At 45.0% G+C, this 72089-nt stretch overlaps 1 pseudogene; it reads left to right on the forward strand.

Moving 5' to 3' along the window:
- The first annotated feature begins 23832 nt into the window (after positions 1–23832).
- LOC125520998 lies at positions 23833–24538 on the forward strand (annotated as a pseudogene).
- The last annotated feature ends 47551 nt before the right edge of the window (positions 24539–72089 follow it).

A 72089-nucleotide genomic window follows, 5' to 3' on the forward strand; every position in this document is an offset into this window, starting at 1 on the left:
GTACAGAGAGGCCATGGTGGAAGATATCGGGTGCATCCAGTAGACATGCCACCTGGTCCGGGAGCATGGGTGTTTCCGGTTGGAGCCGAGGGAGTAGCTCCCCTAGTTTGCGCTAAATTTTGTGATCCCATGCTAGTGGAGGTTGTAGCCTCCCCACTTAGAGTTTCTCTTAACGGGTGTCGTGGGTGATTCCAGACACCGGTAAGTTAGGCTGGTGTGTGCGGCCAGGTGTGTTTTCAATTAAAAGACCGTAGACGGAATTAGCCCCGATGGACTAAAGGAATCCGTTACTCATGGGTAAAGAGTACACCCTCTCCAGACACTATATCTTTTCAAATAGCCGTGTCCATGGTTAAGGACTATAGTCTGGGATGGGTCAAGTGTCGGTCTTAGGCCCTGTTTGGTTCGGCTGAGGATTTCTAAAAGCAGCTGTGAAAAATCTGATGTGGAAAAACTGCTATGAAAAATTTGATGTGAAAAAGATGTAGGTCATTTGGCAAACTAGCTGATATAGCTTTTTTAGATTTTGGCCCGCAGCGGAATCAGATTTTGGAAAGCACGTCCTGGGCTGCTTTCGCTTTTGGTTTAGATTTTGGCAGCGGATTTCTGGAATCGGATTCTGCTGGGTTCGCCCTTTGGTTCAGATTCTGCTGTGCGACAGCGGAATCCGTCGATAAAAGCTGAACCAAACAGGACCTTAGTGTCAGTCTTCGGAGAAAAATTGCTAAACCAGAACATTGATCATGACTTGGGACATATGATGATTATGATTATTATTACTATAGCCTAACCATTGGTATTATTTGAATTATTGAGTATCCCTGGGACGGTTCTACCTCCTGGATATTCACTGCGATTATTCTCTTATAAGCCCTTTATGTGGTGTCGCTCAGACGCCCGACTGTGGCATGCTTGCTATTTAATTATTTATAAGCCCTTTATGTGGTGTCGCTCAGATGCCCAACTTTGGCATGCTTGCTATTTAATTATTTATAAGCCCTTTATGTGGTGTCGCTCAGACGCCCGACTGTGGCATGCTTACTATTTAATTATTTAGAAGCCCTTTATGTGGTGTCGCTCAGACGCCTGACTGTGGCATGCTTGCTATTTAAATTACTTATAAGCCATCAATGTGGTGTCGCTCAGACGCCCGACTGTCGCATGCTTGTTATTTAAATTACTTATAAGCCCTTTATGTGGTGTCGCACAGACGCCTGACTGTGGCATGCTTGTCATTTATTTTATTTGTAAGCCCTTTATGTGGTGTCACTCAGACGCCGGACTGAGGCATGCTTTATATTATTATCCTTTCGAGGCGTCGCTTCAGACACCCGATCGGTGCATTCTAATTCTACTCTCTGATTGCATATTCATGTTTGACAAGAATAACCTGCTTGCGTGCATCATGGATTTTTATTTCGTGACTGACGTTGTGATCATGGAATATTTCAGAGCATGATTATCATTTGTTATATTATACCTATGTTCATAATGTTTGCGAGTACATTCAAAGTACTCACTGGCTTGTCCCTGGCTATTGTCTTGGCCAGATTTCTTGCATGGAGAGGAGCGTTGCGATGACAGCCCCGGAACCTACACAATGGTGATAGAAGCCTCGCGAAGATAGGAGTTATCCAGGTCAGCTGTTCCTGTGGGAAATGGAGTCCCATAGACACTGATGTACCACAAACCGCTTCCGCCATCAGCCACTAGAAACCTTTTGTTGTACTCATAGGCCAGAATGGTCTTGTACTACATATTTTGTATTTTGCTTGGAATTTCTGTATCAAGTTGGTGCCTCATCAGCTAACAGTAATCCTGGGGCTGGTGAGCACAAGGACCATTTTCTGGGAAATATATCCTGAAAAACCGGTCGCTACATATATGAAAGTGACAAAACAAAAGACTCTTTATCATGAAGATTATGGTGCTACTTTCAAGCACAAGTGTGGAAAAAGGATAGTAGCATTGTCCCCTTGTTGGCCTTTCTTTTTTTGGCCTTTCTCTTTTTTTTATTTGGGACAATGCTCTATTAATGATGATCATCACACTTCTATTATTTACAACTCAATGATTACAACTCGATACTTAGAACAATATACGACTCTATATGAATGCCTCCAGCGGTGTACCGGGATATGCAATGAACCAAGAGTGACATGTATGAAAGAATTATGAACGGTGGCTTTGCCACAAACTATGTCAACTACATGATCATGCTAAGCAATATGACAATGATGAATGTGTCATGATCATCGGAATGGTGGAAAGTTGCATGGCAATATATCTCGGAATGGCTATGGAAATGCCATAATAGGTAGGTATGGTGGCTGTTTTGAGGAACATATAAGGAGGTTTATGTGTGAAAGAGCGTATCATATCACGGGGTTTGGATGCACTGGCGAAGTTTGCAACAACTCTCAATGTGAGAAAGGGTAATGCACGGTACCGAAGAGGATAGCAATGATGGAAGGGTGAGACTGCTTATAATCCATGGACTCAACATTAGTCATAAAGAAATCACATACTTATTGCAAAAATCTACAAGTCATCAAAAACCAAAGCACTACACGCATGCTCCTAGGGGGATAGATTGGTAGGAAAAGACCATCGCTCGTCCCCGACCGCCACTCATAAGGAAGACAATCAAATAACACCTCATGTTTCAAATTTGTTACATAACGTTTACCATATGTGCATGCTACGGGACTTGCAAACTTCAACACAAGCATTTCTCAAATTCACAACTACTCAACTAGCACGGCTTTGATATTATTACCTCCATATCTCAAAACAATCATCAAGCATCAAACTTCTCTTACTATTCAAAACACTCATAAGAAAAAAAATATTAATCTTGAACACCTAGCATATTAGGATTATTTAAGCAAATTACCATGCTATTTAAGACTCTCAAAATGATCTAAGTGAATCATGAGAGATCAATAGTTTCTATAAAACAAATCCACCACTGTGCTCTAAAAGTTATAAGTGAAGTACTAGAGCAAAACTATATAACTCAAATGATATAAGCGAAGCACATAGAGTATTCTAACAAATTACAAATCATGTATGGCTCTCTCAAAAGGTGTGTACAGCCAGGATGATTGTGGTAAACTAAAAAGCAAAGACTCAAATCATACAAGACGCTCCAAGCAAAACACATATCATGTGGTAAATAAAATATAGCTGCAAGTAAAGTTACCGATAGAAGTAGACGAAAAGAGGGGATGCCTTTAGGGGTATCCCCAAGCTTTGGCTTTTAGGTGTCCTTAGATTATCTTGGGGGTGCCATGGGCATCCCCAAGCTTAGGATCTTGCCACTCCTTGTTCCATAATCCATCAATCCTTTACCCAAAACTTGAAAACTTCACAAGACAAAACTTAAAGTAGAAAATCTCGTGAGCTCCGTTAGCGAAAGAAAACAAAAGACCACTTCAAGGTACTGTAATGAACTCAGTCTTTATTTATATTGGTGTTAAACCCATTGTATTCCAACTTCTCTATGGTTTATAAACTATTTTACTAGCCATAGATTCATCAAAATAAGCAAACAACACACGAAAAACAGAATCTGTCAAAAACAGAACAGACTGTAGTAATCTGTAGCTAGCGCAAGCTCTGGAACCCCAAAAATTATAAAATAAATTTCTGGCCGTGAGGAATTTATCTATTAATCATCTTCAAAAGTAATTAACTAAATATCACCTTCCAAATAATAATGGCAGCAGTTCTCGTGAGCGCTAAAGTTTCTTTTTTTTACAGCAAGATATCAAGACTTTCCCCAAGTCTTCCCAACGGTTCTACTTGGCAAAAACACTAATTAAAAATAAAAAAAAACCTAAACAGAGGCTAGATAAATTATTTATTACTAAACAGGAGCAAAAAGCAAGGAATAAAAATAAAATTGGGTTGCCTCCCAACAAGCGCTATCGTTTAACGCCCCTAGCTAGGCATAAAAAGCAAGGATAGATCTAGGTATTGCCATCTTTGGTAGGCAATCCATAAGTAGCTCTCATAATAGATTCATAAGGTAATTTAATTTTCTTTCTAGGAAAGTGTTCCATGCCTTTCCTTAATGGAAATTGGAATCTAATATTTCCTTCTTTTATGTCAATAATTGCACCAATCGTTCTAAGGAAAGGTCTACCAAGAATAATAGGACATGAAGATTGCAATCTATGTCAAGAACAATAAAATCTACGGGTACATAATTCCTATTTGAAACAATAAGAACATCATTAATTATTCCCATAGGTTTCTTAATAGTGGAATCCGCAAGATGCAAGTTTAGAGAGCAATCATCAAAATCACGGAAACCTACCAAATCGCACAAAGTCTTTGGAATAATGGAAACACTAGCACCCAAATCACATAAAGCATAGAACTCATGATATTTAATTTTAATTTTAATAGTTGATCCCACTCATCATAAAGTTTTCTAGGGATAGAAACTTCCAATTCAAGTTTTTCTTCATAAGATTGCATCAAGGCATCACCGATATGTTTAGTGAACGCTTTATTTTGACTATAAGCGTGAGGAGAATTTAGCACCGATTGCAACTAGGAAATACAATCAATCAAAGAGCAATTTTCATAATTAAATCCCATGAAGGGGGCGGCCGGGGTGGGGCTCCGACTGTTAGTTCTGTAAGCGAACGACAAAGACCTTCTTTGCCGTCAGCCAAGAGACGTCAAAGAAAAGGCAGACGACAAATAAGCTAATTCCAGTAGTGAGAGATCTCGCACGGCGCTGCAGTCACTCTACGAGAAGGGCTTGGAGGAGCCGATAGCCGCTGCCGATGAGGGCCCCACCCAGCTGCTTCCTTATCTGGTCGGTGCGTTGGAGGACGTCGTGAGCGGTATCGGCCCCATGGCGGAGGAAGAAGCCCACGTTCTTTCCTCAGCCGCGCTGACGCGCGTCTTCAGCCACCTCCGTCTCCATGATCCTGCCGCCCGCCTTGACGAGCTGCTGGACCCTGTGGACGACAAGCATTGCACGGCCGCTGCTGTTGCGCCTTCGCTCCCGCGCCCCTGACCGGCGGTGCTACAGATCATGCAACTCCGGCTGGTGGTACAGACGAAGGCGACATCGTTGAAGAAGAAGCATCCCTTGCAGGCGACGACGGTGTCTAGGGATGACTTGCTGGCGGCTCCTTTCCTGTTTAGTTTCTGCAATATGCACCATGCCTCGTGGAGGCATTAAACTTGCGTTTGGTTTCAGGAGAACAATATGTCTTGTAATATTTGCTTTGAAATTCTGCGATTTCCTTTCCATTTGCTTTACATTCTACGTCGGCAGGGCCCGACCCCGCGCATGCCTCAGCCGCCATTGGGTCGTCCGGATCACCAGGATGGGCTAAGGAGTGAGGGGCTATGTGATCAGTTAGGCTCCTGAGTCGTGAGGCTCAGGAGTCCCCCTTGACGCGCAAACAGCCTATAGAAAGGAGATCTGGGAGTAGGCCTAGTGTTCTACGTCGGCAGTGCCCGATCCAGCGCATACCTCAGCCGCCATTGGGTCGTCCGGATCACCAGGACGGACCAAGGAGTGAGGGGCTATGTGGTCAGTTAGGCTCCTGAGTCGCGATGCTCAGGAGTCCCCCTTTACGTTCAAACGACCTTCGTACCTTGGCTCCACTTGGGAGGGTGCGCGACGACCAGGTATGAGGGACCTGGCAGGGTGGCGTACGCTTGGGCGTGATCCCAGCGCACCCCCCGTGCCTAGCCCCCTCGTGCGACTCTCCCAAGGGGAGTAGTTGCAATGAGGCCAGACACTGAGCTCGGATGCTCCCTGAGGTTGATACAGCTGTGAGGCCGCCCTCAGTTGTTTATCACCAGCGCGGAACATAGAGCTTCCGCACTTGGATGGGCATAGCCGCTCCTCGGTAGTGTCGACTGCCAGTGCGGAGCATGGTGCTTCCACTGGCACGTGGGAGGGGACTCCCTACTGCGGAGAGCTCTCGGGGCGTGTACAGCCCCGTCCTGACACGTGGCTTGGACGGTAGGGCTAGACGAGGTGTGTCTGGGCACTCGTGAGCCAGCGCGGGACTCACGAGGCCCTACCTCAAGGCGGGTTGCACCTAGTCCTGGTTCTTGATGGATGTGGCGTTCCTGCAAGATGGTTAGAAAACATGTGCCGAATGAATTTCCTGAGGTTATTGCACGAGAAGGCCAAGCACCAGCGACCCCAGGAGGTGATGTGAAAAGGGCCGGCCCGCCAGACAGAGCTCAGCCGTTGGATTTATTGACGCTGCAGGGACGGGCCCGAGCACAGATGCCGTGCCTATCTTTCTTATGAGAAGGATCCGGAAGAAAGACGATCGGCGCGCGGCTCCCATGGTTGGTGACAATCAAGCAGGTGATAACCATAGATAGGTTATGCATGAAAAGCGAACTAGCTAAATGCAAGAACGATACATGCCACTGTGTTGGACCCGAGCGGCCTGGGGATGATGCAGCCCGAGGGGCGCCCATAGCAGGGTGAACTAAAGATGCAAGTGGATACATGCCACAGGGACAGACCCACGCGGCCTGGGAATGATGCAGCCCAGGGGGCGCTCCTAGCTAAATAAACTTGGAAAATGTCACCTGGTTTGGTTGTCAAAGGAGTGTTGGGGTAGCTCAAGATGTGCGCTGAAGAAGTCGCTCCTCACGAGCCGTCGAGGCCCAGATCCTCGGTAGGCTCTGCAGGCTCGGGTGGCCTCCTGAGGACCGTCTCCATCTCCACCAGGACTACGTGGTGCCTGGCCTCCTGACCTGCCAGGATGCTCCACAGATTGCGCTGAAAGGCGGCTGCCACGCTCGGCAGACCGAACGACATGCGAACGTAGCTGTGAGGTGGAGCCTCACACCGGCCAACATGCGATGGCCAAAAGCGCTCCTGAGATGCGGCCCTGTTGAGCCCTGGGATGTCGATGCAGACGTGCAGCTCACCACCCTCGCCTGGATGGGTAGCAGCGCCAGGTGGGCGGTGGTCGCCGCGTATTGCCCTTGCTTCCTAAAGCTCCTGAGTGGCCTTGGTGATGAACTCCTGAGCACCGGGCCCTCCTCGCCCGGTGTCCTCCTGAGGGAAACGTGCCACGAAGCACACCTCCATGTGGTGCCCGAGCGCCTCCCTCGTGATGTTAGCCAGGTCCGAGGCCCTCCAGAAGAGAGCCCCCGAGCGCTGCCTGAGGAGGGCGCTAGGCGCGCCTCCCTATGCAAGGGAGGGACGTGCCCCAGGCACGGGCGCCGATCCTGAGGTGGCGCCACTCCCTTGAGGCCCAGTGCGGAGTAGCTGCTTCTTCTTCTTGGGGTTGGCCTCAGGAGGGTACTGCACACCCACGCGGTGAGGGTCTTCGATTGATGCAGCTTGGAAGGCGCGCTCGAGGGAGCACACCGCGTCTCTTTCTTCATAGGGGACTATGATGATTCCGCCGCTTCCCGGCATCTTGAGGATGTTGTAGCCATGGTGGGTGACTGCCATGAATTTGGCTAGCGCTGGGTACTCGAGGATGGCATTGTACGGCAGGCGGATGTGGGCGACGTCGAAGTCGACAAGCTCGGTGTGGTAATTCTCGCGCTGACCGAAGGTGACAGGGAGACAAACTTGCCCTATCGGGGTGGTGGAGCCGTCTGTCATTCCTGAGAAAGGCTTGGTGGGCTTGAACTGATTGTATGGCACTAGAAGGTTGTCGAACGTGTTGACGGACAGGACACTGAGCCCTGCGCCGCCGTCGATGAGAGTCTTTGTGACTTGGACATTGCTGATGACGGTTGAACAGAGCATCGGGAGAACGCCGGCGGTTGCCGCACATTTGAGATGGTCCGCCGAGCTAAAGGTGATGGCGTACTTGGACCATCGAAGCGGGCGCGTGGCCTCGAGCTTGGGGATGGCTGCATTCACCTCGGGATAGAACTGCTTGAAGATGCGCTGGGAGGATGGGGCCTGAGCACCACCAAGATGCAGGCGATGGCGCACGGCTCCTAGAAGCCCCCAGCCTCTTCGTCCTGTTGGTGGTCGTCATTCCTCCTTGGTGGCGGCGGCAGCGGAGGGAGACCAGGGTTGCCTTGAGGACGATCCTCGCGAGGCTGGTCCCTCCAGGCGCCCTCACGAGGCTGATCCTGCCAGCGTTCCTCGCGAGGCTAGTCGCACCACTCCGGGCGGGGCCCACGGTCATCCCAACGTCCACCACCTCGTCCAACTCCTCGGGCGTAGCCCTGATCGTTGCGCTCGGGGCATCGACCGAAGTGTCCATCTCGAATGGCCCTGAGCTCTTGACAATCGTTGGTGTTATGGTTGCGCACGTTGTGGAAGGCGCAGAACATATGCCTCCCCTTGGACGTCTCGGGAAGATCTCGGACACACTTTGTGTCTAGCTCTACTGCGAGTAGGGCCACCCCCTTGCACTTCACGTCCTTGACCTTGGCCTTCTTCTCCTATGGATCCGCAGAGGGGAGCTTGAGGAGGGAGAGGCGCTCCTCCTCAGCTCTTGCACATTTGGTTGCTATGTTGAACAGCTCCAAAGTCATGCACAGCTCCTCATGGATGGCGAGCTCCTCCTTCATCTTGAGTCACACGTTGTTGAAGCATTGTATGTACTTCTGCAAGGTCTCTCCCGGCTGTTGCTTGATGCGGCGCGGGTCACCCGCGGCCGGGGGCGGTCGCGGGTGCCCTGGACTTGGCGACGAAGTGGTCGTGCATCTCATCCCAGGAGGAGATCGAGCCCGGGGGCAGGTTCAGGAGCCATGAGCGAGCGCCGAACTTGAGAGCCATGGGAAACCAGTTCGCCAAGACCTTTTCGTCGTCGTTGGCCACCTCGATGCTCTGCTCGTAGAGATGCAAGAACTCCGCAGGGTTGGGGGTGCCGTCGTAGCGAGGAGGCAGATCCGACTTGAACTTGCCTAGCCAGACGACACTACGCAGCTCAGGAGTGAAGGCGCGGCAGCCTGCCGTGGCCACCGGGGCCTGTCATGGAGGCAGAGCTTGATCTTGGTGTCCCTGCGCCGCCATGGCAAGTGGCGCATGGCCCTACCGCGGCAAGCGATCCTGACGTGGCGGTGCTGGGAGCGGTGGAGCGCTTTCTTGTGGACAGGGAACCTCTTGGCAGCATCTTTCTTCGTGCGCGGGCACACGACGTGGTGGATCACGCCGCGGGACCGCACATCTTGGAGCAAGGACGCAGTCCTGACGCGGAGGAGGCGGAGGCGCTCCATGAGCCACGTGTCTCGGCGCGAGGGAGCCATCTTGATGAGGAGGGGGCGGAGGCGCTCCGTGAGCTACATCGCCCGCGGCCGGGGGCAGGTGAGGCAGCGAGAGGGATGGTGCAGGAGAGCCCCCCGTGTCGCTGACGAGCTCGGTGATGCGGTCCAACCAGTCCTCGTAGAGGTCGTAAACCGGGCGGTAGCGTGATACGTCTCCAACGTATCTATAATTTTTTATTGCTCCATGCTATATTATCTACTATTTTGGACATTATTGGGCTTTATTATACAATTTTATATTATTTTTGGGACTAACCTACTAACCGGAGGCCCAGCCCAGAATTGTTGTTTTTTTTCCTATATTAGGGTTTCGAAGAAAAGGAATATCAAACGGAGTCCAAACTGAATGAAACCTTCGGGAACAAGATTTTTGGAATGAACAAGACCCAGGAGACTTGGACCCTACGTCAAGCAACCAACAGGGAGGCCACGAGGTAGGGGGGCGCGCCCTCCACCCTCGTGGGCCCCCTGTTGCTCCACCGACGTACTCCTTCCTCCTATATATACCTACGTACCCCCAAACGATTAGATACGGATCCAAAACCATAATTCTACCGCCGTAACTTTCTGTATCCACGAGATCCCATCTTGGGGCCTGTTCCGGAGCTCCGCCGGAGGGGGCATCGATCATGGAGGGCTTCTACATCAACACCATAGCTTCTCCGATGAAGTGTGAGTAGTTTACCTCAGACCTACGGGTCCATAGTTGTTAGCTAGATGGCTTCTTCTCTCTTTTTGGATCTCAATACAAAGTTCTCCCCCTCTCTTGTGGAGATCTATTCGATGTAATCTTCTTTTGCGGTGTGTTTGTTGAGACCGATGAATTGTGGGTTTATGATCAAGTTTATATACGAACAATATTTGAATCTTCTCTGAATTCTTTTATGTATGATTGGTTATCTTTGCAAGTCTCTTCGAATTATCAGTTTTGTTTGGCCTACTAGATTGATCTTTCTTGCAATGGGAGAAGTGCTTAGCTTTGGGTTCAATCTTGTGGTGTCCTTTCCCAGTGACAGTAGGGGAAGCAAGGCACGTATTGTATTGTTGCCATCGAGGATAACAAGATGGGTTTTTTATCATCTTGCATGAATTTATCCCTCTACATCATGTCATCTTGCTTAAAGCGTTACTCTGTTCTCTTGAACTTAATACTCTAGACGCATGCTGGATAGCGGTCGATGTGTGGAGTAATAATAGTAGATGCAGGCAGGAGTCGGTCTACTTGTCTTGGACATGATGCCTATATACATGATCATACCTAGATATTTCTCATATCTATGCTCAATTCTGTCAATTGCTCAACAGTAATTTGTTCACCCACCGTAAAATACTTATGCTCTTGAGAGAAGCCACTAGTGAAACCTATGGCCCCTGGGTCTATCTTCATCATATTAATCTTCCAATACTTAGTTATTTTCATTGCTTTTATTTTACTTTGCATCTTTATCATAAAAATACCAAAAATATTATCTTATCATATCTATCAGATCTCACTCTAGTAAGTGACCGCGTAGGGATTGACAACCCCTTATCGCGTTGGTTGCGAGGATTTATTTGTTTTTTGCAGGTGCGAGGGACTCGCGCGTAGCATCCTATTGGATTGATACCTTGGTTCTCAAAAACTGAGGGAAATACTTACGCTACTTTGCTGCATCACCCTTTCCTCTTCAAGGGAAAACCAACGCAGTGCTTAAGAGGTAGCAAGAAGGATTTCTAGCGCCGTTGCCGGGGAGGTCTACGCAAAAGTCAAACATACCAAGTACCCATCACAAACCCTTATCTCCCGCATTACATTATTTGCCATTTTCCTCTTGTTTTCCTCTCCCCCACTTCACCCTTGCTGTTTTATTCGCCCTCTCTCTCTATCCTCCCTCTCTTTCTCTATTTGCCTCTTTTTGCCCGTTTCTTGTTTGCTTGTGTGTTAGATTGCTTGCTTGTCACGATGGCTCAAGATAACACTAAATTGTGTGACTTTACCAATACCAACAACAATGATTTTAGTAGCACTCCGATTGCTCCTCTTACCGATGCTCAATCTTGTGAAATTAATGCTGCCTTGCTGAATCTTGTCATGAAAGATCTGTTTTCCGGCCTTCCTAGTGAAGATGCCGCTACCCATCTAAGTAGCTTCGTTGATTTGTGTGATATGCAAAAGAAGAAAGATGTGGACAATGATATTGTTAAATTGAAGCTATTTCCTTTTTCGCTTAAAGATCGTGCTAAAGCTTCGTTTTCGTCTTTGCCTAAAAATAGTATTGATTCGTGGAATAAGTGCAAAGATGCTTTTATCTCTAAGTATTTTCCTCCCACTAAGATCATCTCTCTTAGAAACGATATTATGAAATTTAAGCAACTTGATCATGAACATGTTGCACAAGCTTGGGAGAGGATGAAATTAATGATACATAATTGCCCTACTCATGGTTTGAATTTGTGGATGATTATACAAAAAATTTATGCCGGATTGAATTTTGCTTCTAGAAATCTTTTAGATTCGGCCGCGGGAGGCACTTTTATGGAAATCACTTTAGGAGAAGCTACTAAAGTCCTAGATAATATTATGGTTAATTATTCTCAATGGCACACTGAAAGATCTACTAATAAGAAAGTGCATGCAATAGAAGAAATTAATGTTTTGAGTGGAAAGATGGATGAACTTATGAAATTATCTGCTAATAAAAGTGTTTCTTCTGATCCTAATGATATGCCTTTGTCTACTTTGATTGAGAATAATAATGAATCTATGGATGTGAATTTTGTTGGTAGGAACAATTTTGGCAACAACGCGTATAGAGGAAATTTCAATCCTAGGCCTTATCCTAGTAATTCCTCTAATAATTATGGTAATTCCTACAACAATTCTTATGGAAATTATAATAAGATGCCCTCTGATTTTGAATCTAATATTAAAGAATTTATTACTTCGCAAAAGAATTTCAATGCTTTGGTTGAAGAAAAATTCCTTAAGATTGATGAGTTGGCTAGGAACATTGATAGAATTTCTCTTGATGTTGATTCTTTGAAATTTAGATCTATTCCACCTAAGCATGATATCAATGAGTCTCTCAAAGCCATGAGAATTTCCATTGATGAGTGCAAAGAAAGAACCATTAGGATTCATGCTAAGAAAGATTCCTTTATAAAAGTGTGTTCTTCTAGTTGCCATGATAATAAATATGAAGATCTAAAAGTTATTGATGTGTACCCTATTTAATCTTTGTTTTGCAATATGAATCTTGATAATGATGGGACTGAATATGATCCACCTTTACCTAGAAGGCGTTCAAAAAATTCGGAGTTTTTAGATCTTGATGCTAAATTTGATAAAAGTGGGATTGAAGAGATCAAAACTCTAGATGTTAATGAACCTACTATTTTGGATTTCAAGGAATTTAATTATAATAGCTTCTGTTTGATAGATTGTATTTCCTTGTTACAATCCGTGCTAAATTCTCCTCATGCTTATAGCCAAAATAAAGCTTTTACCAAACATATCGTTGATGCTTTGATGCAATCTTATGAACAAAAACTTGAGTTGGATGTTTCTATCCCTAGAAAACTTTATGATGAGTGGGAACCTACTATTAAAATTAAAATTAAAGATCATGAATGATATGCTTTGTGTGATTTGGGTGCTAGTGTTTCCACGATTCCAAAGACTTTGTGTGATTTGTTAGGTTTCCATGATTTTGATGATTGCTCTCTAAACTTGCACCTTGTGGATTCCACTATTAAGAAACCTATGGGAAGAATTAATGATGTTCTTATTGTTGCAAATAAGAATTATGTTCCCATATATTTTATCGTTCTTGATATAGATTGCAATCCTTCATGTCCTATTATTCTTGGTAGACCTTTCCTTAGAACGCTTGGTGCAATTATTGATATGAAGGAAGGAAACATTAGATTCCAATTTCCATTAAGGAAAGTCATGGAACAATTTCCTAGAAAGAAAAGTAAATTACCTTATGAATCTATTATGAGAGCCACTTATGGATTGCCTACCAAAGATGGCAATACCTAGATCTATCCTTGCTTTTTATGCCTAGCTAGGGGCGTTAAACGATAGCGCTTGTTCGGAGGCAACCCAATTTTATTTTTATTCCTTGCTTTTTGCTCCCATTTAGTAATAAATAATTTATCTAGCCTCTGTTTTGGTTGTGTTTTTTGTTTTTAATTAGTGTTTGTGCCAAGTAGAACCGTTGGGAAGACTTGGGGAAAGTCTTGTTAATCTTGCTGTAAAAAACAGAAACCCTAGCGCTCACGAGAACTGCTGCCATTTTTATTTGGAAATTGATATTTCGTTAATTCTTTTTGAAGATGATTAATAGATAAATTCCTCACGTCCCTCAATGTATTTTAGAATTTTTGGGGTTCCAGATCTTGTGCTAGCTACAGATTACTACAGACTGTTCTGTTTTGACAGATTCTATTTTTCGTGTGTTGTTTGCTTATTTTGATGAATCTATGGCTAGTAAAATAGTTTATAAACCATATAGAAGTTGGAATAAAGTAGGTTTAACACCAACATAAATAAATAATGAGTTCATTACAGTACCTTGAAGTGTTCTTTTGTTTTGTTTCGCTAACAGAGCTCACGAGATTTTCTACTTTAAGTTTTGTGTTGTGAAGTATTCAAGTTTTGGGTAAAGATTTGATGGATTATGGAACAAGGAGTGGCAAGAGACTAAGCTTGGGTATGCCCATGGCACCCCCAAGATAATTTAATGACACCTAAAAGCCAAAGCTTGGGGATGCGCCAGAAGGCATCCCCTCTTTCATCTACTTCTATCGGTAACTTTACTTGGAGATATATTTTTATTCACCACATGATATGTGTTTTGCTTGGAGCGTCTTGTATGATTTGAGTCTTTATTTTTTAGTTTACCACAATCATCCTTGCGGTACACACCTTTTTAGAAAGACACACATGATTCGGAAATTATTAGAATACTCTATGTGCTTCACTTACATCTTTTGAGTTATATAGTTTTGCTCTGGTACTTCACTTATATCTTTTAGAGCACGGTGGTGGATTTGTTTTATAGAAACTATTGATCTCTCATGCTTCACTTAGATTATTTTGAGAGTCCTAAATAGCATGGTAATTTGCTTAAATAATCCTAATATGCTCGGTATACAAGATTAATAATAAATTTCTCTTATGAGTGTGTTGAATACTATGAGAAGTTTGATAATTGATAATTGTTTTGAGATATGGAGATGGTGATATTAGAGTCATGCTAGTTGAGTAGTTCTGAATTTGAGAAATACTTATGTTAAAGTTTGTGATTCTCGTAGCATGCACGTATGGTGAGCCGTTATGTGATGAAGTCGGAGCTTGATTTATTTATTGATTGTCTTCCTTATGAGTGGCGGTCGGGAACGAGCGATGGTGTTTTCCTACCAATCTATCCCCCTAGGAGTATGCGCGTAATACTTTGCTTCCATAACTTGTAGATTTTTGCAATAAGTATATGAGTTTTTATGACTAATGTTGAGTCCCTGGATCATACGCACTCTCACCCTTCCACCATTTCTAGCCTCTCTAAAACCGCGCACCTTTCGCTGGTATCATACACCCACCATATACCTTCCTCAATACAGCCACCATACGTACCTACCTATCATGGCATTTCCATAGCCATCCCGAGATATATTGCCATGCAACTTTCCACCATTCCGTTTACTATGACACGCTCCATCATTGTCATATTGCTTTGCATGATCATGTAGTTGACATTGTATTTGTGGCAAAGCCACCGTTCATAATTCTTTCATACATGTCACTCTTGGTTCATTGCATATCCCGGTACACCGTCGGAGGCATTCATATAAAGCCATAAAAAAAGAGAAAAGGCCCAAATTAAAAAAATGAGAGAAAAAGAGAGAAGGGACAATGCTACTATCCTTTTACCACACTTGTGCTTCAAGGTAGCACCATGATCTTCATAATAGAGAGTCTCCTATGTTATCACTTTCATATACTAGTGGGAACTTTTCATTATAGAACTTGGCTTGCATATTCCAATGATGGGTTTCCTCAAAATGCCCTAGGTCTTTGTGAGCAAGCCTGTTGGATGCACACCCACTTAGTTTATTTTTTGAGCTTCCATATACTTATAGCTCTTGTGCATCCGTTGCATGGCAATCCCTACTCGCTCACATTGATATCTATTGATGGGAATCTCCATAGTCCATTGATACGCCTAGTCGATGTGAGACTATATTCTCCTTTTTGTCTCCTCCACAACCACCATTCTATTCCACCTAAAGTGCTATATCCATGGCTCACGCTCATGTATTGCGTGAAGATTGAAAAAGTCTGAGAATGTCAAAAGTATGAAACAATTGCTTGGCTTGTCATCGGGGTTGTGGATGATTTAAATACTTTATGTGGTGAAGATAGTGCATAGCCAGACTATATGATTTTGTAGGGATAACTTTCTTTGGCCATGTTATTTTGAAGAGACATAATTGCTTAGTTAGTATGCTTGAAGTATTATTATTTCTATGTCAATATTGAACTTTTGTCTTGAATCTTTCGAATCTGAATATTCATACCACAATTAAGAAGAATTACATTGAAAATATGCCAAGTAGCATTCCACATCAAAAATTCTATTTTTATCATTTACCTACTCGAGGACAGGTAGGAATTAAGCTTGGGGATGCTTGATACGTCTCCAACGTATCTATAATTTTTGATTGCTCCATGCTATATTATCTACTATTTTGGACATTATTGGCCTTTATTATACACTTTTATATTATTTTTGGGACTAACCTACTAACAGGAGGCACATCCCATAATTGCTATTTTTTTTGCCTATTTTAGGGTTTCAAAGAAAAGGAATATCAACCGGAGTCCAAACGAAATGAAACCTTCGGGAACGTGATTGTTGGAACGAACAAGACCCAGGAAACTTGGACCCTACGTCAAGCAACCAACAGGGAGGCCACGAGGTAGGGGGCGCGCCTCCCCCCCCCCCCCAGGGGCGCCCTCCACCCTCGTGGGCCCCCTGTTGCTCCACCGACGTACTCCTTCCTCCTATTTATATACCGACATACCCCCAAACGATCAGATATGGAGCCAAAACCCTAATTCCACCGTCGTAACTTTCTGTATCCACGAGATCCCATCTTGGGGCCTGTTCCGGAGCTCCGCCGGAGGGGGCATCGATCACGGAGGGCTTCTACATCAACACCATAGCCTCTCCGATGAAGTGTGAGTAGTTTACCTCAGACCTATGGGTCCATAGTTATTAGCTAGATGGCTTCTTCTCTCTTTTTGGATCTCAATACAAAGTTCTCCCCCTCTCTTGTGGAGATCTATTCGATGTAATCTTCTTTTGCGGTGTGTTTGTTGAGACCGATGAATTGTGGGTTTATGATCAAGTTTATCTATGAACAATATCTGAATCTTCTCTGAATTCTTTTATGTATGATTGGTTATCTTTGCAAGTCTCTTCGAATTACCAGTTTGGTTTGGCCTACTAGATTGATCTTTCTTGCAATGGGAGAAGTGCTTAGCTTTGGGTTCAATCTTGTGGTTACCTTTCCCAGTGACAGTAGGGGCAGCAAGGCACGTATTGTATTGTTGCCATCGAGGATAACAAGATGGGGTTTTTATCATATTGCATGAATTTATCTCTCTACATCATGTCATCTTGCTTAAAGCGTTATTCTGTTCTCTTGAACTTAATACTCTAGATGCATGCAGGATAGCGGTGGAGTAATAGTAGTAGATAGTGGTGGAGTGACGAAGAGCGGATTGATGAAGGGGAATGCTTAAGCGCACCCCTACCTGGCGCTCGAAATGTCGGATTTCGAGTTCCGGCAAACCCCTTGAGGTTCGAACACTTGGGTGCGCACGAAGATCTCCCCCCCCTTTAGCTCGCACACTTCATGATCTCACGGCCTAGCTCGACGAACCCAAAGAACAGGAGACACAAAAGTTTATACTGGTTCGGGCCACCGATATGGTGTAATACCCTACTCCAGTTTGGTGTGGTGGATTGCCTCTTGGGCTGAGGATGAACGGTTACAAGGGAAGAACAGACTCCTGAGGAGAGGTGTTCTTGTGCTTGGCGAACTTGAGGGTGGTCTCTATCTCTCTAGATGAGCCCATCTCCCTCTCTTTGGTGGTGGATAGTCCTATTTATAGGGGCCCTGGTCCTCTTCCCAAACATTGAGCGGGAAGGGATCCCACAACGGCCAAATTCGAAGCGAGACAACTAGTAAAAGTTATCCTGACAAAAGTAGTCTTCACCTGCCAAAGGTTCTGGTGGTGACGCCGTCTTGGGCTCCACGATGACCTCCGTCCTGCCGTCCTGCTGGTCTCGGTCTTGTTGCACCGATATGGAAACCTTTGCCTGTTGCCTCGGGACTCCTCGCCTGTGCTTGGCTCTTTAGCACCATAGAGGAAATGAGGACACTGCGCATGCTGGCGCCCGCCTGGCTCCAATCGTCATGGCTTGCGTCACAGAAACCTCGCGAGGTTTCCCTTGCCTTGATATCTCTGCCCCTCGCAAGCCAGCCTGGTGAGGCCACCCCTGAGGAGGTCTTGCATTGTTCGCCTCGCGGGGCTTGGCCCCTCACGAGGGTCTTGAGTGTTTGCTGGTGAAGATGAGTCGTACAAGGCCGCTGGTGGAGCCACGCTGGGGGCCGCAGGCAGGCAAGTCTGGGGACCCCCGTTCCCAGAACGCCGACAGAGTTAGTTGTGGGATGATGTATTACGGAACGAGTAAAGAGACTTGCCGATAGCAAGATTTAACTAGGTATGAAGATACCGACGATCGAATCTCAGGCAAGTAACATACCGATGACAAAGGGAATAACGTATGTTGTCATTACGGTACGACCGATAAAGATCTTCATAGAATATGTGGGAACCAATATGAGCATCCAGGTTCCGCTATTGGTTATTGACCAGAGAGGTGTCCCGGACATGTCTACATAGTTCTCGAACACGTAGGGTCCGCACGCTTAATGTTTGATGACGATTTTGTATTATATGAGTTATGTGATTTGATGACTGAATGTTGTTCAGAGTCCCGGATGAGATCACGGACATGACGAGGAGTCTCCGGCAAAGTGTTCCGGAGGGTACCGGGTACATATCGGGTCACCGGAAGGGGTTCCGGGCATCCCCGGCAAAAGATATGGGCTAAAGGGGGAAACACACCAGCCACAAAAGGGGCTGGTGCGCCCCCCATATGGGCTGGACAAGTTGGAGTAGAAAAGGGGAAGGAGGAAAGGAAAAAGGGAATAGGATTCCCCCTTCCCCCTCTTCCCTTCCTACTCCGAATAGGAATAGGAAAGGGGGGAGGCTGAATTGGGAGGACCCCAAGTAGGATTCCCCCTACTTGGGTCACCCCCTTGGCTGCCTCTCCTCCCCTCCAACCTATATATATGAGGGGGGCACCGCTAGAACACATAAAAATGATTGTTAGCCGTTTGCGCTGCCCCCCTCCACAGTTTACACCTCCGGTCATATTGTCGTAGTGCTTAGGCAAACCCTGCGCAGATCACTTCACCTTCACCGTCACCATGCCATCATGCTAACAAAACTCTCCCTCGACACTTTGCTAGATCAAGAGTTCGAGGGACGTCATCGAGCTGAACGTGTGCAGAACTCGGAGGTGCCGTACATTCAGTGCTTGATCGGTCGGAACAAGAAGAAGTTCGACTACATCAACCGCATTGTCAAACGCTTCCGCTTCGGTCTACGAAGGTACGTGGACACACTCTCCCCCTCTCATTACTATGCATCTCCTAGATAGATCTTGCGTGAGCGTAGGAATTGTTTTGAAATTGCATGATACGTTTCCCAACAGTTCTTTAATTGATTGTATTTCTTTGTTACAATCCATGATAAATTCACCCCATGCTTATGAACAAAATAAAGCCTTTACTAAACCTATCATAGATGCCATGATGAAATCTTTGGAAGAAAAGTTGGAATTAGAGATTTAAATTCCTAGAAAATTACATGATGAATGGGAACCTACTATCAATGTCAAGATTAAAAATTATGATTGTTTCGCCTTGTGTGATTTGGGTGATAGTGTTTCCACAATTCTAAATCTCTATGTGATGTGCTTGGTCTTACCGATATTGAAGAATGTTCTCTTAATTTGCACTTGGCCGATTCTACTATTAAAAGACTATGGGAAGAATTAATGACGTTTTTATTCTTGCAAATAGGAATTATGTCCCCATAGATTTTATTGTTCTTGATATTGATTGCAATCCGTCTTGTCCTATCATACTTGGTAGACCATTTTTACGTACTCACTACTGCAGGATGCTACTAACGCGACACTACGATCAGAGACCCTTTCACAAACGGGGATGTAAAAAACCCGTCAAAAAGGGTGAAAAACGTTTGCAATGGAGGATGCGTCAGACACGGTTCATATTTTAGTTGCGTGTGCGATCCAGGGCATACGGTTCAGTCCAATGAACCGTTTGCGATGAGGCGGAACAAAAGAAACAGGCAGCCTAATGAAGGCATGTGCGATGTACAGCATACAGTTCACTCGGATGAACTATTTGTGATTAGGCAACACAAAAGAAACAATCAGCCAGATCGAGGTGTGTGCGATGTACAACATACAGTTCACTCAAATGAACTGTTTGTGATTAGGCAACACAAAAGAAACGGTCAGCTAAATCAAGGTGTGTGCGATGTACGACATGCGGTTCACGCGGATGAACGGTTTGCGTTGAGACAAGAGAACAAAAACAGTTCAATATAACAAATACCATAAATATTACAAGGTTCAAATTGAAAGATTACAACACCCAAATGCAAACATTGCAAACCATGTAATTTCTGAAAAGCGATCAGCCGCTGACAAGTTTATGGGTTTGACACAATAACTTCCAATTGCTTTGCCATATGCTCTTCCAATACGAAGTTTGGCATTTTTGGAGGCACTTCCATTCCGTAGTACCAGCCACCTCTGGTAATCATACCATTGATCTTTCCTAATTAAATGTGTGTTCAACCTCATTACCCTCAGCACCTTTGCTCTGAAAAGAAAGAACATGGCGAGTGTAATCTCCGGTGGGGTCCCTCGGTAGGAGTTCAAAGTAATATTTGAGAGATGCAGATCCAGGCATTCAATGTGATTGTCGTTATCAACATGTTCCATCGGGCCTAATATGCACTACAAAAAAAGAGAACGTGTTAGTGCTTACATGCAGTTTTGAACACTGCTACATGCCCATTTGGTTTGCAGGATTTGTAAAATGCACCAACGTGCCAGCTTCCATCTGTCATGATTAACATGGGCATTAATTTGATTACAATCTAGAAACATGTAGCCTTCTTCACAAGAGGTTGGATTGGATGAAAAATTCCCTAAGAAAACTAGTACAGATGAATCCAGTAACCATATGAATGAAGCAACCAATATGGGTGGGGGTGTATGTCCTAAACTCCTCCAAAATTCCTTCAGAAATCGTAGTACATAGTCATTGTAAACATGGGAAAAGGTGCAAAAAATTGAACTCCCTTATGGTTAACATTCAACAAGAAAGGAGCATCACCTCGATATACAACTTCTTCAGGCACGGAAAGCATCTCAGGCAACTGAAAACTTGGTCCAGGTTGGGGACGACAGATTCTAGTGCCAAGACCTTCACTGTGCCCAGAGTCTGGGTGAAGCTTCGTTGGATGACAGACGAACATACATATTCAAAACTATAAATAACGTTGATATCAAGAAGGAGAGGTATATAAGGCGACAGTTGTACCTGAAAGTTGTAGTAGTTGACAAACGAGTAGCCCACCACTTTCAATTTTGGCGCAGAAATGACATTGATTCTTGTTGGACCTTGTTGATCAACTACAAGTAATCTCTCAAGTGAAGGTGTGTCCTGGATGACCATATTGTGTTCCACCTTTTGTGATCTCTCGTTGCAGCACCAACAACACACATAAATAGTGCGGAGAGTCCTAGAGGTGATGTGCAGGGTACTCGGCCAATTCATCGCCTGAAGACGAAGGAACTCGAGTGCAGTACAGCCGCGGAGCAGGAGCTCCATGTCATCCTTTGGGATGCGGACGGCGACGAGCTCGAGGTGCTTCAGTCATGGCAGAAAAAGAGCGGGCGCGTCATTAAGGGGGGTGGCAGTTCATGAACTTGGCGAGGCACAGCATGGGCGCGAAGCGGAGCGCAGACGTTGGCAGCAAGCTCATATGCCCATCATTATAACTTAGCTTCTCGAGCTGATCTATGGCGCGGGATTGGAACCACTCGTCAAGCTTGGCGTGCTCCTTGCCATTGGAACGGAACTTGCCCGCGGTAAGGCCTTTGATTGTGCCATGGTGACTACCGAGGATCTGGGAGAACGCATCCAAGCTATGGCGATAGCCATGGCAGAGCTTGTGGGCGTGGAGGAGGTCGACAGGGGTGCGGAGCCATAGGGTGCGCCACCGTCGAGAAACGGCAGCTGTCCTCGCCCGATTTCTGATTGGTAGGAGGGATATGATGACTATCAACATATCATCGGGGAGGTTGTTTATGAAGTCTAGGCCTGCTGGAGTCGCTTGCGGTTCTTTCTCGACCCGCCTCCGCTTGTTGGCAGCCTCGTTCTCCACCTCGTCGGCGGGGACGGGAACCTCTATCTCCATATTCACGCTGTGCTCCGGTGCTTCAGCAGCCCCGACGTTGCCACTCCCTCCGATGGGGCACTTCGGCGGCATCCTCGTACACTGACGTCTTTGAGGACTCAAAGCAGCGTCGAGGATGCGGGTGGAGAGAGAGGAATTGTGTGTGTGGCGAGGATGGGGGGTACGGCCGCTCTGCGGCGCCATTAATATAGACCAGTGGGAGCGAGGTGGGCGACGGTCCAAGGTTGTCTCGCTTGTGGGTGAGAACGACTGCTTAATCTCTAGTATGAATGAAATCTATGCTTAATTACTGAATTTTAGTTGCAAAAAATAGATAGTGATATTGATTTTTAGCTGCATATTTTGACAAATCCCAATATCTCTTGGCTTAGCGCCGAAGTCTAGCTTTAATTTGCATACCGTAATCTGAACCGTTTGCGTTGAAGATATGCATAGATCCTGCGTTGAACAGCTTGTATGCTTCCCGGTGAGCGTGCGCACCAGACTGCGCTCGCATGCCTCCCGTTCAGTCAAGCAGCTGTCCACACGGCACCTCCTATAGCCATTAAAATTAAGACACGTTGCGCCACGTGAATGGTTAACCAAACACACATGGTTTGAATTGTACAAATGTTTGAGATATTAAAGTGGCAGCCATTTTTTTCAAAATGCTTTTGTTGGCTGTCATTATTTAAGTGCGCCTTCTCTCAAAATGAACACAAAAAATACGACAGCATGTCGAGTGCCCTTTGATAACCCACAAGTATAGGGGATCGCAACAGTTTTCGAGGGTAGAGTATTCAAGCCAAATTTATTGACTCGACACAAGGGGAGCCAAAGAATATTCTCAAGTATTATAAGCTGAGTTGCCAATTCAACCACACCTGAAAACTTAATATATGCAGCAAAGTATTTAGTAGCAAAGTAATATGATATTAGTGGTAACGATAGCAAAAAGTAATGGTAGCAAAAGTAGTGTTTTTGGTATTTTGTAGTGAGGATAGCAATAGCAATGGAAAAATAAATAAGCGGAGAACAATCTATCTATCTATTTATCTATCTATATCTTCTATATCTATATCTATACCTATACTAATTACAGACTCCCAATAAATTCCCACATTAATCAGTAATTAGGAGCTGTTAATTTGGTGGGGTCGGATTATTACGGTGCAGATCAATCCTAAAAATTCCCATGTTTTTTTTGCGTCCGTAGAAATTCCCATGATTTTTGCGTCCATAGGAATTCCCATGTTAATCATGAATCAGGAGACACTAATCTAGCGGGACCGAATTATAATGGCCCAAATTAAAGACAGAGCCCATGTCAAGTACGAGTTAGTTATCCCCAGATCCATGTCACGTGAGCTCCTCCAAAGAAATACGTAGATATGAGAAAATATTAGACGCATCCATAGCTTGGTCAGCCGTGAAATCCGTTCCTTACGGCCGCCACAAAAGATCTTCGTCGGGAACTCCTCTGCTTTTAGGATGGTGTTCTCGCTGCAGCCTTGGACCTGCTATGGCGCTTCCCCCAATGATTTTCAGGCCACTTGTGCTCTGCTGGCTGCCGTTGCGTCGGCGTGGGTTGTGTCCGAGAGACAGAGGGAGAGAAATCTGAAGTGGCGATAAAGATATGGCCAGGAGCAGCTCGTGGGCAACACCGCAGCAAACTGCACACATTGCTTAGAGCATCTCCAACAGGCCCCGCAAAACGCGCGCCCGCGCGGTAAAAGCAGTTTTTCGCGCGCGTCGGTTGGTTCCGCGTGCTCCAGCGGTGACGGGAAGTTACCGCGCGCGGGAAGCGTTTGCGCGCGCGCGGGAGAAAGCGGCACGGGGCGCGGGAGATTTGGCGCGCCGCTTCACGCGCGCCTATAAAGTCCCGCGCTTCGCCACGCGCACAGAACAGCCACGCGCCCTCCTCCTCGCAACCTCGCCGCTTCGCCGCTTTCTGCGCCACCACCATGCCGCCGCGCCGCCGGGGTGCTTCGGGCTTTCGCGGCGTCCGCGAGCGCCCCAACGGCTGGTACTCCGTCGAGATACGGTCCGGCGACGTCCGGCTCGGCCTCGGGACGTCCCAGAGCGCGCGCGAGGCGGCCCGCGCGTACGACGCGGCGGCGTGGCGCTTGGAGAGGCCCCGGTCGCAGATGAATTTCCGGGACGTCTTCACGCGCGAGGAGGCGCAGCGCCTCGCCCCTCCGCCGCGTCTCATCACGGACATGGAACATGCCGACCACTCTCGGCGGCAGCGCCGTCTCCTCGTCGCCGAAGAGGACGAGCGAGCCATGGTGGAGTGGCGCCGTCGCCACCCAGAGGACGTCAACGCCGAGCGTGCCTACTGGGCGGAGAGGACCGCAAGGCGCCGCTCGGAGCGGGCGGACCGGCGTTAGCGGAAGGCAGTGGCGAACGAGCAGTGCGACATCGTCTCCGCAGGTGGGAGGTCGTTCTTCACCTCGGACGATGAACGTTGGGACGACATATGGCTCTCAACCTCGGACGACACCGACGAGAGTGATGATGGTGATGATAGCGACTTGGAGTAGTTTTCTATCTATGTATGCCGTAGTAGTTTCTATCTATCTATCTATGCCGTAGTAGTATCTATCTATCTATGTATGTCGAACTATCTATCTATTTATGCCGTAGTAGTTGCACCGATGTAAAATATCTTTGTATCGTTTTTTTTATCTATGTAATTTTAATTTAAAAAATATTGTAGAATGAGTGTGCGCTACATTTTACCGCGCCTGCTGGAGCTGCGCGCGCGCGGCTTTTGAGCGCGGCTGCTGGAGCAAACGCTACGCCGCGCCAAATCAGGCGATGGGCGCGCACCAAATCCGTTTTTACCGCCCGGCGTGTTGGGCGCCTGTTGGAGATGCTCTTAGGGGGTATTAAATCGGATGGGTGAAGGGAATACAGCCAATTGAAAGATAGCGGTAACAGCTAACAGGAGCATAGAAAGAGTCCGGGGAGGAAGGACAATTCATGGGCTTTGTCCAAATTTTGTGAGCTTGCCATGGAAGAGTGTCTCCACGCTGCAAGATAAACCCTAAATAATTACTAATTAGAAAGTAGATGGATGGATTGGAGAGTCTCATGATAAGTATTTTTCTAGAGATTTGGTTGTATGTGCATGCAAAGTAAGACTGTTATTAAAAAGTGTGTAATTTTGAAGTAAGCCAATGGTAAAAGTTGTCGCCTGTGTACTAAGATTTCCAACAAAACCACTCCTGTTCAATTCCTATTTACGGTATTCAGGCTACGGCTAAATATCTGATTCTAGCACTGCAGTTATTTCTAACAAAAGATTACTGTTTAGACTATTTTCCTTCAATTTTGAGGTAGAATAACATTATACCTATACCTATGCTAAAAATTCTCATGTTAATTAGATAATTAGAGCCGTTCATCTGGTGGGATGTGCAAAGTTGTCTCCTGTAACTGCTCCTCCTCAGTTTGGATGTGCAAAGTTGTCTCCTGTTGTGTGAAGCCTTGCCCTGCCTATGTTGGCATCAGCACATGTACAGGTCGAACGTTTCCTCTTGGTCCTGGTGCCAGTGATCAAAAACGAAACATGAACCTGGGATGATAAACTCCATGACCAGAACGCGATGTGTTGATTCACTTTGCAACCAGTCCAAGGTGACATGGTGCCTCCTCATGATTCTTTTGGTAGCAGTAGGCGCATTAATTTTTGTTGTATCCAGATCTTTGATTATGTAATAAGCATAGCCTACATGAGGACATTATGGTGTCTTAATTAGTTGTGTCACGGATACCTCTATTGCAAGATTGGTGATCCACGTTTGCAGCTTTATAAGTTCCCTGTACTATATTTTCAGGCTATATTTTCTGATTTGTTCACTAGATGCCTGAAGAAATCCCCGCTAGAGCAACAATTTATTTGACTGCCAGAGATATGAGTTAAAGTCTGAGGACATGATCATCATTTCTGAGAGTTACAGATACTATATGGTACGTACTGATCTACAAGCACCAATAAAACACATTGACTCTTTATTGAACATGAAAATACTTGAGAAGGATTATAATATGTACTGACATTACAGGGTTTTTTTTGTTGACATTAAGTAACTGTTGTCCAAATAGAGGGGTTAGTGTCAAACGACTGACAGGGAGCAAATGATTGGAGGTAATGCCATATAGTTATGTATGCCTTTCTTTCCACAAGATGGGGTGATATATATGTCACCTATACGTGTTCCAACTACTGATAGCTATATTTGATTAATTAGCACAACATAATGTAAAAGGAGTACTAGTGTACTACTACCATATATTTATAGATTTTTGCTACCGGTTCCACCCATTAGCCCATTGTACTGCCATGGAGTACTACTGCAATTAAGTTACCTCATGTTTTCCCTTGCAACTGTAGTTAACTATATGTATGAATTTAATGCCATTTTGTCAGGGTTCATATTCTAGCAGTTCGTGGAAGCGAAAGAGGATTCATAGTTCCCGATAAGGAGTGTCTCAGGTAGTATAGCTACTGATGCTGCTGGATTAATGCATCTGTTTTAGTTCGACACCATGTGAAGCATATATCATATTATCAAGCTCTTTTGTTAGATCAATTGTTAATTTGCTATCCGGCACTTGCAATCTGTTCTCCTCCTTTCCCGTTCTCTGTCTTCTCAATAAGGAAATATCATATGTACTTTTGGTATAAATTATAAAATCTGGTCATATTATGGACGTTCGCTGGACTCTCCAGTGTTGAGCAATCAACGCCTGCAGCAGCGTAGCATGTACACATGCCAAGACTTAAGGCACATTCCCTCAAAAAAAAAGACTTAAGGCACATGAGTCCAACTGTAGGTACGTAAAGATATGTAACTAGCAGTTTTACATAGACAATGGTAATCATATGGAGGTGCGCTAGCCTTCATCAGGGTTGTGCTGAGGGTTCAAGCAATCCAAATATTTTCTCTTACTGGATCTGTTAATTAGCACTGCAACCCTCAATTGAGATTGCACCCATATGTACTACAAATCCACGTCTTCACAATGTGTCCTTAATTTCTCTCCTCCTCTTTAAGCATATATATGTGATGGCGCACAGAAAGTAGTTTATTGCACTATGTTCTGGTCAAAGATGAATACACAACTGGGTCAGGGTTGATGCTTGATGAAGTATGTGTTCGTATTTAATGCTAGACAGGACAGTTAATATTTCGTGTATTTGTAATTATGTGTTTTCTCTGTACTAGATGAACAATAGAATGAATAATTTATCTGATTAGAGGTGGCCTTAGAAAAATTATGTCCTATGATTATGAGTGGTTGTACAAGGAGAATGCTCATCCCCCAATAATTTTTATTATAATTTGTATTTTAGACTGCCTGAAACATTATGGGATTGACTGAACCCTGTTACAGCCCCCCCCCCCCCCCCCCCCCCCCCTTATAGCCAAGTGACCAAGGTTAATTAGATACTGAAGTAAAACTTTACAACTGTACACATGTAAATACATGTAATTAGCAGTTTTACATTAGACAATGTAAGCATACGGAGAGATCGTTAGCCTTCATCAGGGATGTGTTGATGTTGTATATATGTACTATATCTATTTCGAACTTTAAATATTACACATATTCTAATATGTTGTTCAAGTGCATCTTATGCAAAAATAGCTATATGTGAGGATCTATGCCATGATGTTCAACAAAATCTCTCTGGAAATTGTGGTGTCCTTCAAATTCAATATGTGTTAAGGTTGTTTGTTTAATTCCAACTTATTTGTTGTATTGTTCCTTAGTTTCTTACCTCACTTGAATAAGGTGCATTTTTTCTTTAGAAATTATTTTTCCTTACACACTTAATCTGAAGGATGTATGAAGTGTCAAGCATATGAAGTATGTGAAAATAATTTTCTTATTGTTTTTCCTAGATGGAGCTTATACAAGGGAAACAGTCATTTATCATTATGAAAAACATAACACCTGATAAGCTCACCACTTAAGCATGGAGGCAATAATTAGACAACTTTGAATACTACTGAAATTGTGTGGAACTTCTTTGGTCATATTTACAAAGAACTTCTATCAAGTTATCTCGCTACAAATTATATTTTGGTGTCATGTCATTAATTAACGTGGTTACATCCAACTGACTCATTTCTATTATATAATTTCCTATCAATCTTCATGTTCTATATCCTAACAAAACACATAATCAACATTAATGATATATATTCAAATGCAATATTAATTAACTAGCCCGTGCGAATGCACGGGTTGACGACTAGTATATGGAAAGCTCGTAGGCAATGGATCGATGATAGAGAATTATGCCGGATGCGATTCATCATGCAACAGTCATAACCTAGGGTGACACAGAACTAGCTCCAATTCATCAATGTAATGTAGGCATGTATTCCGAATATAGTCATACGTGCTTATGGAAAAGAACTTGCATGACATCTTTTGTCCTACCCTCCCGTGGCAGTGGGGTCCTAGCGGAAACTAAGGGATATTAAGGCCTCCTTTTAATAGAGTACCGGACCAAAGTATTAACACATCGTGAATACATGAACTCCTCAAACTATGGTCATCACCGGGCGTGGTCCCGATTATTGTCACTTCGGGGTTGCCAGATCATAACACATAGTAGGTGACTATAGACTTGCAAGATAGGATCAAGAACTCTCATATATTGATGAAAACATAATAGGTTCAGATCTGAAATCATGGCACTGGGCCCTAGTGACAAGCATTAAGCATAGCAAAGTCATAGCAACATCAATCTCAGAACTTAGTGGATATTAGGGATCAAACCCGAACAAAACTAACTCGATTACATGATAAACATCATCCAACGCATCACTGTCCAGCAAGCCTACGATGGAATTACTCATGCACGGCGGTGAGCATCATGAAATTGGTGATGGAGGAAGGTTGATGATGACGATGGCGACGGATTCCCCTCTCCGAAGCTCCGAACGGACTCCAGATCAGCCCTCCCGAGAGGTTTTAGGGCTTGGCGGCGGCTCCATATCGTAAAACGCAACGAATCCATCTTCTCTATTTTTTCTCCCCGAAAGCAAATATATAGAGTTGGAGTTGAGGTCGGAGGAGCTCCAGGGGGCCCACGAGGTAGGGGGCGCGCCCAGGGGGGCAGGCGCGCCCCCACCCTCGTGGCTAGGGTGTGGGCCCCCTAGTCTTCATCTTTTGCAAGGATTTTTTTATTATTTTCAAAAAGATGTTCCGTGAAGTTTCAGGTCATTCCGAGAACTTTTGTTTCTGCACAAAAATAACACCATGGCAAATCTGCTGAAAACAGTGTCAGTCCGGGTTAGTTCCATTCAAATCATGCAAGTTAGAGTCCAAAACAAGGGCAAAAGTGTTTGGAAAATTAGATACGACAGAGACGTATCAACTCCCTCAAGCTTAAACCTTTGCTTGTCCTCAAGCAATTCAGTTGACAAACTGAAAGTGATAAAGAAAAACTTTTACAAACTCTGTTTGCTCTTGTTGTTGTAAATATGTAAAGCCAGCATTCAAGTTTTCAGCAAAGATTATAAACTAACCATATTCACAATAACGCTTAGATCTTATGTTTACTCATATCAATGGCATAATCAACTAGCGAGCAATAATAATAAATCTCGGATGACAACACTTTCTAAAAACAATCATAATATGATATAACAAGATGGTATCTCGCTAGCCCTTTCTGAGACCGCAAAACATAAATGTAGAGCACCTTTAAAGATCAAGGACTGACTAGACATTGTAATTCATGGTAAAATAGATACAATCAAGTCATACTCGATGTAAACCAACAGTAATGAATGCAAATGACAGCGGTGCTCTCCAACTGGTGCTTTTTAATAAGAGGATGATGACTCAACGTGAAAGTAAATAGATAGGCCTTCACAAAGGGAAGCAAGGATTTGTAGAGGTGCCAGAGCTCGGTTTTGAAATAGAGGTGAATAAAATTTTGAGCGGTATACTTTCATTGTCAACATAACAACCAAGAGATGGCGATATCTTCCATGCTACACACATTATAGGCGGTTCCCAAACAGAATGGTAAAGTTTATACTCCCCCTCCACCAACAAGAATCAATCCATGGCTTGCTCGAAACAACGAGTGCCTCCAACTAACAAGAGTCCCAGGGGGAGTTTTGTTTGCAATTATTTTGATTTAGTTTGCATAAAGCATGGGACTGGGCATCCCGGTGACCAGTCACTTTCTCGTGAGTGAGGAGCGGAGTCCACTCCTCTTGAGAATAACCCGCCTAACATGGAAGATACGGGCAGCCCTAGTTGATACATGAGCTATTCGAGCATGCAAAATAGGATATTTATTTGAAGGTTTAGAGTTTGGCACATACAAATTTACTTGGAACGGCAGGTAGATACCGTATATAGGTAGGTATGGTGGACTCATATGGAATAACATTGAGGTTTATGGGACTGGATGCACAAGCAGTATTCCCGCTTAGTACAGGTGAAGGCTAGAAAAAGACTGGGAAGCGACCAGCTAGAGAGCGACAATAGTCATGAACATGAATTAAAATTAATCAACACCGAATGCAAGCATGAGTAGGATATAATTCACCATGAACATAAATATCGTGAAGGCTATGTTGATTTTGTTTCAACTACATGCATGAACATGTGCCAAGTCAAGTCACTTAAATCATTCAGAGGAGGATACCACCCTATCATACCACATCACAACCATTTTAATAGCATGTTGGCACGTAAGCTAAACCATTATAAGCTCCTAGCTAATCAAACATGGCACAAGAAACTATGATCTCTAGTTGTCATTGCAAACATGTTTATTCATAATAGGCTGAATAAGGAACGATGAACTAATCATATTTACAGAAACAAGATAGGTCGAGTTCATACCATCTTTTCTCATCTCAGTCAGTCCATCATATATCGTCATAATTGCCTTTCACTTGCACGACCGAACGATGTGGATAATAATAATAGTGCACGTGCATTGGACTAAGCTGGAATCTGCAAGCATTCAATAAACAGGAGAAGACAAGGCAGTATGGGCTCTTTTGTCAGATCAACAATAATGCATATAAGAGCCACGTCAACAATTTAATTATGGTCTTCTCCTATCGACCCCTAAAGAAAAGAAAAGAAACAAAACTATTTACACGGGAAAGCTCCCAACAAGCAAAAGAAGAACAGGAAATCTTTTTGGGTTTTCTTTTTAATTACTACTACAAGCATGGAAATTAAAACTAGCTAAAAGCTACAACTAATTTTTTTGGTTTTTCTTAAGGTTTATAAAACACACAAGAAGAAAGCATAAAAAGGAAATAAACTAGCATGGATGATACAATGAAAAAGTATGAGCACCGACATCTAGCAATGAGTGTGTGAACATAATTGTAATGTCGGTGAGAAATACGTACTCCCCCAAGCTTAGGCTTTTGGCCTAAGTTGGTCTATGGCCACGGTTGGCCTGGCGGATATCCATAGTAATAGTAGGGGTCGTACTGCGAAGAAGAAGACTCTGATTGCCATGGGTTGGCAATCATCTCCGGATCCCACAGGTAATTAGACTGTCGTGGAGGATCAACTTGTGGTTCAGACTTTGGCTCTGTGGCTGATGTAGGATTCCGTTAGGCGTGAATAGCCTCTAACGGAACAAGGTACTTGCCTGCAGATAAATCAAACAAGGAAGGAGCAGGCAGGGTAATAGTCTCAAGATGATGTTTATCAAAGAACAATTTGTATTTAAGCTCCCCTTCCCTATTCTTAACAATAAAATCATGTGCCACCATACTCTTAACAATAAACAGGAGGCAGCAATTTTTCTTCCTTCTCATAATGCCTAATAGGTATGTTAAAATGTGCAGCTAGGCGTGAAGCATAGATGCCTCCAAAGATGGGGCCCTTTGTACGGTTCAGACTTAACAGTTTAGCAATAATACCGCCCATACTAACAGAGTTATCACAGAATAAACCGTGGAATAAAATAATAATATCAGGAACACTAAGGTTTCCACAGTTTTCGCGACCAATTAATCAACGACTAGCAAATATTGCAAAGTAGCGTAAAACAGGAAAATGTATGCTAGTGATTCGTGCATCGGAAACCTTCCTCGTTTCCCCTACAGTGATGGTATCAATAAACCCATCCACACCGCCGCGATGTGGTTCCTCTGAAAAATTTCTGAAATTTTTAGTAACTTAAAATAAAAGTGAACCAAACTCAACAATATTGATAGCAACTACTCCTACAAGAGCCTAGAGCCTATATCATGCATCAAAACTACTTGGAACCATATAAATTTTACATGCAAGCTCAAGAACAAGGTCACCTAGGCAGCATAAATTTGCAATGAATAAAGCACTAGAACAAAAAATAATTGGACCAATGGAGGAGTCACATACCAAGGAACAATCCCCCCAAGCAGTTTTGTGAGAGGTGCATTGAGCAAGGAGATCGAAAATGGTAGCAAAATGAGCTTGGACTCGGGTTTGAACTGGATAATGATGTTTGGGGAGGAAGGTGTGTGTGGGTGCAGGAATAAGTGGAGGAGGGCCAATGTCGGTGTCAAAACCGGCGGATCTCGTGTAGGGGGCCCGGACTGTGCGTCTAGGCAGATGGTAACAGGAGGCAGGGGACATGATGTTTTACCCAGGTTCGGGCCCTCTTGATGGAGGTAAAACCCTATGTCCTGCTTGATTAATATTGATGATATGGGTAGTACAAGAGTAGATCTACCACGAGATCAGAGAGGCTAAACCCTAGAAGCTAGCCTATGGTATGATTGTTGTCTCTATGGACTAAAACCCTCCGGTTTATATAGACACCGGAGAGAGCTAGGGTTACACAGAGTTGGTTACAATGGTAGGAGATCTACATATCCGTATCGCCAAGCTTGCCTTCCACGCCAAGGAAAGTCCCTTCCGGACACGGGACGAAGTCTTCAATCTTGTATCTTCATAGTCCAGGAGTCCGGCCGAAGGTATGTAAGTGCATCTAGTGCCACCCCTAGTTGGTTTTGGAGTATTGACGACAAACCTAGTTGAGGGACTAATGTGTTTGTGAGAATTGCAGGATAACACAGGTAGAAGTCCCTAATTGATTCGGTTTTCCTTCCAGAGATGACCCCTAAAAATGTATGAAGACATTGAAGACAAAGGTGGTATATGAAGATATTCACATTGAAGACTATGACAAGAGAAGACACCACATGAAGCCTATGGAGCTCGAAGACTTAGCTCTTTCGTAGTTCTTTTTATTTTGTGTTGAGTCATAGGAACCACCGTACTGTTAAGTGGGGTCCAAGAGAACCAGTCAGAATGACTGAAGTGATGCCTAACCAAAAACCTATGTCTTCAAGTGAAGACTATGAGAGCGAATCTTGTCCAGAGTCGGACAAGTCAGCTTTGCTTGTAGCCCAAGTAAAGTTGCCGTGTGATTTTGAAATCTGACCGTTGGAACACGTGTCAGTTCCTTTGTGACCCAGGGTCATTTCGGACAAATCAGGTCGGGTTGCCAAGTGGCTATAAATAGCCCACCCCCTACAACCATAAATGGTTGGCTTCTCAGATTGAGAGTACGGCTTTTGTCGTTTGAGAGCAACCCACCTCAAAGCCTTTGAGAGAGAATTCCTTGCGAGGATAAAGCCCTAACCACCCAGAGCCAAAGAGAATTAGGCATCACTTTAGTCTTCTTGTCTGTGTGATCTGAAGACTTATTACACTTGAGGACTGTGCATCCTCCAGCCGGTTAGGCGTCGCGTTCTGAGCATCCAAGAGTCATTGTGGATTGCCGGTGAACAAAGTCTGTGAAGGTTTGGGAGTCTACCTTGAAGACTTACCAGAGTGATTGGGCGAGGTCTGTGTGACCTTAGCTCAAGGAGAATACGGTGAGGACTGGGTGTCCTGAGCTGCGTGTTCAGGACTGGGTGTCCGGGACTGTGTGTCCTAAGGTTTAAATACCTAGCCGCTCCAACCAGACGTACAGTTGTCACAGCAACTGGAGCTGGTCCAACAAATCATTGTCTTCAACGAGTCACTGGTTTCATCTTCCCTTCCCTTTACTTACTGTTACTCTTTGTGAAGTCATTGCATGATTGCACTATCTTTTGTCTTCACTGAGTGAATGCATGTTCTGTTTGGCTTCATAATATCTTCCTACCTGATCCTTACTACCTAGCTTCTATTAGTTTTCGTGCTTTCACTTCATTGAATACTTGACTATGGCTTGCCTAGTGTAGTCTACCTTCCGCTGCATGGTAATAGGTTTATTTCTGTCGTTTGTCTTCGAAACTTCCACGTTTTGAAGACTTTCATAAAAATCGCCTATTCACCCCCCCTCTAGTCGATATAACGCACTTTCAATTGGTATCAGAGCAAGGTGCTCCCTTGTTCTGTGTGATTCGGTTTAACCACCTGGAGTTTTAGCTATGTCGACTGTAGGGATAATCAAAGTCTCCGCTGCGTGCCCCGTCTTCGATGGAAATGAATATCCCTACTGGAAGAATAAGATGCGCATGCATCTTGAAGCCATTGACGTCGACCTATGGTATGTCGTCGAGAACGGCGTTCCCAAGGCTGGAGAAGGTGTCACTGCTGCTGATGTCAAGAAATTCGTTCAACTGGACTCTACTGCCAAGAATATCATCTGTGGTTATCTGACCAAAGGATAGTATGGCCGTGTGAGTGCTTTGAAGACATCTAAGCTGGTCTGGGACTGGCTCTCCAAGGTCAATGAAGGCATCTCAACCCAGAGAGATCAGAGAATCAGTGTTCTTCGCAACCTCTTCAACCGCTTCAAGCGAAATGACAACGAGAATGTCTAGCACACATTTGACCGACTCACTGACATCACAAATGAGCTTCAAGCCCTCGGCGCTACTGAGATCACAAAACATGAAGTCCTCAAGACACTGCTGAGATCACTTGATAGTTCGTTTGACATCCTAGCCCTGATGATTCAAGAACGTCCTGATTTCAAGACACTCGATCCGTCTGACATACTTGAGAGGCTCAACACACATGAGTTTCAGCTTTCTGAGAAAAGAGATATCTATGGTCCAAACTATGGGCGAACTCGTGCCTTGAAGGCAAAAGCTGTCTCCTCATCTGAAGAAGAATCTGACAGCAGTTCTGATGATCCTGAAGACATTGGAAGGGAACTTGCTATGCTTGTCAAGAAGTTCCAAAAATTCACCAAGAAGAAAGGCTTCAGAAAGTCTTCCCGATCAAGCTCAAGGAATGATGAAGCTTCTCCTCATGACTACAAGAAGAAAACATGTCACAAGTGCAAGAAACTTGGCCACTTCATCTCTGAGTGTCCACAGTGGGACAATGAGAACAAAAAGAAGAAGAAGAGCAAGGAATATGACTCTGACGACAAGAAGAAGAAGAAGAAGAAGAAGAAGAAGAAGAAGAAATACTCAATGTCTTCTTCCAAGTCTTCCTCAAAGTCTTCATCACACAAGAAGAGCTCATCTGGCAAGGCACGTGCGTTTGTTGGCAAGGAAATGGATTCAGAGGAGGAGTCTGCTTCTGAGGAGGTGGAGGTGGAGTGTGAGGAGGAGTCCGACTCAGGCGTCGCAAGTCTGGCTACAGCATACGTTGCCAAGTCCATCTTCAACACTGAAGACAATGACTTCATCACCGACACCGATGCAAATGACAAGGACTACTCCGCTTCTACCTACTGCTTCATGGCACGCGGTGCCAAGGTAAACACACGCACTACTCACTATCAAACATCTAGTGACGATGACTCTGATTGTGATTCAAAACCCAGCTACAGAACACTTGCTAAAATTGCAACTGAACAATAGAAAGCTATGGAACATATTCAAAAACTGTTAGACAGAAGCGATGACCTGTTAGGTGCTGAAATGACTCGATCCGAATCCTTAATTGAAGACATAAAAAATCTTCACGTTAAGTATCAGGAACTTGAAGTCTTCATGAAACTCTCTCAACAACTCATGAAAAGCTTTCCTATGATTATCTTCAAAGGAAGCAAGATCTTGAGAAATTGAGAGCGGTTCATGAAGATCTTCAAAAGGAAAACGAGTCACTTCACGCCAAACAGATCAGTCCCGCTCAGGAAGGATTTGAACCACCATGTCTTCAATGCATTGAGCGTGATAATGCTACTTCTGTTGCTGAATGTTCTACTGCTACTACTGTTGCAATATCTTCAACTGTTGATGTGGTAACTAACCCCTCTGCTGAGGATACCACTGCTATTGCTAATGAGAATGCTAGGTTGAAGACATTGCTGGAAACAGGGATGTGCAAAAGTCTTAAAGGGCATCAGACACTATGTGATGTCCTTAAAAAGAAGATTCTGAACCGAAACCTTACGAAAGAGGGTGTTGGGTTCGTAAGGAAAATGAATGCAGATGGCTCTTACTGGAAACTTGAGCAGTACCCCAAAACCATGTGGGTTGCTGCAAAGGAACCTTCAGCAGATCCATCCAATCTATCTGGCTTCACTTGTGCTAACCCCATTATCATTGATGAATCCTTTGATGCAAACAATATACTGTTTAAGAATCATAAAGGTGAAGCGTTTGCCAGGTACATTGGTACTAACTGCAGGAATAGGCCGCCTATGAAGAAGATCTGTGTTCCAAAAAGGTGTCTGGAGAATCTTCCTGTGAATGACATCATGACACCTCACGTGAAGAGGACAAACCTCAGACCAAAGGCTTCATACGATCCAAAGGCTTCATATAGACAGAGGACTCACCTGAGTCGAACTAACGCAAATGTTTTCCAGGGAAACCATACTCAGGCATATGAATATGAGAGCGGTTCTTCAAACCTCCATGTTCATAAGACCAAGAACTATTCTGCTTATTCTTATGAGTATTATTGTCCGCCTGCAAGACTGTTTGCTAAGGCTTTAAAGCCAAAATTCTCAGATGCTGCACTTAGACTTATTGCTTCTAAGCCACCCTTGAAGATGTGGGTGGCTAAGAAAGCTTAACTCTCTTTTGCAGGGAAAGGTCTCCAGCAGAAAACCAAAATCGTCTGACGCTATTGCCGGGGACCTTAAACATCTTGTAGGGCGCAAGATCAAATGCCCAAATGGTCTTACTATGTACTTCGTTCCTGAATCGCTTGCTACTCTCCCTATTAGTCCTAACCTGGATGTAAGCTTTCATAACCCATTGGTTCGTCAAATGTTTTTGCTTCACAATGCTCTTGGTGAAGCCTATCCCCCTAACTGCACTGTAGGGTACGACACCAGCGTCTTCAGAATGGATTATTGATAGTGGGTGTACAAATCACATGACTGGCAAAAGAAGTCTTCTTATGGACTCAACCTTACGTCCATCCGACAAGAGCCACATCACATGTGCTGACACTGGTAAAAGTAAGGTATTGGGTCTAGGTAGAGTTGCAATCTCAAGGGATCAACACATGGATAAAGTCATGCTTGTTGAATCCCTTGGCTTCAACTTAATGTCTGTCTCAATGCTTTGCGATTTGAACATGATCGTAATATTTGGAAAATATCGTTGCCTTGTACTAATGGAATCTGACAAGTCTCTAGTGTTTGAAGGGTCTCGAAAAGATGATCTGTACGTAGTAGATTTCTCAGCAGGACCTCAGCTTGCCGTATGTCTTCTAGCAAAAGCTTCAGAATGTTGGCTCTGGCATCGGAGGCTTGGGCATGCTGGCATGAGGAACCTCCACACCCTTGCGAAGAAGAAGCATGTCGTAGGCATCGAATGCGTCAAGTTCAAGAAAGATCACTTATGCGGTGCCTGTGAAGCAGGGAAGATGACGAGGGACAAACATGCCTCGAAGACAATCATGACCACTACTCGACCCTTCGAACTGCTTCACATGGATCTTTTCGGTCCCACTCATTACTCAACTCTTACTACTACTGCTTGCCTCTATGTATTCGTTATTGTTGATGATTATTCTAGATATACTTGGGTGCACATAATCCTTTACAAGACTGAAGTGCAGGATGTCTTCAGACGCTTCGCCAATCGAGCTATGAACAATTTTGGCGCCAAGATAAAGCACATCAGAAGTGACAATGGCGCTGAATTCAAGAACACTAGCCTTGATACATATCTTGATACCTTGGGCATCACACATGAATTCTCAGCCCCGTACACGCCACAGCAGAATGGTGTCGTCGAACGCAAGAACAGAACACTCATTGAGATGGCCAGAACGATGCTAGATGAATACAAAACCCCAAGAAAATTCTGGCCTGAAGCCATTGATACTGCATGCCATACAATCAATCGTGTTTATCTTCACAAGCTTCTAAACAAGACATCTTATGAACTCCTTACTGGCAAGAAGCCAAATGTCAGTTACTTCAGAGTATTTGGCGCAAGGTGCTGGATCAAGGACCCACATCACACCTCAAAGTTTGCACCAAAAGCACATGAGGGTTTTATGCTTGGATATGGGAAGGATTCGCACTCCTACAGAGTCTTCAATCTCTTTCATTACAAAGTGGTTGAAACAGTGGATGTGCGGTTCGATGAGACCAACGGTTCACAAAGAGAGCAACTGCCAAATGTGCTAGATGAAGTTCCATCCAGTGAATCAATCAAGCTAATGGGAACTGGAGAAATTATACCTTCTGAAGCTCATCCTGAAGAAGAACTTATCATCTCTGCACCTGATCAACATGAAGACAATGCTCAGCCTAAAGACATTCCTTCTAACAACGACAATGAACAGCAAGAGCAAAGTCTTCGCCCTGTACATCCTCGCGTTGCCAATGAAGTGCAGATTGAAAGAATAATTGATAGCATCAATGCACCTGGTCCACTCACTCGTTCAAGGGCAACTCAGCTAGCAAATTTCTGTGGGCACTTCGCATTCGTCTCAATAACAGAACCCAAGAAAGTTGAAGAAGCCTTCATGGAACCTGAATGGATTCAAGCTATGCAAGAAGAGCTTCAACAGTTTGAACTGAATAATGTATGGGAACTGGTTAAGTGTCCTGATCCACAGAAGCACAATATAATAGGGACCAAATGGATATACCGCAACAAGCAAGATAAGCATGGTCAAGTTGTCAGAAACAAAGCTCGTCTCGTTGCTCAAGGATATACTCAAGTGGAAGGCATTGACTTCGATGAAACATTTGCTCCTGTGGCTAGACTTGAAGCCATACGCATACTGCTGGCCTATGCAAATCATCATAACATACTTCTATATCAAATGGATGTGAAGAGTGCTTTTCTCAATGGCAAGATTGAAGAAGAAGTGTATGTTGCACAACCGCCTGGCTTTGAAGATCCAAAACATCCTGACATGGTATACAAGCTCAACAAGGCACTGTATGGCCTCAAACAAGCCCCTCGGGCCTGGTATGACACACTCAAATACATCCTAAAGAGCAAAGGCTTCATACCTGGTTCCCTAGACCCCACTCACTTCACGAAGACATATGATGGTGAACTGTTTGTGTGCCAAATATATGTGGATGACATTATCTTCGGCTGCACCAATCAGAAGTACAGTGAAGAGTTTGGATATATGATGCAAGAGCAATATCAGATGTCCATGATGGGGGAGCTGAAGTTCTTCCTCGGTCTTCAAATACGACAACAACGCAACGACATCTTCATATCTCAAGAGAAGTATCTCAAAGATTGTCTGAAGAAGTTTGGCATGCAAGACTGCAAAGGCTTCACAACACCAATGCCAGCCAAACATCATCTGGGTCCCGACGACAATGGTAAAGAGTTCGATCAAAAGGTATACCGCTCCATGATTGGTTCTTTACTTTATTTATGTGCATCTAGGCCAGATATTATGCTTAGTGTTTGCATGTGTGCTCGATTTCAAGCGGCACCAAAGGAGTCGCATCACTTAGCTGTGAAGCGAATTCTTCGATATTTGGCTCACACCCCAACTCTAGGATTATGGTATCCAAAGGGCTCAGAGTTTGATCTGGTTGGATTTTCGGATGCTGACTATGCTGGTGACAAAGTTGATCACAAGTCTACATCAGGCACATGTCACTTTCTGGGACGATCACTAGTATGTTAGTCTTCAAAGAAGCAGAACTGTGTATCTCTCTCCACTGCTGAATCTGAATACATTGCTGCTGGATCTTGCTGCGCTCAGCTTCTGTGGATGAAGCAAACACTCAAGGACTATGGCATTCATCTGAAGCAAGTGCCACTTTACTGCGACAACGAAAGCGCCATCAAGATTGCCAACAACCCAGTTCAGCACTCGAAGACAAAGCACATTGAAATTCGTCATCACTTTCTCAGAGATCATGTTGTGAAGGAAGACATTGATATCATACACGTCAACACTGAAGAGCAATTGGCAGATATCTTCACCAAGCCCTTGGATGAGAAGATATTTTGCAAGTTACGGTGTGAGCTAAATATCCTGGAATCCTCAAATGTCCTGTGATCAGGCACACATCCTAACCCTTATGCATATTGATGACTTAGATGTGCAACACACGAAGTAAAGTATATCTTCAATCAATGAAGACATACATTCTAAGTGTGAATACATTAATATGGAATTTGACTTCGGAGCGCCACAATAATTGTGCGCCGTGTCTGGGTCTAATACTTCCTATACGGTGGGTAACGCCACCACCAAATGTTCTATTTTGAATTGTTTCACTCATGGCGTTACCTTGCAATGTCTTCACATTTGGTTTGGCTTCAATCTCAACATATCTTCATGATTATCTTCACTATGTTGATTATATATATATATTGGTGTTCTGTCCTCTACAACATTCACTTATAGCTATGTATTCATTGTTGAATCTTTTGAACTAAGTGAATGTGATCGGACCCTAACCTCTCTATGCTTTCTATCTCAAATTCTATCTCTCCAAGTCATATGCATTCTATTGAAACTGTCGAATGTCTTCTCTGCGTCCTTGTCAGCAGAAGATACAGAGGCAACCATTAAGTCCCTTTTCAATGCTCATTCCTCCACATAAAATCCGGAGAAGCAGGAACGACCACCCGACAATTCAGGCGTGCGTGGGACGTGGAACAAACCCCAAAATTGCACATAATGGACACGTGCTACTCAGATGCGAATCGCCAGGGGCACCTGTGTAATAGCACTGTGCCGCCCATGTACCTATAAATACACACTTCACAGCAGTCATTATCTCTTCTTCCACTCTCGCACGAACCCTAGCGCCACTGCTAGCCCTCGACGACGCCGGCGACGAAGCGCTTCGCTGCCGCAACCTCTACGACGCCGTCTTCACGCCGACCGCGGACATCGTCCTCTCCGCCGTCGCCGGAGGTGTCCTCCGTCGCCAAGTTAGGGCACGGAAGATCGAACTGCTCGCCCTCTTCTTCCATTTCGTCTAGCAGTTCTTAGTGTGGTAAATAAAACTTCCTTTTTACAGCACCGTTGATCCTATGGATTTGTCACTTTCTACCACAAGTAGTTTCTATTCACACAAGTTAGATCTCTCTCATACTGCATCTCATAACATGCCTAGTATATTCACTTATGCTTCACAAAGTAGTTAGATTCCTCACTTGTACTGATCTCTGGATTCGTACAAATCTGGAACCAACTTCATATCTATGAGTGAATGTCTTCGCATGATGAGGTCAATGTCTTCTAAACTGATTTATCTTCAAAATCTTCTGAGAATGCATATGACCTCTTCCCCCTCCCTCGCACCTTAATGCTGTCACAGGTACATGTCCGTGGGAGAATCCTTTGGTTCTCGTAGTCTGCATTCATTTGCAGAATTCTTACAGCATCACATAAATTCTCCCGAAGCCAGTTCCTGTTGGTCCAGCAAGCGAAAACCTTTGAAGCCTTTGAACGTCTTGAAGCCTTTCAAGCTAAAGTTTATGGCTTCAGAGAAAGCAACAAGGAAGGGTGGCAGAAAGCGTCGTGGTGAAACATCCAGAGATCTGCCAGATGAACTCTCAGAAATATACAAGACAGATCCTGAAGAGGATTACAGTCAGCGCAAGACCCGAATCCAATGGATTCGAAGATATTGGGCAGAACAATGGTTCAAGTACCGATTTGTAACCCAAGAGTATGCTGAGAAAAATGCCATCAGGAAACCGTGGGGGGACATACTATACAAGAATCTTCAACCCAGGACCAGAGATGAAGCCATTGAACAAGGCTTCTATCCATGCATGGTCCGTGGGCCACAGCCTGCTGATGCACACCCGTCGTCATTGCTATGGTGTCGCGACGACAATCTATTCAAGCACAATTTTCAATTTGCCCAGAACTCAGTGAAGCAGAACAAGAAGACATTGGGACTAGACTTCAATCCTGGTCCTTCTGCTCCAAGGGCTGATGGCACACGAGATGCAGAACCCAATGTCATCGGTCCTTTCTACAACCTTCAAGGTCTCATCACCCACATCTTGGTTCAAGGGACTGCAGTGAATGAGCCTGCAGCTGACGCTGAATCAGATGAAGCACCTGCAGCGGCGAAGCCTCAGAAGATGAAGAAGCCTAAAGCTTCAAAGCCTGCCCCTTCACCAAAAATCTCACGGGTGAAGCCACTGGCTACTGCACCTCCTGAAGACAGTGTGCAGTCTGAAGACTTATCACACATCTCCAAACCCCAGAAGAGCAAGATGCCTTTGCCACACACCAGCCAAGAGCTGACAGCTGCTGCCATTCTGCGCAATGATGACATAGATCTGTCAAGTGATGAAGATCTTGCTGATGACGCTCTTGAGAAACTCATCAAGAGCAAAGAAGAAGCAGAAATCTTCAATGATCTGCCGCTCTTTGATGTAACAATCATCCACACCTTCATTGATGAATGGTTTGACACGCCAAACATCAGCTTCGAAGATCTTCAGCTACCCATTGGCCTCAGTGTCGCCTTCCATGGCGCCATTGCTTCAGAACTAGCCATCGCCCAGCGCGTTGTTGAACTGAAGAAGAAGATTGACTATGAAAAAGCTCAGTTCAAGAAGCATATGGCCAAGCTCAGCGTGCAAGATGTGAAGAATTTCAAGATCATGCTGCACGAGCTCAAAGAAGCCTTTCTGAAGAAACGTGCAGAAGCTCAGGGTTCGCGTGAGCGCATGAAGACTCTAGCTGACAGATGTGTGCAAGCCTATAATGAGGCTGAGAAGCGCAAGGCACTTGGGCGTCCTGGCATTGACCCCAGGATGGCCGCTAAGAAGAAGAAGAAGTCTGCTACGGCTGATCCTGATGCACCAAGGCAGGAAGCAGTTCCGATTGTCTTCCCAACTAGACTGACTGGCTCGAAGCCAAAAAGCCGGTCAACCGCTTCAGAGCTCAAGAAGACAAGGACTGCTGAGGCCGAAGCCAGGAAGAGGAAACACTCTGAAGCCTCTCCTACTGCCCCCACCAAGAAGAAGAGGAAGACCAAGAAAGCTCGGGCTGCTCCCACAGAGCCCTTGATAGTTGAACCCATTTCTATGGTCTATCCTGAAGCTGAACGACAACTGACAGTTCATGAGCCTGCTTCCACAGAGGCTCATGAAGCTGAAGACATTCCAGCAGCTGATCCCATCACTGCTGAAGACATTGGTCATCATGACAATGTAGTAGATGGTGCAGTTCTTCGTCAGTTTGAAAACAGCGAACTCATCAGCATTGGTCGTCCACTGACGCCAATTGCACATGATGCTTCATGGGCGGATCGCCCACAAGAGGAAGAAGACTTTGAGGCCCAGCCCACTCCAACTCCACAGGCGTCGTCTGCGTTCCGCGGGCTTCGCAAAGGTCCAAGGCCTCAAGTCTCTGCTGAAGACATTCCGGCTGCATCAGCCGCGGAAGAAGAAGTACCACAAGTTGCCACTTCCCAGTCCCACCAAGAAGCAGTTCTCCAGGAGAATGTGCGTGACCGACCCTCCAGCTAGTCAAGTGGAGGATGAAAATCGTGAGGCTGCCACAACCACCAATGAAGCTAATGTGGAGCCCTCCCCAGCAAAAGCTTCAGAAGACAGCGAAGCCACTGATCCCGCCACTTCTGTTCCTGAGTCTGCTGCCGGTCCCCAATTCGACTATCATGTTGAGCACAGGCCTCAGGTATAGAAGCCAATCCCGAGACTGCCAAGGTTCCCAGGTCCTGCATCAGCACCTGGCTCGTTCAACATCAATGGCTTCAGGGCAGACAATACGTTCTTCAATAGCTCCAGGAACCCCTACTCAAGGGAAAGAATTTCATCTGATCGGTTCTGGAGCTATCCTCAGCGAAGCTACTACTCATGCATTCTGTACAACCAAGGTCGCATCATCCCACACAAGCGCCTTGATATTGAAGCTATAGCTGGTCTGCCCTGTCTGGAAGAGGCTTTGGATTGCTTCCAGGAAGTTGGACTGCTGTCGTTCATTACTGACGAAGAGCATTGGAATGAAGGGTTGCTTCAATTCTATGCCACACTTCACATTAGAGGGTACAGCAGAGATCCGAAGACTTGGGTCCTGGAGTGGATGACTGGCAACGTTCATCATGAAGCCAATGCATTTGACATCATTGAGCTCACTGGCTTGCCCACTCCTGGCGATCTCTTCGAGCAAGGCTGTCCGCTGCATACTGAAGCTATTGAGAGCATCTTTCAGCGGCCTGAACCTGATATGAGTCAGATGCTCAGCATGATGAAGCCATTGCCCCAAGATGCTGCTTATCCCACAGAGTTCTTCATTGAAGACCTTGAGTATCTGTCAAGAACCATCTATCACATCATCAGGCGAACTCTCTAGCCCATCAAAGGGCACTCTCCAAATGCCAAGCTTGAGGGTGCAATGAAGACTTTGATCTTCTATATACTTCATGGCAAATGCTTCAATGCACAGGATTTCTTCATACGCCAACTTGCTGCATTAGGCACTGATCTGTTTGGTTTGAAATTCTACGCCCCTTGGGTCATGCGGCTGATCAAGCTACACTCCGCTATCTCGTATCAGCCCTCAGCCCGCAACCATCGGATCTTCTTGCCTGATGTGGACATATCTACTAAAGACATATATTCTGAGCCTGCCAAGAAACCTCTAAGTCTTCAGAATGCAGAACATCAGAGCTTCACTCAGAACATTGAAGGAGTTGAAGCGGTTTCTCGGGTGTATCCTTTGGCTGGCACTACACGTGCACCACACCCTCCTTCCACTGAAGCCACTGATAGTACAAATGCTCCAAGACCCAAGAAGCGCACTCGTGTTCTCAACGACCGAGAGCTTCTTGTGGCTCTACATCAAAAACAGGATAGGCATCATGACTGGCTGAAGCGTCAGATGAAAAGCCTCTAGGTGGAAGTTAATCGTGTTCGCAATCTTGCCACCAAGAATGCCTTCGTTGCCCATGAAACCTGTCGCCGCACATGGAAAGGGCTCACGATGATGTGTTCTGAAGCTGATCATCAAGAGGATGGCTTCACTGAGAGATTCAAGTTTGACTCCACACCTCCTCGAAGGGCTGTGCTGCTAGGAACTCCATCCCTTGAAGACTTTGAGTTCTCTTCCTCTGCTGCCACAGTAACTGCCAGAATTATTGAGGAAGAAGACGATGCTACTTCACCGCCACCTCCTTCAGCACCTCCAAGCTCTTCAGCACCGCCAAACAACACCAACAACCCTGCTACTTCACCTACTCCTCATGGGAACGAGTAGAGGCTCTATGTCTTCAAACCTTTTTGGTCATTACTGACAAAAGGGGGAGAAGCATATGAGATTGATAGTCTTCAAGCGGGTCCATATGGGCGGGTGCTTTATATTTTGCTTCGTGCTTACAACTCTCGTTTTTGCTACATTTGGTTCTTATGAGTTGTAACACTTAAACTAGATGGTCGTCTGCTACTTATTTGCCACCTTGTTTTGCGAAGATAAATTCCGCATGTGCGATAATAAATTCCGCACTTAGTTCATTCTGCAGACGTCCATTTTCCATTATGCATGTCATTATCTTCATATACTTTCACATGCATAGTGGATTGTCATCATAAGTTGAAGTGGATCTCCACAAATACAACCTGCCATGTGCATTTGCATTCCAAACGCAAATTACTTATATGCACATCTTCAGGGGGAGCCCTTGCAACTTATGAAGACAATTCCTTATCCCTTACAATTTCACAGATTATATTCCCCGTTGAAAACTTCAAGTAGTTTGTCATCAATCACCAAAAAGGGGGAGATTGTAAGTGCATCTAGTGCCACCCCTAGTTGGTTTTGGAGTATTGACGACAAACCTAGTTGAGGGACTAATGTGTTTGTGAGAATTGCAGGATAACACAGGTAGAAGTCCCTAATTGATTCGGTTTTCCTACCAGAGATGACCCCTAAAAATGTATGAAGACATTGAAGACAAAGGTGGTATATGAAGATATTCACATTGAAGACTATGACAGGAGAAGACACCACATGAAGCCTATGGAGCTCGAAGACTTAGCTCTTTTGTAGTTCTTTTTCTTTTGTGTTGACTCATAGGAACCACCGTACTGTTAAGTGGGGTCCAAGAGAACTAGTTAGAATGACTGAAGTGATGCCTAACCAAAAACCTATGTCTTCGAGTGAAGACTATGAGAGCGAATCTTGTCCAGAGTCGGACAAGTCAGCTTTGCTTGTAGCCCAAGTAAAGTTGCCGTGTGAGTTTGAAATCTGACCGTTGGAAAACGTGTCAGTTCCTTAGTGACCCAGGGTCATTTCGGACAAATCAGGTCGGGTTGCCAAGTGGCTATAAATAGCCCACCCCCTACAACCATAAATGGTTGGCTGCTCAGATTGAGAGTATGGCTTTTGTCGTTTGAGAGCAACCCACCTCGAAGCCTTTGAGAGAGAATTCCTTGCAAGGATAAAGCCCTAACCACCCAGAGCCAAAGAGAATTAGGCATCACTTAAGTCTTCTTGTCTGTGTGATCTGAAGACTTATTACACTTGAGGACTGTGCATCCTCCAGCCGGTTAGGCGTTGCGTTCTGAGCATCCAAGAGTCATTATGGATTGCCGGTGAACGAAGTTTGTGAAGGTTTGGGAGTCTACCTTGAAGACTTACCAGAGTGATTGGGCAAGGTCTGTGTGACCTTAGCTCAAGGAGAATACGGTGAGGACTGGGTGTCCTGAGCTGCGTGTTCAGGACTGGGTGTCCGGGACTGTGTGTCCTAAGGTTTAAATACCTAGCCGCTCCAACCAGACGTACAGTTGTCACAGCAACTGGAGCTGGTCCAACAAATCATTGTCTTCAACGAGTCACTGGTTTCATCTTCCCTTCCCTTTACTTACTGTTACTCTTTGTGAAGTCATTGCATGATTGCACTATCTTTTGTCTTCACTGAGTGACTGCGTGTTCTGTTTGGCTTCATAATATCTTCCTACCTGATCCTTACTACCTAGCTTCTATTAGTTTTCGTGCTTTCACTTCATTGAATACTTGACTATGGCTTGCCTAGTGTAGTCTACCTTCCGCTGCATGGTAATAGGTTTATTTCTGTCGTTTGTCTTCGAAACTTCCACGTTTTGAAGACTTCCATAAAAATCGCCTATTCACCCCACCTCTAGTCGATATAACGCACTTTCAAGGTATAGTCCGGCTATCCGAACACCCCCTAATCTAGGACTCCCTCAGTAGCCCCCGAACCAGGCTTCAATGATGACGAGTCCGGCGCGCAGATTGTCTTCGGCATTGCAAGGCCGGTTCTCCTCGAAATTCCGTGTACCTGTTGAATAATGTCCGGTTTCTTGTAAGTGTAGCGCTCCTTGGCTTCTACTCCCAATAATGGCCGTCTTCCACGTGTCAAACGAATAAGAAAAGTCAGGGTGTTTTTACATTTACACCCCTAGCCGCGTGAATGAGCCTCCTATTTAAGGGGACGAGGATTTAGATCCAAACAACACCTTCTCCCCTCCGCGAGTATTCATCAGAGCGTATCCGACAGAGGTCCATTCTATCATGGCCGGCCGCCGCAGCTCCTCCTCTCGCCCTTCCAGCCCTCAGCCTGGAGATTGGGAGAGATGCTCCATCCCGCACAGCGAGCTAGTGATGCTCCAGACCAAGGGATTTCTCCCCCCGGCCTATATGGTCCCGGTTCGAGCTGGACTTGCCACCTATAATGGCGGAGAGCAAGCGGAGAGCGCCCCCAATCCCTCCAAAGGAGAGCGGGTATGCCTTGTTCCTTACTTAATAAGAGGGCTCGGATTTCCAATTCATCCGTTTCTCCGGGGGCTCCTGGAGTTCTATGGCCTCCAGCTGCACAACCTCACGCCTACCTCCATATTGCATATCGCGGGCTTCATAGCCCTTTGCGAGCTGTTTTTGGGCTGCGAGGCTCATTTCGCGCTGTGGAAAAGGCTATTCTGCCTTGTGCCCCGTTCTCAGAAGGGGTCAATATATCAAGTGGGCGGAGCCGAAGTGTGGCGCATCGCCGGGACCGGATATCTATCCGGAACCCCAAAGAAGGCGTCCGAGGACTGGCCTTCAGAATGGTTTTATATAGAGGATGTCCCGCTGCCGGATCCTGTCCGGATTGGCCTTCCTGAGTTCGACAGTGCTCCCCTAAAGAAGCTCCTAAGCTGGCGTCCACGGAGCCCTCAGAGGGAAAGTGACAAGGACGTTCTTTACCTGATGGGCCGGATAAGATTGTTAGCTCATTCCAGACTGGCCATGATCGGGGTCATGGCCGCATGCATCATGCGAGGGGTGCAGCCGCTTCAGTATAGAGGCCACCCCATGTGGGACTTCAACAGGGAGGACGACGCCACCCGCCACAGCCGTAAGGGGCCGGATTCGACTGCCGCTCTAATAAAGATCTTGTCCGCTTTGTACAAGGGAGAAGAGGAGGAACTTCTCCGCGTCAACCCACAGGGTGGATTTTCTATGTACAATCCCCCAAGTTGGGTAAGTGGACACTTTTACTTGCCCATCAGTTTTATATTTCCATCGTTAAATATTCAGTCTAACGACCTCAACGCAGGAACTGCGGCAGGCTGTTAAAGAAATAAACAGCCCTCCACCACAACCCGAGGATCCGGGACGGTCCCTTGACCCGGCCTCTCAAGAGGATACGGACTTATCTGTGGAGCCAATTGATGGGGTGTTTCATCAATTGAGCAAGGACAACACCATGGTGGCCATTACGGCCGATTACCCAGGCCTACTCCCAGCCTCACAGGTAACTGAGACCGAAGTCCCACCACTTTGAAAAGGGATCTATCCTCGTGTGTTTTCGATTGCCGTATGACAACCGTGTTTTGCAGGGGAGGTCCTTGAGACGGGAGGCCGAACCTGTGGCGACTAGCCAACGAGGGGCTGCAAGGCCCCGTGGGCTAAAAAGAAGTGCGGTCCGGACTGAGATGCCGGCGCAAAGGTATAGCGCGCCATCTTATTCCCGGGTGTTATTCCTTCAAGGCATATTAACGCTCGTGCTCTCTTCAGGACGAAGAGACCTCGCCGGACTATATCCGGAGAGGTTGCCAATCGCGCCTCCACCAACCAGGCACCAAAGCCTGGTCCGGAAGCGGAGGCGAACACAAGGCGCGCACCGGACACTAGCTCCTCCGACAGAGGATGCGAACAGGCTGTCTGCCACCAATTCCGAGGTGGAGAGTGCCATGAACCACAGGCGTCGCTGGACAGTTCTTCGCGATGCTTGTTTCTCCGAAGAGGCATTGGATGCCTTCAATTTGGGAGATGCGTACCTCCGTGCCGCTCAAAATGGTCTAGCCAGATCCACGGAACAATATGTAAAAGACATACGGGTAAGAAAATTTTGGTATTTATATATATACCAGTAGCCCCCGAGACTTGAAACAGTTAGAATAACTGATTTAAGGATCATTTGTTATGCAGGTTCTTACAGAAAAGAATACCCTACTGTCCCAGGAGCTTGAAGAGTGCAAAGCCCAACTTGAGGCCGCACTAGCCGCGGCAGGGGAGCCCAAGGAGACCCCCTCTGGTAATATACGCTTCGAAAGATAAGTATTTTGCGAAGTGCGGCGTGGGTGCAAATCTGGCAAATGAAATTGCAGATGGCGCCGGATTAAATCCAGAAGAGCAACAACTCCTACGCCAGCTGAAGGCTGGTGAGAGCCTGCTGATAAAGGTGAGGCGGGAGAAGAACGATCTCCAAGATGCCAACATCAAGCTGGGCGTTGAACTGAAGGATGTTCGTGCCCAGCTGTTGGACTCTGTTAAGGAGAATCAGCGGCTTCGACGCGGCATATTTAGTAAGTGCTTAAATGAACTTTGAAAAAAGAGTTCGGCGAGGAAGTCGACTAATAGAGTAATGTCTGTAGGTATGCTAACAGGTCGTTAAATATTCAGTCTAACGACCTCAACGCAGGAACTGCGGCAGGCTGTTAAAGAAATAAACAGCCCTCCTCCACAACCCGAGGATCCAGGACGGTCCCTCGACCCGGCCTCTCAAGAGGATACGGACTTATCTGTGGAGCCGATTGATGGGGTGTTTCATCAATTGAGCAAGGACAACGCCATGGTGGCCATTACGGCCGATTACCCAGGCCTACTCCCAGCCTCACAGGTAACTGAGACCGAAGTCCCAGCACTTTGAAAAGGGATCTATCCTCGCGTGTTTTCAATTGCCGTATGACAACCGTGTTTTGCAGGGGAGGTCCTTGAGACGGGAGGCTGAGCCTGTGGCGACTAGCCAACGAGGGGCGGCAAGGCCCCGTGGGCTAAAAAGAAGTGCGGTCCGGACTGAGATGCCGGCGCAAAGGTATAGCGTGCCATCTTATTCCCAGGTGTTATTCCTTCAAGGCATATTAACGCTCGTGCTCTCTTCAGGACGAAGAGGCCTCGCCGGATATCCGGAGAGGTTGCCAATCGCGCCTCCACCAGCCAGGCTCCAAAGCCTGGTCCGGAAGCGGAGGCGAACACAAGGCGCGCACCGGACGCTCCTCCGACAGAGGATGCGGACAGGCTGTCTGCCACCAATTCCGAGGTGGAGAGTGCCATGAACCACAGGCGTCGCCGGACGTTCTTCGCGACGCTTGTTTCTCCCAAGAGGCATTGGATGCCTTCAATTCGGGAGATGCGTACCTCCGTGCCGCTCAAAATGGTCTAGCCAGAGCCACGGAGCAATATGTAAAAGACATACGGGTAAGAAAATTTTGGTAATTATATTATATACCAGTAGCCCCCGAGACTTGAAACAGTTAGAATAACTGATTTAAGGATCATTTGTTATGCAGGTTCTTACAGAAAAGAATACCCTACTGTCCCAGGAGCTGGAAGAGTGCAAAGCCCAACTTGAGGCCGCACTAGCCGCGGCAGGGGAGCCCAAGGAGACCCCCTCTGGTAATATACGCTTCGAAAGATAAGTATTTTGCGAAGTGCGGCGTGGGTGCAAATCTGACAAATGAAATTGCAGATGGCGCCGGATTAAATCCGGAAGAGCAACAACTCCTACGCCAGCTGAAGGCTGGTGAGAGCGTGCTGACAAAGGTGAGGCGGGAGAAGAACGATCTCCAAGATGCCAACACCAAGCTGGGCGTTGAACTGAAGGATGTTCGTGCCCAGCTGTTGGACTCCGTTAAGGAGAATCAGCGGCTTCGACGCGGCATATTTAGTAAGTGCTTAAACGAACTTTGAAAAAAGAGTTCGGCGAGGAAGTCGACTAACAGAGTAATGTCTGTAGGTATGCTAACAGGTCGTCCGTCTTGCAGAGGAAATGCCCGGTTCTACGGGTGACCTTCTTCCCGAGCTCTCACAACTGCACGAGCGAGTTCGGCAGGTGATGCAAGGCGTCGCCCAGGCCTTGTGGCCATCCTTCTCCATTCCCGAAGGCCTTGGAGAGCTTGTAGAGAAGCTGAAGGGAGTGCGGCGGCACTTCCGATTGTGGAAGATGTCGGCCTGCCGTGAAGGCGACAGGGAGGCCTGGGCCATGGTGAAGACGCGGTACACGAAGGCTGACCCAAACCACATGGCCGAGGTCGGACCCGTGGGGCCAGATGGGAAGGATATCCCTATGAGCTTAGTATACGGCCAAGTAGAATTGGCCACAAAGTATTCCCAATAGGACTGTAAACTAGACAGCCTGTTAGATGGTATTGAAGAGGAATACAATCAGTCAGATTGACTATGTAATTTTAATTGACATGTATAATGCCTTCTAGCCGGATTGTAGATCGTTTGTCATGGCCAACCTTTTCGATTCAACCTCGGGACCTGACGGTCCGGAGTGTGTCCGAATACCCTCGTGGTTATATAAGAACCGGGGTATGCATGGAGACCAGGCGTAGGGGTCATTAGTGCTTGAACAGACAAGTGCCCAACTAGTTATGTTATATTACATGGTTAGTAAGAAACATCTTCCAGGGAGTATAGTTCCATTAGGGGTTCCTTTCCCTAGGAGGCATGCCCTAAAGTGCATGTCCATTCTGTGAAAAGAGACGCAGGAAAACATCTGGGGGCGTATAGATAAATAAGTAAAAAAAGATCATCTTTAGTTCACCGACCGAATATTCCCTTAAGAACGCTAGCTTTCGGCTTCACCTAGTCTGAGGTACACATCCGGCTGACCCGGCAGTAACAATCGCAGAGGTGCTCCCTTTACCACCTAGTCGAACAATCGGGAACGTAGGGGTAAGCACAGGAGCCAGGCAACCCAGCTTGGCCAAAACTTAAGTCATATCGATGCATATAATGGTGAAGAAAAGGTACATGTGGAAGTGTGACACATATGTTGGGCATGAAGCCCGTATAAATAAGCTTCTGTATAAAGAAGCCCCCAGGTTTAATGAGCGCGGATAGCGCGTCACTTTATGAGCCTTTAAAGGCTATAAGAGAGAGAGAGAGAGAGGAGAAGGAGAGAAATGTAAGACAGAAAGTATATAAAAAATGGACAGAGGAAGGAGACGAACACAGAGTCCGGTGCTAGGCATAGAATCTTCGGAGACGGGCTGCATTCCATGGGTTCGGCTTGAGTCGGTTATCCGATGCATCTCGCAGGCGGTACGCTCCACCCGTCAGGACTTGGTCAATTATGAAGGGACCTTCCCACTTGGGCTTGAGTTTGTCCTTTTTCTTGTCCGGCAGGCGTAGAACTAATTTTCCAACATTGTAATTTTTGGCCTGTACTTCTCTGCTTTGGTATCTTCGAGCCTACTGTTGATAGAATGCGGAACGGGCTTTTGCCACGTCACGCTCTTCCTCCAAGGCGTCCAAACTGTCCTGCCGATCAAGCTCGGCTTCTCTTTCTTCGTACATGCGCACTCGAGGTGAGTCATGAATTATGTCGCAGGGCAAAATTGCCTCTGCGCCGTACACCATGAAGAATGGTGTGTATCCGGTGGTGCGATTTGGCATGGTCAACAGCCCCCAGAGTACGGAGTCGAGCTCCTCTACCCAGTGCGTATTAGATTCCTTAAGGGACCCACTAATCTGGGTTTGATGCCGCTCATGATAAGACCATTTGCATGTTCGACCTAGCCGTTAGTTTGTGGGTGATAGACAGAAGCATAATCGAGGTTGATGCCCATGTTTTTGCACCAGAGTTTTACCTCGTCGGCCGTAAAGTTCGTGCCGTTATCAGTGATGATGCTGTGGGGGACGCCGTAACGGTGTACAACCCTGGATATAAAGTCTATCACCGGTCCGGATTCGGCCGTCTTAACAGGCTTGTCTTCTATCCATTTGGTGAACTTATCCACCATGACCCGTAAGTATTTTTTCTTGTGGGTTCCGCCTTTAAGGGGTCCAAGCATGTCAAGCCCCCAGACCGCGAAGGGCCAAGTGATGGGGATAGTTTGGAGGGCGGTGGGTGGCATATGGCTTTGGTTTGCAAAAAGCTGGCAACCGACACATCGTTGGACTAAGTCCTGGGCGTCTGCCCGGGCCGTCGGCCAATAAAAGCCTGTACGGAAGGCCTTGCTTACAAGGGACCGAGCTGCAGCGTGATGACCGCCGAGTCCGGCATGAATTTCAGCCAGGAGGTTCCGCCCTTCCTCTTCAGAGATGCACCTTTGAAGGACTCCGATAGTGCTTTTCTTATAATGCTCTCCCTCATGGACTTTATAAGCTTTAGATCTCCGCACTCTGCAGCGTGCCTCATTTTGGTCCTCGAGGAGTTCATGCCTAGTAAGGTAGGCGAGGAATGGTTCTGTCCATGGGGCTATGACGGCCATTATTACATGGGCTGAAGGTGTTATTTCATTGGCAGAGCCTCCAATTATGTCAGAGTGTTCGGTGTCGGGTAGTGCGGTTGGGTCCGGGCTGTTATTGCCGGGTTCCCCTTCCCATACTATGGATGGCTTGAACAGCCTTTCCAAGAAGATGTTGGGGGGGACTACATCGCGTTTTGCGCCGATGCGTGGCAGGACATCTGCCGCCTGATTATTTTCCCGGGCTGTATGGTGAAATTCGAGCCCTTCGAACCGAGCTGACATTTTTAGGACGTCGTTGTGATAAGCTGCCATTTTTGGATCCTTGGCATCAAAGTCTCCATTTATTTGGGATATTGCGAGGTTCGAGTCCCCGCACACCTCTAGGTGTTGAATGCCCATGGATACTGCCATCCGGAGACCATGTAAAAGGGCCTCATATTCGGCTGCATTGTTGGAGTCTGTGTACATTATCTGGAGTACATATTGAACAGTGTCTCCTGTGGGGGATGTCAAAACGATGCCAGCCCCTAGACCGGCCAACATTTTGGAGCCGTCGAAGTGCATGACCCAGTTTGCATATGTGCCGTACTCTTTAGGGAGTTCAGACTCCGTCCATTCTGTGACAAAGTCGGCCAAAACATGCGACTTGATAGCTCGCCGTGCCTTGTAAGTTATGTCGAATGGGAGGAGCTCAATGGCCCATTTTGCAATCCGGCCCGTCGCATCATGGTTGTTTATAATATCGTTAAGTGGCACTTCCGAGGCTACTGTTATTGAACACTCTTGAAAGTAGTGTCGCAGCTTCCGGGATGCCATAAATACCGCGTACGCAATCTTTTGATATTGCGGGTACCGTGACTTGCACGGAGTAAGGACAGTGGACACATAGTAGACCGACTTTTGAAGGGGGAATTTGTGTCCGTCCGTTTCTCGTTCGATGACGAGCACTGCGCTTACGACCTGATGGGTTGCTGCAATGTATAATAACATTGGTTTGCCAATGTTTGGCGCGGCCAGGACTGGGTTTGTTGCCAAGATGGCTTTTATTTCGTCGAGTCCAGCCATGGCTGCATCCGTCCACTCGAAGTGTTCGTTGCGCCGAAGGAGGCGGTAAAGGGGTAGGGCCTTTTCTCCCAAGCGGGAGATGAAGCGGTTTAGAGCCGCCACACATCCAGTTAATTTTTGTATTTGTTTGAGGTCCTTCGGGATATCCAATTGTGACAGAGCTCGGATCTTGGCCGGATTAGCTTCAATTCCTCTACCGGATACAATGAAGCCCAAGAGCTTTCCGGCTGGAATGCCGAAAACGCATTTTTCCGGGTTGAGCTTGATGTCATATGTTCGTAGGTTATCGAATGTTAGCCTCAAGTCGTCTACTAGAGATTCGACATGTCTTGTTTTAACGACCACATCATCTATTTATGCCTCCACTGTTTTGCCGATCTGGTTTGACAGACATGTCTGAATCATGCGCTGATATGTTGCACCGGCGTTTTTGAGCCCGAAGGGCATTCTATTGAAGAAGAATGGGTCGTATGGTGTGATGAATGCCGTTGCGGCTTGGTCTGACTCTGCCATCTTTATTTAATGGTAGCCGGAGTATGCGTCGAGGAAACACAACGAATCGTGTCCTGCGGTAGCGTCGATAATTTGATCGATGCGGGGGAGGGGGAAGGGATCCTTTGGGCAAGCCTTGTTAAGGTCTTTAAAATCCACGCATAGGCGCCAGGATTTGTCCTTCTTTGGTACCATCACCAGGTTTGCTAGCCAGTCCGGGTGTTTTATATCTTTGATGAATTTGGCCTCTAATAGCTTGGCTAGTTCCTCTCCCATGGCCCGTCTCTTAGGTTCGGAAAAATGCCGAAGAGCCTGTTTGACTGGCTTGAATCCTTTTAGGATATTTAAGCTGTGTTCGGCTAGCCTGTGTGGGATTCCTGGCATGTCTGAAGGGTGCCAAGCGAAAATGTCCCAGTTCTCTCGTAGGAACTCTCGCAGTGCGGCGTCTACATCAGGGTTTAACTATGCCCCGATGGAAGCTGTTTTATTGGGGTCCGTTGGATGGACCTGGAATTTGACTATTTCGTCCACCGGTTTAAAGGAGGTGGACTTGGATCTTTTGTCGAGTATCACATCATCCCTATTCACCGTGGAGCGCAGCACAGTCAGTTCCTCAGCCGCCAGGGCTTCAGATAGCGCCTTGAGGGCCAGTGCAGCTGTCTTGTTTTCGACACGGAGTGCTATGTCCGGATCACTAGCGAGAGTGATGATTCCGTTAGGCCCGGGCATCTTGAGCTTCATGTACCCGTAATGGGGTATTGCTTGGAAGATTGTAAACGCTTCCCGCCCTAGCAGAGCGTGGTATCCGCTGCTGAACGGGGCCCCTTGGAACGTGACCTCTTCGGACCTATAATTATCCGGCATGCCGAACACCACATCTAGTGTGATTTTTCCTGTGCAGCGCGCTTCTCGATTGGGATTATTCCTCTAAAGGTTGTGCTGCTTCGCTCAATGCGGTTCCAGTCTATTTCCATTTTTTGAAGGGTTTCCTCATAAATGAGGTTCAATCCGCTGCCGCCATCCATGAGTACCTTGGTAAGACGAAAGCCGTCCACTATTGGACTGAGGACCAATGCGGCTGGTGCTCGGGCTGTTCGGAAATTAGGTTCATCACTGGCGTTAGAAGTAATAGCCGTGTCACTCCATGGGTTTATTGTTGCTACTTGGTAGACTTCGGCAAGGCTGCGGAGTGTTCTTTTTTGCATATTATTTGATGCGAAAGTCTCAAAGACTGTTAATACCATACTGGTGTCTCTGGGGTGGCTTTCTATGGCTTCTGGAATTAGAAGATCTATGCCAATTTTTGCCACCTGCCGAAGTATCCAGCATGCTCTAAGGCTGTGAGTTAGTGTGGCGCCCTCTGCACTATGAATTTTACAGGGTCCATTAAGCCATCCTTCCAGTACGGTTCCGTGCCCTGTAGAGGGCTTTTGCTTTTTGGTATTGAACCCGGGTGTCTGGCAATGATGCACCCTTTTATTTCGGACTGGGTTTGTATTCAGGGCCGGATTGTCCCAAAATTTTATTTCTGTTTTCTAGGCGCTTTCCACCGCACAATACTTTCGTACTATGGACGCCAAGTCAGCGAAGCGTGTAATATCACGGCAACTTATGGCGTTGAGGATTCCCTTGTCCGTGCAATTATTGCAGAAGAATGAAATTGTGTCTTCCTCGCGGCAGTCCTTTATCCTGTTCATAACCAGTAGGAATCTGGCCCAGTAATGATGTACTGTTTCTTCGAGCTCTTGCCTAATTTGGGATAGACCGCTTATGTATGGGTGGGTGGAATCAAATCTGAAACCTCACCCAATCTGAGACCCAGAGGCCAAGGAGTTTCCGAACTCGAAAGTTGGGATTCTTGGATGCTGTCCAATGAATCTAGCCCGTCGCCTGACTTTAAGTTCAGGTCTTGAGTGATGTCCTCCCCTCCGCGGGTATCCGGCTTGGAGGGATCGGGAATCCGGACATAGATAGTCCTTAAGATAGATGAAGGGTCGCAGCACTGTCCCCCTACCACGGCAACGTGATGGGTGACCTGGGGAGAGTTAATCTCTCTCAGATCGGGTTTAGGCCCAATCAGGTCTTAATCCGTAGTGACTCCCAGGGCGGTGATGCGATCTAAGAGCTTGTTTAGGGAAGAGAGCTCCATTGGATCTAGCTGCTCGGCGAATTCCGAGCTGACGTGAAGATTGCTTTCGATGACCCGAGAGGTCATCGTCGGCGCAGCAGCCGAACAGGCGGTCATAAGGAAACCACCTAGCCGGAGGGTTTGGCCGACAGCCAAAGCTCCCTTAGCAATGGTGCCATCTTTAAAGACGGTATGAGGCATCCTTCCTGATGGCGACGGCACAGAGGAACTCTCAATGAAAGCACCAATGTCGGTGTCAAAACCGGCGGATCTCAGGTAGGGGGTCCCGAACTGTGCGTCTAGGCGGATGGTAACAGGAGGCAGGGGACACGATGTTTTACCCAGGTTCGGGCCCTCTTGATGGAGGTAAAACCCTACGTCCTACTTGATTAATATTGATGATATGGGTAGTACAAGAGTATATCTACCACGAGATCAGAGAGGCTAAACCCTAGAAGCTAGCCTATGGTATGATTGTTGTCCCTACGGACTAAAACCCTCCGGTTTATATAGACACCGGAGAGGGCTAGGGTTACACAGAGTCGGTTACAATGGTAGGAGATCTACTTATCCGTATCGCAAAGCTTGCCTTCCACGCCAAGGAAAGTCCCTTCCGGACACGGGACAAAGTCTTCAATCTTGTATCTTCATAGTCCAGGAGTTCGGCCGAAGGTATAGTCCGGCTATCCGGACACCCCCTAATCCAGGACTCCCTCAGCCACCGTGGGCCCACGAGGCAGGGGGCGTGCCCAGGGGGGTAGGGCGCGCCCTCCACCCTCGTGGCCAGGTGGATGCCCCCTTGTTGTGTTCTCAGTGCAAAATATTCTCAAATATTCCAGAAAAATCATATTTAAATTTCAGGGCATTTGGAGAACTTTTATTTTCGGGGTATTTTTATATTGCACGGATAAATCAAATAACAGACGAAAAATACTTATTTTTATTTTATTTAATATAAATAACAGAAAGTAAAAGGAGGGTACACAGAGTTGTGTTTTCTAAATTCATCCATCTCATGATCATGAAAAGGAACCCATTAACAAGGTTGATCAAGTCTTGTTAACAAACTCATTCCGAATAACATGGAACCGGAGAATTCTTTAATAACACTAGGTTACCTCAACGGGGATATGCACATCCCCAACAATAAGAATATCATATTTCTTCTTGACAGTAGGAAGAGGAAATTCAAAACCTCCAAAAATAATCGATGGAATTTTTCCAATAGAATTGATACTGTGGACTTGAGGTTGTTTCCTCGGAAAGTGTAACGTATGCTCTTTACCATTAACATGAGAAGTGACATTGCCTTTGTTGCAATCAATAACATCCCTTGTACTATTCAAAAAGGGTCTTCCAAGAATAATAGACATACTATCGTCCTTGGGAATATCAAGAATAACAAAGTCCGTTAAAATAGTAACGTTTGCAACCACAGCAGGCACATCCTCACAAATACTGACAGGTATAGAAGTTGATTTATCAGCCATTTGCAAAGATATTTCAGTAGGTGTCAACTTATTCAAATCAAGTCTATGATATAAAGAGAGAGGCATAACACTAACACCGGCTCCAAGATCACATAAAGAAGTTTTAACATAGTTTCTTTTAATGGAGCATGGTATAGTGGGTACTCCTGGATCCTCAAGTTTCTTTGGTATTCCACCCTTAAAAGTATAATTAGCAAGTATGGTCGAAATTTCAGCTTCCGGTATCTTTCTTTTATTAGTAACAATTTCATTCATGTACTTAGCATAAGGATTCATTTTAATCTTATCAGTTAATCGCATACGCAAAAAGATAGGTCTAATCATTTCAGCAAAGCGCTCAAAATCCTCAGCATACTTGTTCTTGGATGGTTTGGGAGGAAAAGGCATGGGTTTTTGAACCCATGGTTCTCTTTCTTTACCATGTTTCCTAGCAACAAAGTCTCTCTTATCATAATGTTGATTCTTTGATTGTGGGTTATCAAGATCAACATCAGGTTCAATTTCTATATCATTGTCATTGCTAGGTTGAGCGTCAACACGAACATTATCATTAACATTATCACTAGTTTCAGGTTCATTACAAGATTGTGTTTCAGCATCAGAAATAGAAATATCATTTGGATTCTCATGTGTTTCAGCAATAGGTTCACTAGAAGCATGCAAAGTCCTATCATTCTTCTTTTTCTTCCTTTTAGAAGGACTAGGTGCATCTATATTATTTCTCTGAGAATCTTGCTCAATTCTCTTAGGGTGCCCTTCAGGATACAAAGGTTCCTGAGTCATTCTACCAGTTCTAGTATCCACTCTAACAGCATAATCATTATTCTTACGATTCAATTCATTGAGCAAATCATTTTGAGCTTCAAGTACTTGTTCTACTTGAGTGGTAACCATGGAAGCATGTTTGCTAATAAGTTTAAGTTCACCTTTGACATTAGCCATATAATCACCCAAGTATTCAAGCATACCAGCACTGCGTTTTAATTCTCTACCAAAATAAGCATTGAAGTCTTCTTACTTAACCATAAATTTATCAAACTCATCTAAGCATGGGCTAGCAAACTTAGTAAATGGGATTTCAGCTTTATCATGTCTATAGAGAGAATTTACCTTTTCTACCTGTGTCGGGTTATCAAGACCATGTATTTCTTCAATAGGAGAAGGATTAAAATTATGCATTTCTTCGACAGGCGGTAAATTAAGACCATGTATTTCTTCAATAGGAGGTAAATTCTTAACATCTTCAGCTTTAATACCCTTTTCTTACATGGATTTCTTTGCCTCTTGCATATCCTCAGGGTTGAGAAATAGAACATCTCTCTTCTTTGGAGTTGTTTTAGGAATAGGCTCAGGAAGTGTCCAATTATTTTCATTAGTCAACATATTATTTAATAGAATTTCTGCTTCATCCAGTGTTCTTTCCCTGAAAATAGAACCAGCACGACTATCCAGGTAATCTCTGGAAGCATCGGTTAGTCCATTATAAAAGATATCAAGTATTTCATTTTTCTTAAGGGGATGATCAGGCAAAGCATTAAGTAATTGGAGAAGCCTCCCCCAAGCTTGTGGGAGACTCTCTTCTTCAATTTGCACAAAATTATATATATCCCTTAAAGCAGCTTGTTTCTTATGAGCAGGGAAATATTTAGCAGAGAAGTAATAAATCATATCCTAGGGACTACGCACATAACCAGGATCAAGAGAGTTAAACCATATCTTGGCATCACCCTTTAATGAGAACAGAAATATTTTAAGGATATAAAAGTAGCGAGTTCTCTCATCATTAGTGAACAGGGCTATATCATTTAATTTAGTAAGATGTGCCACAACAGTTTCAGATTCATAGCCATAAAAAGGATCAGATTCAACCAAAGTAATTATATCAGGATCAACAGAGAATTCATAATCCTTATCAGTAACACAGATAGGTTAAGTAGCAAAAGCAGGGTCAGGTTTCATTCTAGCATTAAGGGATGGTTGCTTCCATTTAGCTAATAACCTCTTTAGATCATATCTATTATTGCAAGCTAAAATAGTTCTAGCAGATTCTTCTTCCAGAACATAACCCTCATGAACAACAGGTAATTCATATTTATTAGGGGGAGAGTCTTCATCATCACTTTCATCAATATTATCAGTTCAATTATTTCATTCTCTCTAACCCTAGCAAGTTCTTCATCAAGAAATTCACCAAGTGGCATAGTAGTATCAGGCGTAGAAGTAGTTTCATCATAAGTATCATGCATAGCAGAAGTGGCATCATTAATAACATGCGACATATCAGAATGAATAGCAGAAGCAGGTTTAGGTGTCGCAAGCTTACTCAAAATAGAAGGTGAATCAAGTGCACAGCTAGATGGCAGTTCCTTACCTCCCCTCGTAGTTGAGGGATAAATCTTGGTTTTTGGATCTCTCAAGTTCTTCATAATGATAAGCAGATATAAATCCCATGTGACTCAAAGAATAGAGCTATGCTCCCCGGCAACAGCGCCAGAAAATAGTCTTGATAACCCGCAAGTATAGGGGATCGCAACAGTTTTCGAGGGTAGAGTATTCAACCCAAATTTATTGATTCGACACAAGGGGAGCCAAATAATATTCTCAAGTATTAGCAGATGAGTTGTCAATTCAACCACACCTGGAAACTTAATATCTGCAGCAAAGTATTTAGTAGCAAAGTAATATGATAGTAGTGGTAACGATAGCAAAAGGTAATGGTAGCAAAAGTAGTGTTTTGGTATTTTGTAGTGATGATAGCAATAGCAACGGAAAAGCAAATAAGCGGAGAACAATATATGGAAAGCTCGTAGGCAATGGATCAGTGATAGAGAATTATGACGGATGCGGTTCATCATGCAATAGCCATAACCTAGGGTGACACAGAACTCGCTCCAATTCATCAATGTAATGTAGGCATTTATTCCGAATATAGTCATACGTGCTTATGGAAAAGAACTTGCATGACATCTTTTGTCCTACCCTCCCGTGGCAGCGGGGTCCTAGCGGAAACTAAGGGACATTAAGGCCTCCTTTTAATAGAGTACCGGACCAAAGCATTAACACATAGTGAATACATGAACTCCTCAAACTATGGTCATCACCGGGAGTGGTCCTAATTATTGTCACTTCGGGGTTGCCGGATCATAACACATAGTAGGTGACTATAGACTTGCAAGATAGGATCAAGAACTCTCATATATTGATGAAAACATAATAGGTTCAGATCTGAAATCATGGCACTTGGGCCGTAGTGACAAGCATTAAGTATAGCAAAGTCATAGCAACATCAATCTCAGAACATAGTGGATACTAGTTATCAAACCCTAACAAAACAAACTCGAATACATGATAAATATCATCCAACCCATCACCGTCCAGCAAGCCTACGATGGAATTACTCATGCACGGCGGTGAGCATGATGAAATTGGTGATGGAGGAAGGTTGATGATGACGATGGCGACAGATTCCCCTCTCCGGAGCCCCGAACGGACTCCAAATCAGCCCTCCCGAGAGGTTTTAGGGCTTGGCGGCGGCTCCGTATCGTAAAACGTGATGAATCCTTCTTCTCTATTTTTTTCTCCCCGAAAGCAAATATATAGAGTTGGAGTTGAGGTCGGAGGAGCTCCAGGGGGGCCACAAGGTAGGGGGCGCGCCCAGGGGGGCAGGTGCACCCCCCACCCTCGTGGCTAGAGTGTGGGCCCCTGGTCTTCATCTTTTGCAAGGATTTTTTATTATTTCCAAACAGATGTTCCGTGAAGTTTGAGGTCATTCCAAGAACTTTTGTGTCTGCACATAAATAACACCATGGCAAAACAGTGTCAGTCCGGGTTAGTTCCATTCAAATCATGCAAGTTAGAGTCCAAAATAAGGGCAAAAGTGTTTGGAAAAGTAGATACGACGGAGACGTATCACCCTTCCATGATAGCATGCCAAGTTTCATGAATTTTAGACAAGTTTTGGATTTACTAGAATTTAAAAACCAGGCATCTCAATGTTTTGCCGGCAATCAACGGTGCCTTGATGTTTGAAATTCATTCCCATTTCTTGCATGGGACCTAAGCATGCACCCAAGGACACATATTTGATTTTTCAACCAATTTATATGAACTGGAGCATGCGCGTGTAGTTAAAATTTGAATTATGCACATAAATGCATTGAAAACTCAGTTAATGCATAAAAATGTCCAAACGAACCGTGAAAAATCACAAAAATTCACACAACACTCCTGTTGTTCGATGTTGACATGAGAAAAAAACTTGAAAGCAATAAGAGGCAATGGAAATCATTTCGTCCCCAAAGGTGGGACGTTTCCTACCGAAAACCATCATGCTTGTTGTGAGAAGCTCTGGATTGTGAGAAGCATATACCCAAACATGCCCCAAATGGGACAAAATTTGTACCACGGCATGTTGATGCCGCTCCATGATAGCATGCCAAGTTTCATGAATTTCAGACAAGTTGTGGATTTTGTAGAATTTAAAAACCAGGCATCTCAATGTTTTTCTGGCAATCAATGGTGCCCTGCATGCCAAGTTTCATGAATTTCAGACAAGTTGTGGATTTTGTAGAATTTAAAAACCAGGCATCTCAATGTTTTTCTGGCAATCAATGGTGCCCTGCATGCCAAGTTTCATGAATTTCAGACAAGTTGTGGATTTTGTAGAATTTAAAAACCAGGCATCTCAATGTTTTTCTGGCAATCAATGGTGCCCTGGTGTTTGAAATTCATTCTCATTTCATGCATGGGACCTAAGCATGCACCCAAGGACACAGATTGGATTTTTCAACCAATTTATATGCACTGGAGCATGTGCATGTAGTTCAAATTTGAATACGCACATAAATGCATTGAAAACTCAGTTAATGCAAAAAAATGTCCAAACGAACCCCGAAAAATCACAAAAAATCACACAACACCCCTGTTGTTCTGTGTTGACACGTGAAAAAAAACTTGAAAGTAATAAGAGGCAATGGATATTGTTTCATCCCCAAAGCTGGGACGTTCCCTACCGAAAAACATCATGCTTGTAGTCAGAAGCTCCGGTTTGTGAGAAGCATATACCCAAACCTTCCCCAAATGGGACAAAATTTGTACCACGGTATGTTGATGCCGCTCCATGATAGCATGCTAAGTTTCATGAATTTCAGACGAGTTTTGGATTTACTAGAATTTAAAAACAATGCATCTCAATGTTTTGCCGGCAATCAATGGTGCCCTCGTGTTTGAAATTCATTCCCATTTCTTGCATGGGACCTAAGCATGCACCCAAGAACAAAGATTTGATTTTTTGTTCAACCAATTATATATGCACTGGACCATGCGCATGTAGTTTAAATTTGCATTATGCACATAAATGCATTGAAAACTCAGTTAATGCATAAAAATGTCCAAACGAACCCCGAAAAATCACAAAAATTTGCACCACACTCCTGTTGTTCTATGTTGACACAAGAAAAAAACTTTAAAGCAATAAGAGGCAATGGATATCGTTTCGTCCCCAAAGGTGGGACGTTCCCAACCGAAAACCATCATGCTGTTGTAAGCTCCGGTTTGTGAGAAGCATTTACCCAAACATGTCCCAAATGGAAAAAAATTGTACCACGACATGTTGATGCCGCTCCATGATAGCATGCCAAGTTACATGAATTTCAGACAACTTTTGGATGTACTAGAATTTAAAAACCAGGCATCTCAATGTTTTGCCGGCAATCAACGGTGCCCTGGTGTTTGAAATTCATTCCCATTTCTTGCATGGGACCTAAGCATGCACCCTAGGACACAGATTTGATTTTTCAACAAATTTATTTGCACTGGAGCATGCGCGTGTAGTTCAAATTTGAATTATGCACATAAATGCATTGAAAACTCAGTTAATGCATATAAATGTCCAAACGAAGCCCGAAATATCACAAAAATTCACACAACACTCCTGTTGTTCTATATTGACATGAGAAAACAACTTGAAAGCAATAAGAGGCAAGGGATATCATTTCGTCCCCAAAGGTGGGACGTTCCCTACCGAAAACCATCATGCTTGTTGTGAGAAGCTCCGGTTTGTGAGAAGCATATACCCAAACCTGCCCCAAATGGGACAAAATTTGTACCACGGCATGTTGGTGCCGCTCCATGATAGCATGCCAAGTTTCATGATTTTCAGACGAGTTGTGGATTTACTAGAACTTAAAAAACAGGCATCTCAATGTTTTACCGGCTATCAACGGTGCCCTGGTGTTTGAAATTCATTATCATTTCTTGCATGGGACCTAAGCATGCACCCAAGGACACAGATTTGATTTTTCACCCAATTTATATGCACTGGAGCATGCGCATGTAGTTCAAATTTGAATTATGCACATAAATGCATTGAAAAATTAGTTAATGCATAAAAATGTCCAAACGAACCCCAAAAAATCACAAAAAGTCACACAACACCCCTGTTGTTCTGTGTTGACACGTGAAAAAACCTTGAAAGCAATAAGAGGCAATGGATATTGTTTCATCCCCAAAGGTGGGACGCTCCCTACAGAAAACCATCATGCTTGTTGTCAGAAGCTCCAGTTTGTGAGAAGCATATACCCAAACCTTTCCCAAATGGGACAAAATTTGTACCGGGGCATGTTGATGTCGCTCCATGATAGCATGCCAAGTTTCATGAATTCCAGACGAGTTTTGGATTTACTAGAATTTAAAAACCAGGCATCTCGATGTTTTGCCGGCAATCAACGGTGCCCCGGTGTTTGAATTCATTCCCATTTCTTGCATGGGACCTAAGCATGCATCCAAGAACAAAGATTTGGTTTTTTTCAACCAATTTATATACACTGGAGCATGCGCATGTAGTTTAAATTTGAATTATGCACATAAATGCATTGAAAACTCAGTTAATGCATAAAAATATCCAAACGAACCCTGAAAAAGCACAAAAATTCACACCACACTCCTGTTGTTCTATGTTGACACGAGAAAAAAACTTGAAAGCAATTAGAGGCAATGGATATCGTTTCGTCCCCAAAGGTCGGACGATCCCAACCGAAAACCATCATGCTTGTTGTAAGCTCCGGTTTGTGAGAAGCATTTACCCAAACCTACCCCAGATGAAAAAAAATTGTACCACGACATGTTGATGCTGCTCCATGATAGCATGCCAAGTTTCATGAATTTTAGACGAGTTTTGGATTTACTAGAATTTAGAAACCAGGCATCTCAATGTTTTGCTGGCAATCAACTGTGCCCTGGTGTTTGAAATTCATTCCCATTTCTTGCATGGGACCTAAGCATGCACCCAGGGACACATATTTGATTTTTCAACCAATTTATATGCACTTGAGCATGCACATGTAGTTCAAATTTGAATTATGCACATAAATGCATTGAAAACTCAGTTCATGCATAAAATGTCCAAACGAACCCCAAAAAATCGCAAAAATTCACACAACACCCCTGTTGTTCTGTGTTGACACGTGAAAAAAAAACACTACTAGGAAAAGGCCTACTAATGGCGCACCAGTTTTGCCTGTATCACGCCACTAGTATTTTTTACTAATGGCGCACCACTGGTGCGCCATTAGTATACCAGATACTAATGGCACACCATGTGGTGCGCCATTAGTATGCCTAGAGGTGCTCCACTGGTATTCCCTCCAGGGGCGCCACTAATAACCTTATAGGTGCGCCACTAGTAATAAAGGAAGGTGCACCACTAATAAGGGCTTAAATGCGCCACTAGTAATGTATTTGGAAAACAAAAAAAATCTAAATTTACAGAAAACAACCTATAAGGAAAAATAATTTAAAAACAAAAAATGAAATAGAATCATAATTTTTATTATAGTAAGAATATTACAATGTCTTTACAAGTTTCCAATAAGAGGAAAATTGCAAGGAAATAAAAAAAAATCCTAAAACTAATCTTCTAGTAATCTTTTCTTCTTTTTCTTCACTTTATCCCTGCAAAATGTAACAAAATAAACAAACTATTTATAACATGTCAATACTGTCATTTTTTATGCAGAACTAGATATGAGCATATATTTCCAGAATTACATGGTGTGAATATTGTATGAGTAAGATTATAATGGAAATGAATTTTGATAGGAGCCCACTTTCGACAAGTATTTATCTGACAGAGCTAAATAATCAGGGCATTTACCTTTTGATAATATTATTATACTATACTACCAGTATACTACTCCACTTGGATTTTTTAGATGAGTAGATATGTGATAGACATTTGTTCAACTGGCTATAGGTAGGCTTGAAGAATTCTCATCGGTTCAAGTGGCTACAGGTAGTCGCACAGCTGGAATATAGACTACTAGTACTATTTGAAAAGAAAACAAGAGTAAATCTGAATGTACTAGTCAGATCTGATCATATTGTTCTAGAAAGAAAATTCATCAGGAAACAGATGGCCGGTGACTTACTTCCAGACGTTGAGGATCTCGTTGTGCCCGGCAAAGACGCTATGGAGCGCGTCATGGACGGACTGCTCACAGCGATAGCTGCCGTAGATGAACTCGTTGTCCTGCAGGTAGTCCAGCAGCCAGGAATTAAAGATAGGAGGGCTAGAACTGAAAGAACTAACATCTTAGAAAGCAACAGGAGATAATTCATATATGCAAAATACATATGAAGTGGTCTTCACCAAATTTGTTGAAACATGAATGAAATGTTTTAGCAGTACCAATGATACATGTCAAATTAATTGTTCCTGTCATGACAATGTAAAAGTAGTACTTGCATGCCAATGAAGACTTGCTAGTGTCAGATTCTATGAGGTTCAGGACATGTGTAATTGTGCCAAGTTCACTTGTAATGCCATTATTCATGATCTGAACTTTATCCTCAACAAAATAAAATAACAGTTGATCCATGCGAATGATACTTAATTTTGAAGCTACTATTAATTTATAAATTGAATATAAAGTGAGTTTATAAATTCAGAAACAGAAAATTCAGATAGGCTACCGTTAACTGAATTTTGGAGTGTATACTTAACAAAGGCTTCATTTGAATGTACAGTCAAATTAAAAAAATGTGTTCATGGGGCAGCAGCACTAAGAACTGAAAGAAAAAGGTGCAGAAAAAAGCTACTGAAAAACAATATCAGAAGTAGTGCAGACGCTGTTGAGGCGCTGACTGAACCATTGATAATACTACCGGCATTGTCATGTTTTCAATGCTACAACCTACTTATCAATCTTACCAGAATAGCTCTGATATTTCATAATACTGCATATGTGCATAAGATTCTATCATTAAAGGGAATAGACCGTGAATGCACACTGACTGACCTGCAAATCTTTCATTTTGATGCCAGCGGCAATGGAGATCAGAAGCTTTTCTTCAGACAACAAGGGCTTGAGCTCAACCAGAACCTGCTTCACTGCAATTTCATATGTGGATATTCTCATAAGCATTCAAAACAAAAGCCCAAATCGTTAAATCTGAGGCGTCAGCGATTGCTTTCAGGGAATAAGAAAATATTATCTGGAGAAGAAACGCATCAGTGATTGATTGCCTTGAGGGGCTAATGATACGAGTTTGTACACCTACCAATCTGGGTCTTGACGGAGATGACGATCACATCGCTGTCGTCGACAACCTACAATGAGAAGGAAAAAAATCACATGAGATACGGAGTGGCTGTCAAGCGTGAACACGTGACAGAGACAGAGATGCTTGGCTTCTTCGAGCGGACTGAGGGAAGGCGGGGTGAATCAGATGTGGGGATGAGCAGGAGGCCGGCGGACCGACCTGGGCGTTGGATGCGAGGATGGTGGCTCCGAGGGAGGCGAAGGCGGCGCCGCGCTCGGGGCGGCGGTGGGGCGCGGTGCGGACGGCGGAGGTGGGGAGGACGCCCGACGCCGTGACGCCCTGCGCGATGCTCTCGGCAAGGTTCCCCGCACCGACGAAGCCCAAGTGGAACGCGTCGCCGCTGCTCGCGGGGGCAGGGGCGGGCATGGTGGGCTGGGGAGGCGCGGCCGCCATTGCGAGGAGAGGGGAGAGAGGGGCGCGGCGGCTGGAGAGTGGTGAGGCTCCACACTGGGAAGCACCTTGGCAGAGACCGCTCGGGAGGCGGGCCGGGCCGAAGGGAGCAGCCGCCGCAGGGACCCTCCGCCGCGGCGGGGGGCGCCGTCGAGGCGGGAGACGGCGGACGGAGCCTGGCTAAGACCTCCATCGGCAGGCAAGCGCTCCGATTGGTGGGGAATTTTCACCTCGCCTCTATCGCCAGTGGGGGTGGGGGAGAAGAAGAGGGAGGCAGAGCTCCTCGGATTGCTCGTCGTGGAAGGTGGCTCGCCGTGGTCGGGAGGGAGAGGAAGAGGCGGGCGGCCGGGGCTTCCCGATCTAGATCAAAGTCGAGGGAGGTGGGTGGGTGTGTCAGGAGGAAGGGGAGGGGAGAGAACGTGACTAGAGGGAGGGGATAAGGGGTGATAGCAATGGCGCATCTCTTACGGGTGCGCCATTACTAGTTAAAACTAGTAATGGAGCACTATCCCCTGATGCGCCATTAGTATTTTTGAAAAAAAATAATTTTTTTTACTAGTGGCGCATCATGGATGTGGTGCGCCATTAGTATTTGGACACTAATGGTGCACCAACACATGGTGCGCCATTAGTATATACTAATGGCGCACCACATGTCTGGTGCGCCATTAGTGACCATATCATCTATAGCCCTTTTCCTAGTAGTGAAACTTGAAAGCAATAAGAGGCAATGGATATTGTTTTGTCCCCAAAGGTGGGACACTCCCTACAGAAAACCATCATGCTTGTTGTCAGATGCTCCGGTTTGTGAGAAGCATATACCCAAACCTTCCCCAAATGGGACAAAATTTGTACCACGGCATGTTGATGCCGTTCCATGATAGCATGCCAAGTTTCATGAATTTCAGACGAGTTTTGGATTTACTAGAATTTAAAAACCAGGCATCTCAATGTTTTGCCGGCAATCAACGGTGCCTTGGTGTTTGAAATTCATTCCCATTTCTTGCATGGGACCTAAGCATGCACCCAAGAAAAAAGATTTGATTTTTTTTCAACCAATTTATATGCACTGGAGCATGCGCATGTAGTTTAAATTTGAATTATGCACATAAATGCATTGAAAACTCAGTTAATGCATAAAAATGTCCAAACGAACCCCGAAAAATCACAAAAATTCACACAACACCCCTATTGTTCTATGTTGACACGAGAAAAAAACTTGAAAGCAATAAGAGGCAATGGATATCGTTTCATCCCCAAAGGTGGGACGTTCCCAACCGAAAACCATCATGCTTGTTGTAAGCTCCGGTTTGTGAGAAGCATTTACCCAAACCTGCCCCAAATGGAAAAAAATTGTACCACGACATGTTAATGCCGCTTCATGATAGCATGCCAAGTTTCATGAATTTCAGACGAGTTTTGGATTTACTAGAATTTAAAAACCAGGCATCTCAATGTTTTTCCGGTAATCAACGGTGCCCTGGTGTTTGAAATTCATTCCCATTTCTTGCATGGGACCTAAGCATGCACCCAAGGACACATATTTGATTTTTGAACCAATTTATATGCATTGGAGCATGCGCATGTAGTTCAAATTTGAATTATGCACATAAATGCATTGAAAACTCAGTTAATGAATAAATGTTCAACCCGAAAAATCACAAAAATACACACCACCCCTGTTGTTCTGTGTTGACACGTGAAAAAACTTGAAAGAAATAAGAGGCAATGGATATTGTTTCGTCCCCAAAGGTGGGACGTTCCCTACCAAAAACCATCATGCTTGTTGTGAGAAGCTCCATGATAGCATGCCAAGTTTCATGAATTTCAGACGAGTTTTGGATTTACTAGATTTTAAAAACCAAGCATCTCAATGTTTTGCCGGTAATCAACGGTGCCCTCGTGTCTGAAATTCATTCCGATTTCTTGCATGGGACCTATGAAGGATATATGCCCTAGAGGCAATAATAAAGTTATTATTTATTTCTTTAATCATGATAAATGTTTATTATTCATGCTAGAATTGTATTAACCGGAAACATAATACATGTGTGAATACATAAACAAACAAAGTGTCACTAGTATGCCTCTACTTGACTAGCTCATTAATCAAAGATGGTTATGTTTCCTAACCATAAACAAGTAGTTGTTATTTGATTAACGGGATCACATCATTAAGTGAATGATCTGATTGACATGACCCATTCCACTAGGTTAGCACCCGATCGTTTAGTATGTTGCTATTGCTTTCTTCATGACTTATACATGTTCCTATGACTATGAGATTATGCAACTCCCATTTACCAGAGGAACACTTTGTGTGCTACCAAACGTCACAACGTAACTGGGTGATTATAAAGGAGCTCTACAGGTGTCTCCAAAGGTACATGTTGGGTTGGCGTATTTCGAGATTAGGATTTGTCACTCCGATTGTCGGAGAGGTATCTCTGGGCCCTCTCGGTAATGCACATCACTTAAGCCTTGCAAGCACTGCAACCAATGAGTTAGTTGCGGGATGATGTATTACAGAACGAGTAAAGAGACTTGCCGGTAACGAGATTGAACTAGGTATTTGGAATACCGACGATCGAATCTCGGTCAAGTAACATACCGATGACAAAGGGAACAACGTATGTTGTTATGCGGTCTGACCGATAAAGATCTTCGTAGAATATGTAGGAGCCAATATGAGCATCCAGGTTCCGCTATTGGTTATTGACCGGAGACATGTCTCGGTCATGTCTACATTGTTCTCGAACCCGTAGGGTCCGCACGCTTAAGGTTACGATGACAGTTATATTATGAGTTTATACATTTTGATGTACCGAAGGTTTTTCGGAGTCCCGGATGTGATCACGGACATGACGAGGAGTCTCGAAATGGTCGAGACATAAAGATTGATATATTGGAAGCCTATGTTTGGATACCGGAAGTGTTCCCGGTGAAATCGGGATTTTACCGGAGTACCGGGAGGTTATCGGAACCCCCCGGGAGCTAAATGGGCCATGATGGGC

This window comes from Triticum urartu, chromosome 7 (genome assembly GCF_003073215.2).
Source record: "Triticum urartu cultivar G1812 chromosome 7, Tu2.1, whole genome shotgun sequence".
Lineage (NCBI taxonomy): Eukaryota > Viridiplantae > Streptophyta > Magnoliopsida > Poales > Poaceae > Triticum > Triticum urartu.